Source organism: Peromyscus eremicus, chromosome 6 (genome assembly GCF_949786415.1).
Source record: "Peromyscus eremicus chromosome 6, PerEre_H2_v1, whole genome shotgun sequence".
In the NCBI taxonomy this organism is placed as follows: Eukaryota; Metazoa; Chordata; class Mammalia; order Rodentia; family Cricetidae; genus Peromyscus; species Peromyscus eremicus.
In genome coordinates this window covers 79,871,545-79,943,633 of record NC_081421.1, presented here as the reverse complement: position 1 = coordinate 79,943,633, position 72,089 = coordinate 79,871,545, and the positions used below count along the sequence as shown (strand labels likewise).

At 38.5% G+C, this 72,089-nt stretch overlaps 2 protein-coding genes across 2 annotated transcripts; both read left to right on the top strand.

Annotated features, from left to right (window-relative positions):
- The first annotated feature begins 21,230 nt into the window (after window positions 1–21,230).
- LOC131912629 (olfactory receptor 11A1-like) lies at window positions 21,231–22,181 on the top strand. The gene has a single exon (XM_059264943.1). It carries the CDS (start codon window positions 21,231–21,233, stop codon window positions 22,179–22,181), a length of 951 nt encoding a protein of 316 aa, XP_059120926.1.
- Window positions 22,182–41,360: 19,179 nt separating this feature from the next.
- Cd53 (CD53 molecule) lies at window positions 41,361–65,195 on the top strand. Its single transcript, XM_059264942.1, has 8 exons — window positions 41,361–41,501; window positions 53,761–53,839; window positions 55,575–55,763; window positions 58,640–58,714; window positions 59,222–59,317; window positions 63,549–63,629; window positions 63,839–63,922; window positions 64,764–65,195. Exons 2-8 carry the CDS (start codon window positions 53,777–53,779, stop codon window positions 64,833–64,835), a joined length of 660 nt encoding a protein of 219 aa, XP_059120925.1. The 5' UTR covers window positions 41,361–41,501; window positions 53,761–53,776; the 3' UTR covers window positions 64,836–65,195.
- Window positions 65,196–72,089: the final 6,894 nt, after the last annotated feature.

Genomic DNA, 72,089 nt, shown 5'->3' with positions numbered 1-72,089 from the left:
CAAGGGTCAGGGGAAAGAGAGCTTAGGGGAGTGGGAGGCCCTTGCTGGATCAGGAACTGAGTAGGAGAATAAGGAAAGAGATATCATGATAAATAAAATAAAATCTTGAAAGTCTGTCCTAGGTCTTTGGGCTATCCAGACTCAGGCTCCTGACCCTCCAGGCAGTGTAAGGTGTGGGCTTCCTCTTGTGGCATGAGTCTCAAGTTGGATCAGTCATTGGTTGGCCACTCCCACAAGTTCTGTACCACCTTTATCCCAGCACATTTTTCAGGCAGGGCAAACTATAGGTTGAAGGTTTGGTTGCTGGGTTGGTGTCCCAGTCTTTCCACTGGAATCCCAGCCTGGCCACAGAAGATGACCATTTCAAGCTCCATATATCCTGCTTACTAAGAGTCTTAGCTAGGGTCAAACTTGTGGATTCCTGGGAGTTTCCATTTCACCAGATTGATATCCCTGGGAGGACTACCCTTTTCTAGAGAAAAAGGAGGAGTGGATTTAGAGTGAGGGAATGTGGGGGGAGGGACTGGGAAGAGAGGAGGGAGGATAAACTGGGGTAAGAATGTAATATATAAGAAAATAAAAATCCTGAAATTATCAGTTAAATGGATGGATTTATAAAAAAAATCATCTTGAGTAAGGTAAGACAAAAGACAAAAAGTGGTATGTATTCACTTATATGTTAGTGGTTAAGTCTCTGATAAGTAGGCTACAATCCATATCACCACAGAAATTACATGTAGAATAAGGAACTAGGCATGAGGTGGGGTGGGATTGGATCACTGTAGGAAGGGAAAAATAGAATAGATAGTTACAGGTGGATAGGAAGACTGGAATGGGAGGATCAAATGGAGAGGGAGAAGGAAGAAAGGGCTTAGGAAGTGATTACAGAGAGGGACACTTAAACTAAGGGCCATTATAAAAACATAGTATAATAGAAGCTTTCTAAAATATACACACATATAAATATGATTTAAATGAAATTGCCAAAAAACAAAAGAGACAATGCCCCAACTGGACATCTCTCATCACTAGAAGCTTCTAGTACTGGGTATGGATTACATCTAATAGAGCTTTTGGCCAAAGGAGCCCCATGGGAACCCTCAAACAACCCAGACCATTGCTAAGGCTGCTTGTTGCTCTCCACAAATGGATGGCAAAGCCCCATTGCTTAAGACAACACCTCCACAACTCATTGACCATGGAGATGTTATGCTGGTTCATACCTTCACTCCTGCTGACTAGTGTTCATGGTGCCGGAAGGTGTTCTGCATGCAAACCAAAGGAGAAAGGTAAATGCCAACCCTGCTAAAAACCTTCTGATCAGTAATAGTGACCTATCAGCAAGATATGCCAGTGCAATAGTGGCACGAAGCTTGTAGGAGTAGCCAACCACTCTCTGATTGGAATTAATGCTCGCTACATGAGATGGAACCATCTCCAACAAGTCTCTCACGGCCTAGAACGTGAGATCAGATAGGGACCTATGGGAAAAGTAAGTGCTTCTATTTTGCTAATTTTCCTAAAGGAATATAGCCATAAAATGAGTCCTAGCAACATTCTTCTATACTTAGAGATCAGTGCCTTGCTCAACCATCACCAGAGAAGCTTCTTCCTGCAGTACATGGGAAGAAACAGAGGCCCATAGCTGGACAAGGTGCAGAGAACACCCAGTCCTAAGTGGGATGTCCCCATCAAATCTTTCCCCTCATGATCAGGGAACCCTGTGGAAGAGGAGTTGGAAAGATTGTAAGAGCCAGGGGGGGATGAAGGACACCAAGGAAACAAGGTCCTCTAAAGACAGCAGGACCAATGCACATGTGAACTCACAGGGACTGAGGCAGTATACACAGAGCCTGCATGGGTCTGCACCAGATGGGGTCCCAGAACTGAGAGAAGTGCACACAAGCCCCCAACCCTAACCCAAATGCCATCTCCAGGGGACAATCACTGGCAAATAAAAAACATTTTTCTCTAATGGAGTCTCACTGAGTATAAAGTCACTTTTAAGGACAGTCCCCATGCACAGAAGGACAACAGAAAATGAGCTCAGTGATTTTTTTTGTCTTTTTATGCTTCATTTGGCCATTTAAAAAAAAACAGGCAGGTACTTTGCTTATATATTATGGCTTCAATATTGCATTTTTAGGGAATTTCTGTGCATGTCAATGTGTGTGTCTTCATCTATATGTGTTTTTCTTTGGCTCTTTGTTCATTTGTTCGTTATGTCCTAATCAGGTTTGCTTGGTTTATTTTATATTATTATTATTATTATTATTATTATTATTAGATATGTTTGTTTTCTAATGAGATAGCAAGGAAGGATGTTGGTTTGGATGGGTAAGGAGGTGGGGAGGATCTTGGAGGAGTTGTTGGAGGGACAACCATAATCAGAATATATTCTATAAAAATCTATTTTCAATAATGCTACAAACTGCAAAAATATACAAAGTAGGATTTCGGCTGATTATGACAAAGCTAATACCTGGAAGAAGCCAAGGGCCTTCCAGAGGTCAAGCTGAGGCTCAAGGAACCTTGGTTATCAGCTGTTTCCTGCTATGAATTTATTGTGTGCTATTGTAGCTTTTGCATCATTTATTGGGCACCACTTCCCCTCTACTAAAGGAATATTTAGATAACTTGCGCTGACAGCTATGCACAGCCAGGACCCCAGTTCAAGTCTCCCTGTAATTATCGTCATTGGCAGCATCTGGCCAGGTCCATCCCCAGAGGGAGGAAAGTACCTTATCAGAAATAGCATCCAGACTACCCATTTGAGAAGGCCTGGCGGATGTGCCAATTAAGCTCCTTTCCCAAATGTTACCTCTAGTTCCAGATCTCCCTTTAACTATCACCAGAGGCAACTAGCTATACACAGGTTGCCTAGCGACTGAGCACTCTTTCCCCCACCCTGCAGAAAAACGGCAGATAGCTTGGACAGATAGGAGCCACAGGAATAAAGAAGGCAGTTTTATTTTCTCCCATTCACCTAGCAACTTATAGATTCTTAACATTTTCTACCAATCACGTTTAAGATTATAGCTGAGCACATAAGACCCCTCTTCTTAGATATTACCCAAATTTAGCCTTTAGTTAATTTGTTTCCCTATTAGTCACTTCCCTTTTGGGTTGCAAATGATAATTAACAATTACTGTCCCTCTATGTGATTCTTATCACCCCTCTGTTTGACCCTGGAAGCCTGACTTTGCACTGCCAAGAGATTACTGCTTGTAAGTGGATATATACTGGGACTCCCAGGGCACGAGAGGAGGAGGGAGATTATTTGGAAGAATAAATGACTGGACTAAGAGCTCTGTGTGCTGAGATTCTATTTCCCAAAAATAGTCCTTGCCATTCATAGTTCTCTCTCCTGAGCCCCTGGGATGTATAATATTAAGGCTGGTCCCTCTAATATCATACATGGCAATAAAAAATAAAATTTCACTACGGTAACTACAAATGAACGAACAAACAAACAATATACAAGAGAGGTTGGAGAGACGGCTCAGCAGTTAAAAGTACTTGCTGCTCTTGCAGAGGACCAGAGTTTGGTTCCCAGCATCTATACAGAATGAGTCACAACTGCCTGTAACTCCAACTCCAAGAGAAATTTCACCTTCTTCTGTGTCTGCAGGTACCATCATGTATGGATGGATGCATACATGCACTCAGGTGTGCTGTGGGATGTTCTGTATGTCAAATGTGTTGCTAATTAGTCAATAAATAAAACACTGATTGGCCATTGGCTAGGCAGGAAGTGTAGGCGGGACAAGGAGGAGAATAAAGCTGGGAAGTGGAAGGCTGAGTCAGAGAGACACTGCCAGCCGCCACCATGACAAACAGCATGTGAAGATGCTGGTAAGCCACGAGCCATGTGGCAAGGTATAGATTAATGGAAATGGATTAATTTAAGCTATAAGAACAGTTTGCAAGAAGCCTGCCACGGCCATACAGTTTGTAACCAATACAAGTCTCTGTGTTTACTTGGTTGGGTCTGAGTGGCTGTGGGACTGGCAGGTGATAGAGATTTGTCCTGACTGTGGGCCAGTCAGGAAAACTCTAGCTACAGGTGTAAGTTAAAAATTTTTAAAAATCTTTAAAATGTACAAAAACCGTGCAGAAAATTATAAACTTTTAGTGAGAGAAACACAAAGTCCTAAGTGAATGGAGAGAAATTACATTCATCATGTATAAAACTCATTCAAAATCTCAAATCTCTCTGTGTACATCCATACAAATGTTTATGTAACACTGTTGTCATATATTAAGGCTTTTATCAAAATAAAGTGACTAAGAATGCTAAAACTCTATTGAATTAACGTAATGATAGGATCCTTTACTTAAGATACTTTAAACACCCCACCAGAAAACTCTTAGATGTGACAAGTAGCTAAAGTAGCAGGATATAAAATTGACTTACAAATACCAGTTTTTTTGTACACACACACACACACACACACACACACACACACACACACACACAATAACAAACATGTTGAGAAAGAAATCAGAAAAACAATTCCATTTACAATAGCTTTAGAAACCAAAATCTTCAAGGTTAGTTTCTAAAAAGGAAGTCAATGAATAAAATCAAGAATTGAAAATGTGATTGCATAAAAATAAAAGATACATTTCCAGAGAAGAAACAACTAACTGAGCGAAGAGACCCTATAGAGAAGGGGGAAAGAATCTTTGCCAGCTTACTGAGGAAAATGAGACAAACATTTTCAGCACAAAAGAGCTTTCTGTTTTTAAAATTATTGTCACAAATGTGATACATAGCAATCAACAACATGCCTCAGTATCATTAAATGGGAAGCATTTACTGTTCATGCATCTCAACCCTGGTAGTGATTGGTCAGGTGCTTTCCAAATCTTGCACTTGTTCAAGGGTAATCTGATTTTATTCCAGTGGAAACCATTTCAGAATCTTGGTCCTCCAAATCAGTAAAGTAATAAATTTCCATTTTAAGATCTGTTCTAGCTGATCTAGGATGCTTTACTTGACTTGGTTCAGTTATCTTTCCTCTATCTGTTTCTTATCCTCCAACATAATAGTCCTGATATGTTCACATGTTGGTTTCTGAAACACAAGAACAATAAAATCCAATCTTAAGTACCTTTCAAATATCCTTTTTTTGGTATCATGTCTGCTAAGAACTCATGAGCCAAAGTAAATCGCATGCCCAGGCCCTGATTCAAGAAGTAATACATCACAGTCAGAACACAAAATGCCATTGTGTTGGGATAATTTTTTTGTTCACGTAGAAAGGAGGTTGTCACTCAAATTGTTTTTGCATTGATTATTCCTGGGAAGTTAAAAATATATGTAGCAGGAATCTTAAAAAGTTCTTATTAATAAAACAAACCCGGGCCAGGTATTGGGGTGAATACTGGAAGATCAGAGAGACAGAACAAGCCACAGCTAACCTCACCTGGCCAACTTCTCAGCTGATCTTGTTTCCTCAGACTGGAAGCCTCTGTGTCCTCATATCTGAATGGCTCTCAGCTGAACTGTGCTGCTCAAAACCTAAAAGCTTAACCATCCAAATGCTTCTAGTTTCTGGTCTTCACGCCTTACATATCTTTCTGTTTTCGCCAGCACTCCCTGGGATTAAAGGCTCACTGCTTGGGATTAAAGGCGTGTGTCACCATGCCTGGCTGTTTCCAATGTGGCTTTGAACTCACAGAGATCCAGAGGGATTTCTGTCTCTGGAATGCTAGGATTAAAGGCGTGAGTGTCACCATTTTCTAGCCTCTGTATCTAGTGGCTGTCTGTTCTCTGACCCCAGATAAATGTATTAGGGTGCACAATATTTTGGGGAGCACAATACCACCACAAATATATATCACTATTTTTGGGGGGAACCACTTATTTCTCTGGAGTTACTAACTTTAATATAGCAAATACAAAACACTTGCAAAGAAAGTGATGATCATCATAAGATATGATAAAGTTAAGGGGTACTGGATTATAATTATTAGTGTGGATTATCACAGAAAGAAAAATAGAAGAAATGGAGAGGGAGGGGAAGAGGGAGGAGGAAGACACTTGAGTTAGGAACAGGTGCTGAATTCAAAATTGCCATTCCGGCATTTACCAATACTGTTTTATTTGGCCAGAACTGTTTAAGAGACCTCCAAAACATACAGACTATTGCTGTTGCATTTGGTTACCCCCTAGAGCTAGAAAGTAAGTTCCTATTGCTAAAGAAACCATGCAATTCAGAAATAGGGCCCAGAAGCCCCTGAGTTTGAACTGACCAGAATAACCCCCAACCCTGAGGACTAGCTTTCATGGTATCAGGAAGTGCCATTCAAGGTTTCGAATGAGGAAGACAGTCAACATTCCAACCTAACTATGATACCTATGAACCTGATTAATGACCACTACTGCACAATAAACCTACAGGTGCAGTGGTGGCACACATACCTGGCAATAACCAACTACTCAAAGTGGACTTAAGATCCACTCAACAAGAAAGATATCAAGGCTGGTATTGGAAACCTAGCTAATATTTCATTACTAGTGAAGACATGGTTATTGGAGAAGAATCTACAACCTAGGAATATGTATGTACACACAAATATGTAGATGGCATGCAATAACAACTGACGAAAAAATAGGTCATTAATTTGAAGGAGAGCAGAGAGGATCATGTGGGAAGGTTTGTAGGGAGAAAAGGGAAGAAAGAAATGTTATAAGTAAAATATAATTTCAAAATTAGCAACAAAATGAAACATGAGTTTGGAGTATACATTCACCTGCAAAGTCTATATAAATTCACAAAACCATTACCATAAAAGTTTTTGTGTTGGTTTTAATGAAAATGGCCCCCATAGGTTTATATATTTGAATACTTAGTCCCTATTTGGTGGCATTATTTGGGAAAGATTAGGAGGTACGGACTTTGTTGGAGGAGGTATGTCAAGGGGATAGTCTTTGATGATTCAAAAGACTCATGCCATTCCCAGTCTCTTTCTCTGTTTCATACTCAGATACTGCTCCAGGACCATGCTTGCCTATCTAATATCATGCTCTCTGTCCTGATGGTCTGAAACTCTAAGTTCCAAATAATCTCTTTCTTTTATAAGTTGTCTTGGTCATGATATCTTATGCATCAATAGAAAAGTAACTAAGTCAAGTGTCCAAATTGATACCAACCAATGGGACCTGAGAAAAAATGAAAGTGTATTCCCTAAGGTTAGGCTACAAAGAACTTTCATGATGGAATTATTAAATGTGAATTATAATAAAAAATAAGCGTATAAAATATATTGCTATTACCTTGATCCAAGGTTTAGACAATATGAGCTTGCTTACTAACCTACCCACTGTTTCACTTGGCATCCTGCACTTTTGATCCTAGGTATGGGCCCCAGCCTAGTCTCCCTCTCACCCACTCCTCCTTAGGATGATGTTGCATCCTGTATCCACTTTTAGGACTCACTGCACTATGACCCAAGCTCCTATCACCCAGGGACAACCTGTAGAAACTAGTTATCCTTCTGCAGACTTTTGAAGAGCTGCAGCAAGAATGTTCTAGTCCTACAGAAGGTTTGCTCCTGGACTCAGAAGTTGCATTGATCCATAGTTGAGCAGGGACCACTTATGACACCACATTTGTACATGAACACAGAGTTACCCCAAGACTGAACCACAAGTGACATTCAGTTTGTCTACAACCTGATAAAATTGATGTAGCAGTGAACAAAGATCCAAACACCCACTCATCAAAGATGAAATCTGATATCCTCATCAAGAAGTACTATCAATGACCTAACTCAAGATATCTAGGTCCCATCACAAAAGCACAAACAATATGAATAACCCAAGTGACATCATACGGAAATTAGTATGCCCATTGTAATGCTCCCTGAGAAAAACAGCTTAGTTGATTAAAAAATACAACTCAAAGAAGATATGCATGCAATCCAGAATGAAGAGCGAGAAAACAAACAGGTGAAGTTAAAAATTCAAGATATGAAAACAGAACTTAATATAGGACTACTTTTTTGTATATTTTATTAGTTCTTTGAGAGTTTCAGGTTTCACACAATGCACTTTAAACATATTCTCTTCAGATCTTTCCAGATCCACTCTCTTCCCCATCCACTCAAGGCTGTGTCCTTCGAGACCAATTTGTGCTACTCCAAATATGGTCAACTTACCAAGGGCTACACTCTTAGAGAAAATTGGTTTTTCCTTTCTTATAGCTAACAGCATCCAATTGCTCCACAGCTATGGGTGGGATTGTATGGCTAACTCTCCTCCTTATGTTGGAGTTTGGTTTGACTTGGGTTTGCATAGGTTTTATACATGCAGTCACACGCACTGTGAGTTCTTTTTTTTTTCCACTGAGTTCCTATGTGCAGCTATTCTGCTGTGTCCAGAAATTGTTGCCTTGTAGTGTTGCATCAACTCTGACTCTTAGACTCTTTTTGCTCCCTCTTCCAAATGATCCCTGAGTCTTGGGAGGGTATACATTCCCTTCTACACTGAGCATTCTGCAGTCTCTTATTTTATATTCCTTAACCAGTTGTGTCTCTCTGTTAATCACCTTCCAAATACAATAGAAACTTCTCAGGTGAGGGTAAAAGATGCATTGATCTATGTACATAATGATAAATTATTAGGTGTCATTTAATGATACATTGATTTCACAGCATAATAGCCAGGTATGGGTTTTATCTTGTGAAGGAGGACTTGAAATCTAACTCAAAAGTGGTTGATTACTCTCCTGATTTTTGTACCAATATCACACCAATCAGCATGTCTTCACAGGTCATTCAGAGCTATCAGAGATCACAGCTGAGTATAAATTATGATTATGTTTCCTCCCCCAGTACCCTGAATAATACCTTTCATTATTATGAGCTCTCCAGGACATTACTGGCTTGATTTCATCATGTTTGATGACTCAAGTATATAGTATCTTCAGCAATAGGGGCTTACCATCAAGTTCTGGAAGGTAACAAAGATCAATGGCAGTAGCCTGTAACATTTGGGGGTCTATGGGATCTCATTTTCCAAAAACTCCAAAATAGCTAACCTAGTCTCAATACTGGACTTTTTATTTCTTAGCCTCTGGTATCTAGTTGGGGGCATTGTTGCCCTATTACAGAGCAACTCGTGTGTGTGTGTGTGTGTGTGTGTGTGTGTGTGTGTGTGTGTGTGTACTGAAGCAGAAGACATAGAGGAATGCTTATTGGCTCACTTCCCATGTCTTGCACACATGCTTCTGCAGTAGTAGGTTTTCGTGTCTTTTTGGAAGGTTTTTAGTGTTATTTATTCTTGTCCACATTCACTCCTCTACACTACTCTCTGTTCCCCAATGCCAGTTTAACCCATTCTGTTCCATTATTTCCTTTTGACCCTTTACAATATTCATTCTATTTTTCTTCCTTTGAACACCTCTTTTTATGGTTCCTTAGTAATTTCCTGACCTCTATGAGTATTCCAAATGAAACAAACATATCTGAAAGATTCAAAGGTTACATCCATAAATGAGAGAGAATATATGACATTTGTCTTTCTGGGCCTGAGTTACCTTACTTAGAATAATTGTTTTCAACCCCATCTATTTACTTATACTTTCATTGTTCTAATAGCTGAATAATAGTTTACTGTGTAAATATACCACATTTCCATTATGCATTCAGCAATTGGTAGACATTTGGGCTGTTTTCGTTTCCTAGCTATTGTGAGTAGGGCAGTGTATGTGAATGAAAAGATCTCTCTAGAGTAGGATATGGAATCCTTTGGGTTTATTCTCAAGACTGGTATAGTTGGGTCATAATGGTAGATATAGTTTTAGGTTTTCGAAAAAGTTTCACAATGATTTTCATAGTGGTTGCACGAGTTTGCATTCCCAACATCAGAGAATAAACAGTTCTTCCCCCACATCTACATCAGCATTTGTTATCATTTGTGTATCTCAGTCATTCTGAATAAGGTAAAAGGAAATCTCCAAAGTAGTTTTAAATTTAATTTTTCCTGATGCATAAGAATATTTAACATTTTAAAGGTGTTTCTAAGTTATTTGCATTTCATCTTTTGAGAAATCTGTGTTTAATTTTACGTCCCATTTTTTAACTGAGATGTTTAATTGCCCTAGATAGCTTTATTGCTGTGATAAATACCACAACCAAGACCAGTTTGTAAAGGAAAGGGTTTGTTTCTTCTTATATTTTACAGTACATCATGGGAAGTCAGATCAGGAACTCAATGCAGTAACCTTGAGTCAGGAACTGAAGCATGCATCCCTTAGAGGAATGTCTTTTACTGTCTTGCTCCCCAGGGCTTGCTCAATCTGCTCTCTCATACAACTCAAGATCACCTGTCTAGGGCTAGAACTTCCCACCATGGGCTGGGTCCTCCCATATCAATAATTAATCAAGAATGTCTCACAGACTTGTCTATATAATAGAGACATTTTCTCAGTTGAAGTTCCCTCTTCTCAAATGACCCTACCTGTGTCATGTTGACAAAAAACTAACTAGCACAATTGTTCCCTTGTCAACTTGGCACACAAATACATCACTGTTAAACAAATAACCTTTATTTTCTTGTTTATCCCCAAGATCTTATGTCAATATCAAAATATATAACAGTACAACTTTAAAAGTCCCAGTCTCCTAAAATTTTCTAAACTTTAAAAACTAAGTTCTCATTAAAAATCCAATGTCTCTTTCAAAGTTCAAACTCTTTTAACTGTGGGCTCTTAAAATTAAAAAATAAGTTACATAGTGCTTATTCTAAGAGGGAAGAACCAAGGCATGGTCACAGTCAAAGCAAAGTCAAACCAAAATTCTACAGAGTAAATCAAATCCTATTATCTCAATGTCTTGCATATGGAATTCACTCATGATCTTCTAGCCTCCAAAAGATTTAGGTAGGCCGACTTCTCTGGCTCTGCCATTCATAGCACACATAGCTTATCTTGTAGGCTCTGAGCCGCTCCAATTCCTAGTTACCACTGTGATTCTGCTGACCTGGCATTTCCAACTTGCTGGGGACTCCACTACAACTGAAGCTTCACCTTCACTGAATGGCTTCTTCTGGCTTTTCTTCAAGGACTCAAACCCTGCTACGTAGTGCCAGACCTCGGCTCCTATTTATAACCTTTTCAACTGTGCAACTCCCACGGTGCCAAAACCAGTGAAAGAGGAAACTTTTTTTTTTCGAGACAGGGTTTCTCTATGCAGCTTTGGACCTGTCCTGGAACTCACTTTGTAGACCAGGTTGGCCTTGAACTCACAGAGATTGGCCTGGCTCTGCCTCCCGAGTGCTGAGATTAAAGGCTTGAGCCACCACCGCCAGGCAAAATGGGAAACTCTTATGCATTACCAAGTTCAACTGCCAGCTTGAGATACAGCCTTGGATCCCTCTATATCACAGCTTCTGTGTGCTAACCCAGAGGAAATACTTCCCCAAGCTTTTTGCTTCAGTAATGCTGATCTCTTCTTAATCACAGGTGATCTTTAAGCTAATAATCTGCATTGCTCTAGAATTATCTGCCAAGCTCCCATGGAGCAGTTCATTATGCTGTAAGCATTCAACAATATTTCCAATCCAAAGTTCTGAAGTTCTTGTACAATCCTTCCTAAAACAACATGGTCAGGTTTATTGAAGCAATACCTTACAAACTTGGTACCAATTTCTGTTCTACTTTGCTTTATATTGCTATGATTAAAAACCCCATGATCAAAATCAACTTGAGGAGGAAAGGGTTTATTTGACATACACTTCCCAATCACAGTTCATCACTGAGGGAAGTCAGGGTTAGGACTTGATCAGGAACCGTGAGGCAGAGACTAAAGCAAAAGCCATGGGGAATGCTGAATATTGGTTCACTTCCCACAGCTTGCTCAGCCTGCTGCTCTCTTATACAACCATGGACCCAGGGTGCTACTGTCCACAGGAGGATAGATCCTCCCACATCAATCATTAATCAAGAAAATGTACCCCTACAGAGTTTCCTACAGAAAACAGTTTCTCATTACTATTCTTACTTTCCAAATGACCGTAACTTGTGACAAGTTGACAAAAAAACTAACCAAGACATTAGTTTTTTGGGGATCTTTAAATATTCTAGATACAAACTCTCCATTAGATCTATAGATGGTAATGATTTTTCCCATTCTATAGGTTGCCTCTTTACCCACCCAATTGTGTCCTTTCGTGTACAAAAACATTATATATTATACATTACAAACATTATACACTGTAAACATTCATTAGCTTCATGAAGTCTCATTTATTAATTATTGGTATACAGGTACTATTGTGGTCCTGTTCAGACAGTCTTTCATGTAAAATGAGTTCAAGTATATCCTCTACTTCCTCCTCTTTCAGATTAAGGATATTGGCTCTTATATTGAAGTCCTTGATACATTTGCAGTTGAGTTTTGTGCAGGGTGAGAGACAAGGATCAAGTTTCATTCTTGTACATGTAGCTATCCAGTTTAGGTTATACCATTTGTTGAAGATGCTGTCTGTTTTCCAATATGCATTGTTAGCTTGTCAAAAACTCAGGTGGCTATAGGATTATGAATTTATGTGCAGGTCCTCATTTCTATTCTATTGGTTAATGAATTCAATTTTATGTCAGTACAATGTTTTTTCATTACTATTTCTTCATAGTATTAATTGAAATTTGAGATGTTGATAGTTTCAGAAGTTTTATGGTTGTTGTTTAAGATTGTTTGGGCTATCCTTGGTCTTTGTATTGCCGTATGAAATTTAAGATTATATTTTCAATTTGTGTCAAGAGTTGTACTAGAGTTTTGTATTGGGAATTGCTTTGAGTTTATAGATTGCTTTTGAGTTTGGGAGATCCTACCATCTTCTGGAAAATTTTCAATTTCTCTTTTCAGTGTCTTAAGGTTTTCATTACACATGTTTTTCACTTTTTTAGAAGTTAGAATTTTTTCCCAAGGTATTTTTGAGGCAATTGTAAATGATATTATTTACTTGATGTCTTTCTTGATGTGTTTGCCATATGTATATAGGAAGGAGACAGATTTTTGTGTATTAATTTTTATTCAACTACTTTGATGAATGTATTTATCAGTTGTTTTTTGGTGGAATATTTGGGGTATTTTACATAAAGAACTGTATCACCTGCAAATAAAATAGTTTGACTTATTTCTTTCCTGTTAGTATCCTCTTTATCACTTTCACTTGTCTTATTGCTCCAACTAAGACTTCAAATAGTATTTTAAAAAGAATTAAGTAGAATGGACAGCATTATCTTGTTTCTGATTTTATTAGAAAATTATTGAGTTTTAATCCACGTATGTTCATCAGATATATTGATGTTTAATTTTCTTTTTTTTGTTGGATCTTTGTCTGGTTTGGGTATTCTGGTAATACTGGTTTTGTAAAATGAATTTGAGAATGCTCCTTCACTTTCTACTTTGTGAAATAGTTTGAGGAGTATTGATGTTAGTTCTCTGAAGGTCTGGTAGAACTCTGTGCTGAATCCTATGCTTTTGTAGTAGAGATATTTAACGTTACTGCTTCTATTTCACCTGGTGTTATGGGCCTGTTTAAACTATTTACCTCATCTTGATTTAACTTTAGTTGGTTGTGTATATCTAGAAATTCACCCATTTCTTTAAGATTTTTAAGTTTGGTAGAATATAGATTTTTAAAATATGTCTTTATGATTCTCTGAATTTCTTCAGTATCTGTTGTAATATTTTCCCTTTCATCTCTAATTTTATTAATTTGGGTTCTTTCTCTGTTTATTTGGTTATTTTGGCTGAAGGTTTGCCAATCTTGTTAATCTTTTCAAAGTACTCTGTGAAACTCTGTTTCATTGATTATTTGTGTGGGTTTTTTTGTTACTAATGTATTAATTTCTGTCTTGATTTTGAAAAATCCCTTCACATTCACTTTTCTGGGGGTATTGATTTTTTCTAGAGCCTTTGGGTGCATCTTTAAATTATTAGTTTGATATGTCTCATTTTTTTGATCTGAGTACATAGTGCTATTAACCTTCCTCTTATGACTGCATTCATGGTCTCCCATAGATTTGAGTATGTCATATGTTCAGTTCTAGGAATATTATAATTCCCTTTTTGACTTATTCCTTCATTCAGTTTTGGCTTAGTAGTGTATTATTTAGCTTTTATGAACTTGTGTGCTTTCTGTCTTTTCCTTGGTGCATGGTGGTCAGAAAGATTTCAGGATGTAATTTTTCTGTATTTGTTGAGATTTGCTTTATATACTAATATGTGGTCTCTTTTGGAGAAGACCCCAATGGGCTGGTAAGAAAAAATGTGCATTCTTTAGTGTTTTATTGAAATGTTTTGTAGACATCTGTTAAGTCCATTTGATTATGATGTCACTTAACTTCAGAGTTTCTCTATTTAGTTATTTTTTTTCCCAGATGATCTATCGATTGGTGGGTGTGTAATACTAAGATCACTATGTTGGTGTTGATCTGTGGTTTTAAGTTTAATAGTGTTTTTATTTTTTCATGAAATTGAATGCTCTTGTGTTTGATGCATCTATATTTAAGATTGTAACATTCTATTGGTGATTTTCTTCTTTAATGAAGATAAACTGTCCCTCCTTATATCTATGGAGTAGTTTCAGTTTGAAGTCAATTTTGTTGCATATTAAATGCTTGTTTCTTGTTTCCATTTGCTTGGAATTTTTTTTTCACTCTTTTACCCTAGGTGCTCTCTATCACTGCTCATGAGGTGTGTTTCTTCGAGGCAGCAAAAAAAAAAATACTGTTTGTGAGTCTTTGTCATTTTATTGGGTAGTTGAAATAATTAAAATTAAGTTATTGAACAATATTTAAACATTCCTGTAATTTTATTGCTTTTGTGGTATTGTAATAGAATTTTTGGATTAAGTGTTTTGGAATTATTTGTTTCACGTACTTTCTTGGGTGTGTTTAACCTTCTCTTAGGACCTAAGTATTCCTTCCAGTAGAGCTGGATTAGATGTCATAAATTCTTTAATTCTGTTTCTAATCATGGAAAACTTTATTTTCTCCTTAAATTATGACTGATAGTTTTGTGAGGTATAGTAGTCTGTGCTGATATCTGTGGCCTTTCATAATTTTCAGAACATAAATCTAATTCCTTCTGGCTTTTATGGTCCATTGAAAAGTCTGATGTTATTTTTATAGGTGTGCCTTTGTATATGAGTTTTATCTTTCTCTCATACTGTTTTAATATCCTTTCTGTTTTCTGTACATTTAGTGTTTTGGCTACTATATAACATACAGAGTTTCTTTTCAGGTATTGTCTATTTCGTGTTCTGTATGCTTCTTGGATTTTATAAGCATTTCTTTCCTAGGATTAGAAGGAGTTTTTTAATCATTTTATTGGAATTTTTTCTGTGCCTCTGAACTGGGACTCTTCTTTTTCTTTCTTTCTCTTTTTAAAAAGGTTTTGTGTATGGGTGTCTTGCCTACATGTGCACCTTGCATATGTCCGGTGCCTGAGACAACCAGAAGCCTGTGCTGCATCCTTTGGAGCTAAAGTTACAGCCAGTTGTAAACCACCATGTGGGTGCTGAGGACTGAACCAGGGTCCTATGCAAGAGCAGTATGTGCTCTTAACCACTGAGCCATCTCTCCAGCTCCTTCTTTTTCATGTATACCTGTTAATTTATAGTTTTTATCTTTTTATAGTGGCTCAGAGTTACTACATATTTTGTTCTTTTTTTCTGAATTTGACATTTTCTTTTTATTGGATGATCCAGTTCCTCTATTTTGATTTCGACACCTAATATTCTCTCTTACATTGTATCTATCTATTGTTGAAGCGTTCTTCTGAATTTTTGTTTGAATTATTGAATAAGTTTTCATTTCAAGTTTTATATAATTTTTCTTTTTACAGGTCTATCTACTTATTAAATTTTGAATTGTTTTCATATCTTGAATTGTTTTTATTTCATTCATCTGATTGTGTTTCCACAATCTTCGTTGTAGCATTTATTCATATCCTCCTTGAGTTTTTGATTATGTTTATTATTGATATTTTGAAATCATTGCCTTATATACCATCTAAATTGCTTTTCTTAGGGGATGTTTCAAGGAGAGTACTAATTTTGAGAGGACTTGTCATTTTGATGATTTATAGTTGTGTATTTGTACCTAAACATCTGAAGTTAGATTATTTGCTGTATTTCTAGTATTTCTTCTCTCTCTTATTTAATGGGTATTTGAAGCTCCATTTCCTATTACTCCACCTTGGAGTATTGGGCTTAGTCATAGCTGGGTGAGATTGATGATTATTTTTATCCTATGGTAGCATGTGTAGAACCTACCAGCACTAAGAACACTAGTAAATAGGGGTTAAATTAGTCAGCAACATCTCAGCTTCACCATGTTCAATGATATAAGTAAGTGGTGTCTTCAGTAATAGGGCCTTACTTTCAAGTTGAGGAGGGCAACCAATAAATGCTGTTAGTAGCATGTAATATTGTGTGTGTGTGTGTGTGTGCGTGTAGGGCCACTATGGCCAATGACTCAATAAGATGAAACCCATTTCTACATTAGGGGTTTTCCTTGGTAGCATGTCTAGTTGGGGCATTGTCTCCCCCATTATATGGTGACTCCATTTAAATTCCTTTCATAAATGTACAATCTGAGAAGACCCTAAGTTCTTCAGAGTCCCAGCTGCTGGCTTTGACAATACGTGCTTGCTAGTGCAGACACTTTCAGTTCCCTATCAACCTACCACAGTAAGTAGATGCAAAGACATTTTCTTCTGGAGGGTAGAAACAAACTGAATACTTCTTTCAGTGATAACTTAACCCATTCTGATAAAACATAATACAACCACACATTTAAAAAAATAAAGTTATTTACCAAAGTCTCGTAGTCTTTCTCTAAGTACAAGCTTAATATAGAGCAAAGGAACAAAGGAATTTCCTGTGCGATGAAGGCACCTTGATTTCAGATATGTTGCAAAATAAACAGAAATTTCCCTTGTGAGTCATTTGGGAAATTCCTGTGTTTGGCATCACTGGGGAGGAGACAACTTTATTCACAAAGGTACTTCAGTCTACCCAAAGGACTAGGTTGAGAAACAGGGTCAAAATTCAAGTGACCTTCCATAATCATAGGGAGATAGCTCTTAGTTTTTGTTGAGTGCACAGGGAGGTGTATTTTTGGATAAAAGCAGGATTCCACATATCTATCCTCACTAATCAAATCCAGGGTAAATAGACATGTTTTAATCTATGTGGCTTGGCTCTGCCACATAGTAGGAGTGGACCCCTCCAAGGCACTGGTAGGCAAAGGTGACCTGTTATGATAGTATATCTCCTTTCCAGTTTTTATTCTATCTATTACCCTAATCACCTTAGCGGCAAAATCAAATCCTTACCTGTCTGACAAATTGTTCACCTGACTTGACCAGCACCTCACAAGAGTCCATTGTCTTTGTTGTGAGGTCCATTTTTAATGAATTGATTGATCGCTCACTGATGACCCCACCCTCTGCCTTCAGTTCAGAGAATGGGTTCTATGTAGATGATCCCTAAGTTCACCTCTCATTCTCATTTTTTTTATTTTCAATCTTGCAAATGAAAGCAACAAAACCTATAATTCACAAAGTATTTGTATTTTAACTTTGGTTGTGATAAGCCCTTTCTTTTCTCCACAATTTTATGTTATGTATACTTCCTGGAGAAATGGAATGTTTCATGTTAGAACAACAACAACAAAATCAAGTTTGGAAAGAATGTTAAAAACCTTCAATCCAAGCCAGGCATGATAGTGCATACCCATAATCCCAGCACATAGGAGCTTCAGCAGGAGGACAGAATTCAAGGTCAGTCTGGGCTGTGTAGTGGGCACCTGTCTCATAAAAGGAAACAATCTTAATCATTGTTCATTAGTCGGTTTCTTTTAATTGTCTTTATAAACTGTTCTTATTAAATATCTCCAGTGAATGAAAGCCAGTGTCTTTCACAAGATGTCCATCATCTACTTAATGACAGTATTGACTGTTCTGGACAGAACTGAGAGGAAAGGAGGATGAAAAGATTATTACAGGAGTTAAGAGAAGAAGGGGGCGTATATGGAAGGAAAGAAGGGGGATGCTCTATCAGTTATGAATGCATTCTCTGGGCTCAGCCCTGCACCACCTTGATGTACATACTCATTGCATAATTTGTTGGTCTTGTGGTTCTGGAGTCAATAAGTGTATAGTTAATATAGGAGCCCTTTAGCAGAGCCTATACCTCTGGCTTTTTCAACAATGACTTTTTAAAGTTTCCTCAGATATGCTGAGGAGACAGTGGTTGCAAGCTAGTGTGGGGACATCAGGTCATCAACCTTTGTTGCTTTTGAAAGCCTCATCCACGAATTGGGAAGAAATGGAGATGCTCTTTCCTTAAACTTTTAAGCTTGCTCTCAATCAAATACCTTTGTGGTTGAGCAAAGGATTTGAACCTAGCTCATTTAGTTTTAGAGCCCATGTCCTTAGTTTGGCTTCACTGTCTTTGTGCTCAAGTCTTTCTATTATAAGCCAACTTTCTGATCATTTCAGGACTCTATGCTCTGTATCCAGGGTATGAAGCAACCCCGAGTAAGTAAGTGGGACAATCACTTGGTAGAGAGGAAAGAGACCATTTTTGTACCTCTTCTCTAAAATGGTTCTTATAATTTTTAAGATGATATTTTACTCTGATTTTTAAAAGATTTGATAAGGAAAGAATATAAAAGCAACCCAAAAGCAAGTCCAGGAGACAATATAGAAGATTTTAAGAGAATGCTACTGTTTATGTAATTATACCCAAAGTAGGCCCCTTTCTCTCTGAATTTAAAAATGGGTGGAAGTCTGCCTAGTGGAACTTTCCTTCTCTTTACCTTTGTCAAATGATACTGATAAGCTTTTGTAGCTGGGCTCCCAGACAGGCATGTTGTTAGCAGCTGGAGATCCACAGTGGGTCTAAACTTCATCACTGCCTGCTGATAAGCACAGATAGTTACACAAGGTCTCCGTGCTTCCATGTAAATTGTGACTCCACTTGTAAAGTACTTGCAGTGCTGGTGATGAGTTTGAGTGATGATTTTTTGTGTCCTAGATTCTCAGGACTGGAAGAGTACCTGGGGCAGACATATCCTTAACAGCAGCAGCAGTACTCAGAAGTCTGGCTGTGTCGTGTCATAATTACAGTCCTTTTTCTGAGATCTGATATCATAGGTGTGCTTTGCAGCAGGTGGAGAGAAATCTTTTCTTTTTTTTCATTTTTTTATTATTAAGAGATTTTTCTATTCATTTTACATATCAACCACAGATTCCCCTCTCCTCCCTCCTCCTGCCCCCAGCCTTCTCCCCAACCTACCCCCCATTCCCACCTCCTCCAAGGCAAGGTTTCCCATGGGGAGTCAGCAAAGCCTGGTACATTCAGTTGAGGCAGGTCCAGGGCCCTCCTCTGTGAACCAAGGCTGCACAAAGTGTCCCACTATAGGCACTAGGCTCCAAAAAGCTAGTTCATGCATCAGGGACGGGTCTGATCCCACTGCCTGGGCCCTCCCTAAACAGTTCAAGCTAAACAACTGTCTTGCCTATCCAGAGGGGAGAAATCTTTTCTTTACAGGTTCCCCAGGCTACCCTCAATGAGCTCAGAGTCTGAATCATTAGATGCTAGGCGTCCTGTGGGGGGTCAGAACTGCAGAGACTATCGGTTAGTTCTATAAAATCCATAGGAAGTTGGAATTCATAATCCATAGGATGGTCTCTAGGTTTCTACAGCATTGTGAAAAATGGGATCAGCATATTATAAAAGTCTATAGGTGTAACACAAGATGGGAAGGATCAATTGTTAGTACACACTTCCATCAATACACATGGTTCAGGGTAGTGCAATGTGTGCAGGAGAATGGAATTTGATGTCAATGGGCCTTCAAAGCCAGAACACTGCTCAGGAAACGTAAATACTTTCTGAAGCCCTGAATAACCAGTGATTTTTCATTTGTATGATTTTTATATTTTTTATGTTCTGTCCCAATCCTTTATTGCAATTTATGATAAAAAAAACTCAAGCCTTAGAGAAGCTAGACAACAAATTTATTGTCTGACTCATAAGCTTTCTGGCTACTTGTGTTAATAACTTCTTTGTTACACCACATGGTGCTTTATGTGCCTGTTCATAACTTTTCTTATCTCACCTTGTTTTACTCAACCATAAGGTGGTCACTCCATAATTTCTATAAGGAGCTTCATCCAGAATTGGGAACTTGAAATTAGTAAAGTGTGTTGAGCCTCATACTCTGCTGAAACATAGCAGGGTTTGGGGAGTACTTCTCGGTTTACTCTGTGCTCTGTTGTTGGTGAGTGACTTTCACCAAAGTTCAACTGAAGAGGAGAGTTAGGATTCCTCAACTCACTCAAAAGTCCCCAAATTATACAGATTACACTCATGGTTGGTTGCACTGTCAGGTTCTGGATAGAACATAAACAGAATGGTTTTTATTCTGCACTCTCTGCTCTGTGGTACCTGAATGGGTACCACTTATTGAGGGCTTAAATAAAATCTTTTAAGTTGTTTGTGTTGTATCTGTTTAAAATTATGAGAAAATGCATTCACACCTTGGGTTATGCCTTCATAGCCTCTGACTTCAGAATCAGAGAATCTCAAACCCCCTCCTCAAATGGCCTCTTTAAAATAAAACAAATTAGAAATAACCCCGCACCCCATAACATAGTGAAAAGATGAAAGGAGAGGAAAATAAAATTGATGTGACAAGAGACATTTCTTTAAATGTCTTAAATGACAAATACTGGTACTTTTTGGAGTGGGGGGGCTCTTTATCTTGTGTCCTTGGTTCTCCATGCTCTCTCTGAGATTTCACAAACCTCCTCTGAGTTTTCTCTGGTGTGCTTTCTTTTAGATATTCCTTCTTGTTTATAACTCACCAGATTACCAGGAAGAGTGTGTAATAAGCAGCTCTCCCTCCATATTTATATTCTTCTCTTTAATATGTTTCTGGTCCTGATGAAGTGAAGATACCAAGTAAGGGGAAAGGAAAGAATGAAACCATGGTTCTTATTTTAAATTACTTTCTTGTATGTGATTTAAAGAAGCCCAACTTTCTTCTTCAGTCCGCTCTCTCCCATTCAGGTACCACAGAGCAGAGAGTAGATAGAGTAGAGAGTAAAAACCATTCTGTTCATATTTTTGTGTAAACTAGAACTAGCTATATTTTGTGTGTTTTCATTATATGTTCTCCTTTACAGAAGCCAAAGTATGATGACCTTATCCTGGGAAAACCAAACGATGATAGTGGAGTTTGTTCTTCAAGGATTCTCTTCCATCTTACAGCTAAATATTTCCCTCTTCATAATGTTTTTCATCTTCTACATCCTAACTGTTTCTGGAAACATCCTCATTGTCCTCCTAGTTCTGTACAACCATACTTTGCATACTCCCATGTACTTTCTTCTAGTGAACCTGTCCTTTCTGGAGGTCTGCTACACCTCCAACATTGTCCCCAAGATGTTGCTGATTATCATAGCTGACCAGAAGACTATCTCAGTGGTTGGCTGCTTGGCACAATTCTACTTCTTTGGATCCCTTGCTGCAACAGAGTGCCTCTTGCTTGCAGTAATGTCCTATGACCGCTACCTTGCCATCTGCCAGCCTCTCAGATACCCCATCCTGATGACTGGCTCTCTCTGCCTAAGGTTGGCTACTGGATCTTGGTTCTGCTGCTTCCTCCTCACAGCCATCACCATGGTCCTGCTGTGTAGACAAACCTTTTGTGGCCCTAATGAAATTGACCACTTCTTTTGTGACTTTACCCCTCTGATCCATCTCTCCTGCATGGACACTTCATTGACTGAGACCATTGCCTTTGCCACATCTTCTGCAGTCACTCTGGTCCCATTTCTCCTCATCACAGTTTCTTACTCATGCATCCTCATTGCCATCCTAAGAATCCCATCTGGCACCGGCAGGAGGAAGGCTTTCTCCACCTGTTCATCCCATCTCACTGTTGTCACAGTATTTTATGGAACATTGATTGCCACATATCTTGTGCCCTCTGCCAACTCTTCCCAATACTTGCGTAAAGGGTTCTCTCTGCTCTATACTATCCTGACACCTATGTTCAATCCCATTATCTATAGCCTGAGAAACAGAGACATCCATGAAGCTTTAAAGAAATGCTTGAGTAAGAAGCCAGGCTTTCTCATATGACATGAAAAAGAAAAGAGCTATGACAGTGGCCTCTGAGGATGGCTATAGACACTGATGATTTCTGACAGCTTTAGATGAATTAGTATCCCATGTCATCATCTAAGAAAGTCAGTCATATTCTGTCCTACCATCTTCAGGAGTCATGGAGTCTTGTAAATATAAAAGCCAATAATCAATACAAAGTGATAAGAATTTTAACTAATTTATTCAAATATTCACTGAAAGTCCATTATGCTCAAGGTACTTTGCTGGACAAAACATATGATAAAAACAGATGAAAAAAAATCACTGAGGCTTTCTTTTCTCTCATCAAACTCACAGTTTAGTAAGAAGAAAATCATCAGCCAAATGCGCAATATAACACCATGAATATAAACACAAAATTATACTGATGATTCAAAATAATAAGATGACCAATACATATCTATCAGAGTGACCCAAACCTAGAACACTGACAGCACCAAATGGAGAAACATCTCATTGCTGGTAGACACACAACATTCTCAGACACTTTGAAATATAGTCTTGAAGTTTCTTACAAAACTGAACACGCTTTTTCAATATTATTGAGCGATTACACCCTTTGTTCAAATTCAATGAAAACTTATTCCTATAAAAGAAAAATGCACACAGATTTTTTATAGCTGCATTATTTATAGTTGCCAAAAATTGGAAGCAACCAAGATGTCACTCAGTATATGATTGGGTAACTCCAGAAAATAGAAGGCTATTTAGTTCTATAAAAAGGAGTTGAATCATTGAACAATGAAAAGATACAGAGAAAGCCTAAAGTAATACCACTAATGCTACTGAAAAACATTCTCTATGCTTCCAACTATACAATATTCTTGAAAGGACAAAACCATAGCAACAGTAAAAGAAGCAGTAGTTGCCAAGCATTGGGAGCCAGGAAGCATGGATAAGCAGACTATAAAACAATTACAAGAGAGTGAAACTACTATGTGATTCTGTTAGGGTGGCTATGTGTCATTACATGTTTGAAATGTACAATATCTCAGTGAGTCACAATTGGTCATTTGGTGATGATGATGTTTCACTGGTATAACAATTGGATCCCATTGGATATGAGATTTGTGTATTGAAAAGGCTGGGTGTGTAGGAACAGAGGATATGTGAAAACTTGCTATACTTTCTGTTTTGCTGTGAACAGAAAATCTCCATAAAAATAAATCTAATATGTTATTTGTATGTCAGAGGTGCAGAGCTTTTGTGTCTTTGAAATATATTTGGCCTATGAAAAATATCTTATAATCCAGATAAAGAAAATGTGATACACTTATACAATGTAGTATTATTCAGCTGTTAAAAACGACATCATGAAATTTGCAGGCAAATGGATGGAACTAGAAAAAAATCATCCTAAGTGAGGTAATCCAGACCTAGAAAGATAAATATGGTATGTATTTGCTTATAAATGGGTATTGGCCATTAAGTAAATGATAACCAAGCTACAATCTGTAGACTTAGAGAAGTTAGGTAAAGGGAAGAGGTCTGGTCAGGGGACACATAGATGTCCCTGAGAGGAAGAAATAGAATAGATTTTATTGACAGACTGGGGGTGGGTGGGGATGTGAGCAGGGGGATCAAGTGAAGAGAATGGGGTGGAGGGAGAGAGTGTGGGGAGAGATGACTGGAGTCGGGGATCATTTGGGGGTGGTATAGAAACCTAGTGCAGTGGAAACTTTCTGGAATGTATGAAGATGGTACACATGAGGACTCCTAGTAATGGGAGATATGGAGTCTCAACTGGACATCTCGTCGCCAGGTGAGTCTTCCACTGGCAGTACTTGGTTGCATTCAGTTGAGTTGTTGGCCAATGGGGTCACATGGAAATTCTGAAACAACCCAGCTTGTTGCAAAGACAAAAGATAATTATCTCCAAACTGACATCTGGGGCCCTATTGCCAAGGACAGCACCCACACAACTCATTGAACATGGAGAAGTTAAGCTGGTACCTACATAGAGCCATGACTCCTATATTCTAGTCTCTTTGGCGTGGGAAGGTACTCTGCAGGCTCCCAAATGAGAAATATAGACACCAACCCAGCCACAAAACTTCTGACCTACAATCTATCTTGTCTGCAAAATATGCTAGGACAATGGTGGCACATAATTTGTGTGAAGAGCTAGACAAATGTCTGATTTGACTTAAGGCCCACTCAACTAGAAGGAACCCATACCTGATACTGATTGGGTAACCAAGAATCAGAGACTAACTAGCCCAGAGACCTAGGGTAAAACCAAACACTACTAATCTAAAAAAATATATCAATAAAATAACTGCTAGTGTTACTCTGCTATACTCATAGACCAGTGCTTTATCCAGTCACCATCAGACAGACTTCTTCTGAGAGCAGATGGGAACCAATGGAGACCCACAGCCAGACATTAGTTGTAGAGAGAGTCTAAATGGAAAGTCTCTGTCAAATCCCTCCCCTCAGAGCTCAGGAATCCTGTGGAAAAGGAGGCAGAAAGATTGTAAGAGCCAGAGGATATGGAGGACACCAGGATACCAAGGCCCTCTGAATCAACTATGCAAGGTGCACATGAGCTCACAGAGTCCGAAGCAGCAAGCACAAGGTATACATGGTTCTACACCAGGTCCTCTTTGTGTATGTTATAGCTATTAGCTTAGTAATTTTACTGGACTCCAGACTGTGAAAACGAGTGGGTCTCTGACTCTGGTGCCTGCTGTTGGACTCTTTTCCTCCTGCTGCTTGCTGTATCTAATTTAGATATGATGATTTTTTTGCTTCATTTTATTATATTTTATTTTATCATGTTTGGTTGTTATCTCTTGGAAGATATCTGTTCTCTTCTATTGAGAGACAGAAAGTGAGTGCCTCCAGAGGGGAGGAGAGGGAAAGTTGGGGAAGAACTAGGAGGAATAGAGGGAGGGGAAACTATAATCAGGATACACTGTATGAGAAAAGAATATATTTCCAATAAGTGAAAAAAAAAGTGGAGGCAAATTTTGTGGAGTTAGGGTAAAGTAAAAACATGCATATGTATCTGAAAAGCCCTTTTGGCAGGTCTCAAGATTATCACTGAAAAGCCCAGAATTTTTACGACAACCCATCATTAAATCATACAGTATTAAAAACATTTACAGTATTATTTGTGGAAACTAATATCATTTGAAGCATACATAGTAAGTGCATTCTGTGATAATATTTTTTTGTAGTTGAACAATTATATCACATCTGAACATCCTATTGTTTATAATTAAGGTTTTTTGAAAGTATTTAGGTACCATAGTAAGAAAATGAAAATTTTGTGATTAATTATACACTTCTAATTGTATAATATTTACTGTTGATTAATTTCAAACAAAACCAATATGATAGAGATTGAAAAAAACTTATAATCCTTTGTACTTTAGGATTTAGAAATAGGAAAATGAAGATTTGTAGAAATGAAGTTCAATCTAAGAACTGCATCAGTATCTCTAGTCACCCAAACACAGGAAGATAAATATGGTATATATTTGCTTACAAGTGGATATTAGACATTAATAAATGATAACTAAATTGCAATCTGTAGACCCAGATAAGTCTCTCCTCTGTTACTGCAGCAGTAAACCCAATCAAAAGTTAAGACATTGTATTTATCTGATGCCACCCTGTGTCCAGGCCTTCAGTGAGAATCTTCCTTCCCAACGTGCATACTTCAGTAGTTACAACATAGGATGTGCTGGATATGTGTTTGTTCTTAGTTAAAAAATCAGCTTAGCTCAAAGTTTTCAGTTCTGAGTCAGCTTAAGAGTAGAAGAGCTGATAGCAGCATTGTACACTCAGATATTGTTTGTCTCCTTGTCATTTCTGGAAAATTACACATCCCCATTCGGGAATAGGAGTATCTGGTTTTGCCTTTTCCCTTCTTCACCAGTTGAGCTAAGAGATTATGTTTACCATTCATGGAGGTTAGTCAAGATCTGAGTTGGGTAATAGCACATTTGTACTATGTGAAAACAGATGTACACTTTGCTTCTTGTAGACAAAATTACCTTCTTGAATATCACCAAAATTTAGGAGAATAGTGTTGATATTATAATGTCTCAAGTAGAAGTAAAAGTTGTCACCTTTCAATTATCTGAAGGTGGCTCAACTGTGACAAGTTGTCATTATTCTATTTTGGGTTGTGATAGATGACTAGAAGGAGAGTGATTTTTTTTTTTTCATCAAAGGTAAGTTTTTAATTCAAGCTCTGCCACTTTTTAGCACTGTGGAGTTGGATAAGTTACTAAACTCATGAACCAGCCTTTCTTATTTGTGAAGAAAAAAACACTGTATCTATCCTGAATGAAGACATGTGCAGCATATTTGCTGGTTCACAAGTTGTGGCAGTTTGAATAAGAATGGCCCCACAGGTTCATGTATTTGAATGCTTGGCCGCTAGTTGGTGGAACTGTTTGGGAAGGATTAGGAGGTATAGCCCTGTTAGAGGAGGTGTTTCACTTGGGGGTGAGATTTGAGGTTCCAAAAGCTCATGCCATTCCCAGTTATCCCTCTCAGCTACTGTACCAGCACATGCCTGCCTGCCTGCTGCCATTCTCCCTGTTATGATTTTCATGGACTCCAATCCTCTGAAACCATGAACTCCCAAATGAAACACTTTCTTTTGTAAGTTATCTTGGTTATGGTATTTTATTACAGCATTAGAAAAGTAACTAAGACACAAATAGAGTCCAGTGGATGAAGAGCTTTAGTAATTCTTCCAGACAAACTCTTCCACACAAACCCTAGGGGAAAAAAAAAACTATTATTCAGTAGCAATTCATCTTTGATATTATAAACTGATAACTGTTCAAAGTTGTTAAGATCTAGGAAAAATGTATGGTTAATCTCTTCTGTGTTTTTCATAGATATGGAGATAACCTCTTGGAGGACCAGGTAGTCTTTCTCACATAATTATTGAGAAAGAGCAGGGATCCAGCACTTCCGAGTACGTATTTTTATCTCAAATGCCACACTACCAACTCAGTGGCTTTTCTTGGCCAACAGCACATAAGCAACTTCCCTTTGTGCTACAACTGCCTCTGGGACCATATTTGTTATAGTCAGTGGGGAGATAGTATAGTCAGACATTACTTACCTGTCTACAGTGCTCCTCCTACAAGGTCCCAGCCTGAAATCAGCTCACAAAGCCTCAAGGTTTTTGTGGTCAGTAAACCACTGTCATCTGGAAGAAATACTTCCTTAGTATTCCTTCTGTAGGAAACCACAGCTCTTGACTTCTCATATATGGAAGGAAGATAATTTGCTTAAAATTGGCTTCCTATTTCTATTAAAACTGTAAAATGAAACATGAAGTGTGGAACTCTTCCTCCATTTGTGGAGTCTATAGGATCAGAGACGCCACATTCCTGGCCCCACAACTGGAAATAAATCCTAAAATATTGCAAAGAACCAAGAAATATGACTGCCTAGACCACTAGTTCTCAACCTGTTGGTCGAGGCCCCTTTAAAAACCCCTATCTCCAAAAATTATTTACAATATGATCCATAACAGTAGCAAAATTACAGTTATGAAGTAGCAATGAAGATAATGGTTGGAGGTCACTACAACATGAAGAACTGTATTAAAGGCTCACAGCATTAGGAAGGTTGAGAACCACTGACCTAGACCAAATGGATTTCTAGCTTTAGAGCTGGGGAAACATGCCCAGGCCAGTAAAAATCAGGAAGTTCTGCTTTTTCTTTTTATTATTGTTCCATTTAAAACTTCATTTGAATAAATACTCGGCTCCCATAAAGGCATGCACATATGTTTATTTTTGCTAGAGCTTTCCTTTCTTTATAGCCTCCCTTACATCTTTGCTATAAAAATCTATAAAAGCCCAGGGAAGATATTTGACTTAATTTAAACCCAATAGGCTTGAGGATAAATGATTTGAACTGAATAAGAGGAGAACAAGAGAGTGTTTAGAGGCAGCTACTGTTCAGATTACAAGCTTCTGTAGATCATGTAAACCCATTCTGTAATTTAAAAACAATTGCTTTCAGTTAATACATAATAATTACATATATATATATATATATATATATATATATATATATATAGGCACAATGTTATAATGTCATAATTAACTTATATACAATAGACAATGATCAAATCAGAGCAATTACTTTGCCTATCTCCCATCTCCTTAAATATCCATCATGTATCCGTATTAGAAGCCTACAAAGTCCTGCACTCTGGTTATTTACAAATATATGTTGTTGCCAATTGAAGTTATCCCATCATTATATGGGATCCTATAACTTTCTCCTTGTTTAAAATTGTATTTTGGTATTTACTACACAATCTCATATTCCCTCTATGGTGTTTTAATGAGAATATTGGGCATTTGAAGACTTGGTCCCAGGTTGGTGGCAGAGTTTGGGGAGGTTTAGGTAGTGCGGCCTTGCTGCAGGAAGTATGTCACTGGGGGTAGGATTTGCTGTTAAAATCCTCCCACTACTTTCACTTTGTTCCTTCTGCTTTGTGGTTGTGTTTGAAAATACACGCTCTCAGCTTCCTGTTCCTGCTGCCGTGCCTGCCGCTTGCTGCTGCGCTTCCCAGCCGTGATGGACACTATCCTTCTGGAACCGTAAGTCAAAATAAGTCACAGTAACAGAAAAGGCATTAATATATCCTCCCACTCTTCCTAGACTGTAATTATCACTACTCTACAGCCCTCTATGATATCAGCATTTTTAGCCTCTCCGTATGAGTAATAATATGGAGCACTTATCCTTCTGTGCCTGATTTATTTCATTTAGTATATTGTCCTCCAATTCTATCCACATTGCTACAAATAACGGGATTTCACTACTTTTATGGCTGAATTCTATTTTATTTGAATTATACCATTTTTTACAACAAGTTCATCTGCTGATAGGCATTTTACTTGATTGGAGAAAGATAAACTCTTCAATAAGCGGTGCTGGGAAAATTGGGTATTCACATGCAAAAAAAACAAAACTCGACATTTCTCACCCTATTAAGAATCAGCTCAATTTGATTAAAAAAAGAACATAGTTGCAAAAAAACTGTGAAACCACTAGAAAGAAGAAAATACTGGAGAAACACTGAAGACATTACAGGCACTGATTATTTAAGATGAGACCCTAAGAGCACAGACAACAAAAACAAAAACAGAAAACAAGAGTTGTATCAAAATAAGACACTTCTATCTCAAATTAGACCTGCCACTGGTTAGCCACCCCAACAAGTTCTGCACCACCATTGCCCCAGCACACATTGCAGACTGGATAGACTGTAGGTCGAAGGTTTTGTGGCTAGGTTGGTGTTCCAGTCCCACCGCTGCAAGTTTCCTGGTTACAGAAGACAGCCAGTTCAGGCTCCGTATTCTCCATAACTAGGAGTCCTCACTACAGTCACCCTTATAGAATCTTGGGAGTTCTGCTGCACTAGATTTCCACATTGCTCCCCAAATGTCCTCCAATTCCAGCCATCTCTTCCCATTCTCTCTCTCTCTCTCTCTCTCTCTCTCTCTCTCTCTCTCTCTCTCTCTCTCTCTCTCCCCCCCCCATCCTTCTGCCCCCACCTGATCCCTCTTCCACCCACAACGTCTATTCTATTTCCTCTTCCCAGGGAGATCCATTCATCCCTCCAGAGCCCTCCTTTTCACTTAGCCTTTCTGGGTCTATGGATTGTAGCATCATTATTATTTACTTAACAGCTAACATCCAGTTAGAAGTAAGCACATATCATGTTTATCTTTCTGGGTCTGGTTACCACCATGCCACAAAAGGGAGCCCATGCCTGACACTACCTGGATAACCAGGAACCAGACGCTGGATAGCCCAGAGATTTAGGATAGAAAAAATTCAATAAAATGATTCCTAATGATCTCTTGCTATACTCATAGCCCAATCATCACCGGCTTTCCTGGGAAGCTGAAGGGAACAGATGCAGAGACCTACAGCCAAACATAAGGTGGGAAGAGAGCCCAAATTGGAGATCTCCATTGGGCCCCTCCTCCCCTCAGAGGTTAGGAAACCCACAAGAAGAGGGGGAGGAAGAGTTATAAGAGCTAAGGGGTTGAGGATACTAGAATACAGCCCACAGAATCAACTAAGCAGGGCTCATAGGGGCTCACAGAGACTGAAGTAACAATCATGGAGCCCACATGGGTCTGTGCTAGGTCCTCTGTATATATGTTATGGTTCTTAGCTTGGTGTTTTTGTATGACACTTAACAGTGGGAGTATCTCTGACTCTTTTGGCTGCTGTTGGGACCCTTTCCTCCTACTGGGTTGCTTCACTGAGCCCTGATATGAGAGTTTGTGCCTAGACTTATTGTAACTTGTTACGTGGTGTTTAGTTGGTATCCCTGGGAGGTCTGCTCTTTTCTGAAGGAAAACAGAGGAGGAGTGGATCTGGGAAAGAGGGAAGGTGGAGGAAGGAACTGGGAGGAATGGAGGGAGAGGAAACTTTGGTTGGGATGCATTGTATGAGACCAGAATAAAATGAATAAATAAATAAACAAACAAACAAACAAACAAATAAATAAATAAATAAATAAATAAACAAGAAGTTCTGCAGAGCAAATTATCTAAAATACATAATGGAAGTAAAGGAAAACACCAAAAACACAGCTAGGCATTGTGGCACATGCTTTTAATGCCTTAATTCTGGAGGCATAGGTAATAGGATTGCCAAAAGTTTGAGGTCAATCTGGGTTAAACAGAAAGCTCAGTATGATCCAGGGCACATAGCAAGAACCTGCCTCAAAAGGTAAGTTAAAAAAATCAATCCAAAGCAAAACAAAACAAAAAACTTAAGATATTTGAAAGGTGTCCAAATAAGCTAAAAAGCTATTTGTAAACAGAAAACATATAAATAGAAAAGTATATGAAACAATGTTCAACATCACAAATCAAGGAAATGAAAATTAAAACCATGGTTTGGCATCATTTTAATGTAGCCAGAATGATTAAGTTTAAAACAAACAAAAACAAAAAATAAATTCTTAAGAGGATGCAGATAAAGGGAAACTCATCAACTGTTGTTGAAAAATGTAAATGAGCACAGCCACCATGTAAAATATATAATGTGGAAGTTCTTTAAAGAGCTGAAAACGGAACTACCATATATGTGATCCAATCATCTCATTTCTGAGTATATATCTAAAGGCAACAAAGACACTTGCACACATGTGTTTAGTGTAGCACTCTTCCTAATAGCCAAGGCATATGCAATCAAGACTGTAAACTTGCAAGCTTCTAGAATGTCTATATCAAGTTTACTCTCAAAATGAGAGTAATAATTGGCAAAAGACTATGGCCTGTCATGAAGTGACCTACAAAGGGAGCCCATTGTCATCCATAGACAGATTCTTTTTCATGACGAGAGATGGGATGCTGCCTGATGCTCTATAAGTTCTTGACTCTAGTTCCAGTCCTGTGTAGTCCTTTGGTGATGGATAAACTGAGGTTCATATGTATAGTCAAGGTTGCACTGGGTGGGGCAGGGACTGTCTATTTGAGAGTCTTATCACTCTTCTTTTTCTGAGTTTAGGAAAGACTGCATGAAGTCTGGGCTATATTGTTTTCAGGGTTGGTGACTCTTTACTATTCTGACGTATTTGAGTTCAAAGAAGATGGAAGCTTAAGAGAGAGTCACATTATCCTGTTGAAATAAAAACAGTCTGTGGGACAAAGGGACCACTTTGTGTACATTCTGGGCTCTGCCTGTCTTCCTAAAGAACATGATTGCAGGATTATGATACTTGCTTGTTTTCTACACAGCTGAGATCTAGGGTCAGTCTCGCACCTGTTAGATCTTAGACTCTGAATGTGAAATAAACCAGGAATATTGGCTAGGTGTTGTCTAAGAACTATACTGAGAATAATAACTAATATCATATCATACTTTTTTGGTTTTTAGAGACAGGGCTTCTCTATATAACAGCCCTAGCTATTCTGAAACTCACTCTATATACCAGGCTGGTCTCAAGCTCACAGAGATCCTCCTGCCTCTGCCTCCTGAGTGCTGGGATTAAAGCTGTGCACCACCACTCTCCACCATACTAGAATTTCATAAAACATTTCTATACTTTTCATTTGGCTAAGAAGCAGAAATAATTCCCATGGTACACAGAAAGTCACCAAGACTCAAGGATACTAAGTGACTGTGCTGGGTAGTTTTATAACAACTTGACACAAGCTAAAGTCATCTTAGAGGAGGGTAACCCAATGAAGAAAATGCCTCTACAAGATTGGGCTGTACACTCACCTTGCACAAAACTCAAGTCCAAGTAGATCAAAGACCTCAGCATAAATCCAGCTACACTGAATGTAATAAAAGAGAAAGTAGGGAATAGCTCATTCATTGGCATAGGAGACTACTTCCTAGAACACTAGTAGCACAGACATTAAGATTGATAATTAATAAATGGGTCCTCATGAAAATGAAAAGCTTCTGTAAGGCAAAGGACACTGTCAATAGGACTAAACTGCAGCCTATGGAATGGGAAAAGATCTTCACTAACCCCACATCCAACAGAGTGCTGATCTCTAAAGTTTATAAAGAACTCAAGAAACTAGACATAAAAAAATCAAATAACCCAACTAAAAATTGGGGTACTGACCTAAACAGAGAAATCTCAATAGAATCTTGAATGGCAGAGAAACACTTAAAGAAATGTTCACCATCCTTAACTATCAGAGAAATGCAAATTAAAGTGACTCTGAGATTCCATTTCATCCCTGTCAGAATGGCTAAGATAAAAAACACAAATGACAGCTTATGCTGGAGAGGATGCAGAGCAAGGGGAACTCTCCTCCATTGCTGGTGGGAGTGCAAACTTGTACAACCACTTAGGAAATCGGTATGGTGTTTATCAGAAAGTTGGGAATAAATCTACCTCAACACACAGTGATACTGCTCTTGGGCATATGTACCCAAAGAATGCTCAATCATACCACAAGGACACTTACTCAACTATGTTCATAGCAGCTTTATTTGTAATAGCCAGAACCTGGAAACAACTTAGATGCCCCTCAACCAAAGAATGGATAAAGAAACTGGTAACTTATACAATGGAATGTTACTCAGCTGCAAAAAACAATAACATCAGGAAATTTGAAGGCAAACAGATGGAATTAGAAAAAAATTATCCTGAATGAGGTAACCCAGACCCAAAAAGACAAACATGGTATGTATTCACTCATAAGTAGATATTAACTATGAAGTGAAGGATAACCATAATATAATTCACAGACCCAGAGAGGCTAGGTAACAAGGAGGGCTGAAGCCAAGGATCCATGGATCTCCCAGGGAAAGGGAAATAGCACACATCTGGTTGGACTAGGAGCAGATGGGCATGGGAACTTGAGGGATTGGGCTGGAAGGTGGATGGAGGGGGAGAGTACTGATTAAGATGGCTGGAAAGGGGGCCTTTACAGAGTTGGGCAGAAACCTGATACAAGGAAAACTTCCCTGAGTCTACAAAGATTGCCCCAGCTAAGACTCCTGGCAGCAGTGGATGCATAGCTTAAACTGGCCATCCCCTGTGATCAGATTGGTGACTACCTGGTTGTTATCCGAAAGCCTTCATCCAATGACTGATGGGGACAGATTCAGAGACCCATAGCCAAACACTGGGCTGAGCTGGGGAGTCTTGCTGAGGAGAGAGAGGAGGGATCATAGGAGCCAGAGGGGTCAAAGATATCAGAAGAAAACTCACAGAGATGGCTAGCCTGGCTCATGGGAACTCACAGAGTCTGAACCAACAACCAGGGATCCTTCATGGAACCAACCTAGCCCTCTGCATATATGTGACAATTGTGTAGCTTGGTCTATTTGGGGGACTCCTGACATTGGGACCAGGACTGTCCCTGGTACTTTAGCTGGCTCTTGAGAATATATTCCTCGTGCTAGATTGCTTTGCCCAGCCTGAATACAGGGGAGATTCTTGGTCTTATGGCAGTTTGATATGCCATGCTTTGCTGATGCTCATGGGAGGCCCGCCCCTTTCTGAGTGAATATGGAGGAGGGGTGGATTGAGGGGTGGTGTTGGAGGGCAGGTGAGGGAAGGTGGTGGGAAGAGAGGAGGGAGGGGAGCCTGTGGTAGGAATGTAAAATACATAATAAATAAATAAATAAATAAATAAATAAATAAATAAATAAATAAATACCCTATACACTGTACACAAGTATATAGGGCATTTTCTTAATTAGTGATTGATGGCGGAGGGCCCAGCCCATTGTGAGTGGTGACACTCCTGAGCAGGTGGTCCTGGGTTCTATAAGAAAGCAGGCTGAGCAAGCCATGTGAGCAAGCCAGTAAGCAGCATCCCTCAATGGCCTCTGCATCATCTCCTGCCTCCAAGTTTCTGCCTGTGTGAATTCCTGCCCTCACTGGTTTTGATGATGAACTCTTATAAGGAACTGTGAGCAAAGCAAATTCTTTCCTCCCCAAGTTGTTCTTTTGGTCATGGTGTTTCATCATAGCAATAGTAACTCTAACTTAGACAAGTTGGTAACAAGATAGTGGGCTATTGCTGTGACAGACCTGACCATGTTTTGGGGAAGATTTGGATCTTTGGGCCAGGAAAGACATTGAGTGTTCAGAGCTCAGTGAGTTACTCTGTAGGAGCTTGAAAGATAAGAATGTTGAGAACAGTGCAGAAGATGGAGGCCTGACTTTCAAAGTTTCAAAGAGAAATGAAGACTCAACTAGGCAATTTGAGTTGGAAATCTGTGGTTCTGGTTATCTGACACTGAGGAACTGGCTGTGATTAGTAAGATACCAGAATCACTAATCCGAAACTTTTGCTTTGCTGGGATAATGGATATTGTTCAGCTGGGGCTGAAGAATCAGTTGTGATTAAGAAGAGACTAGTATCTCATGAACATTGTGGAGCCCCCATGGGACTGGAGTAGGCCCTCTGCATAACCAAGACAGTTGTGTGTAGCTTGGTCTCCTTAAGGGTCCCCCTGGCAGTAGGATCAAGATCCATCCTCAGTGCATGAGCTGGCTTTTTGGAGCCTATTACCTATGGTTGGACACCTTGTACAGCCTTGATGTAGGGGGAGGGACTTGGACCTGCCTCAACTGAATGTACCAGGCTTTGCTGACTTTCCATGGGAGGCCTTACCTTTGTGGAGGAGGGAATTGGGGGTGGGTTGGGGGGAGGAAGGCTGGGAGTGTGTGGGTGGAGGGAAGAAAGGGGGATCTATGGTTGGTATGTAAAATGAATAAAAATTTTTTCTTCATTTTTCTTTATTAAAAAATTTTCTACTCATTCTACATATCCCACCTCCTCCCACCTCCCAGCCCATTCTCCCATGCCACCCCAAATCAAGGTCTCCCATGGGGAGTCAGCAGAGCCTGGCACACTAAGCCTAGGCAGGTCCAAGCCTCTTCCCACTGCTCCAAGGCTTCGCAAGGCGTCATACCACAGGATTCCCAAAAGCCTACCCATGTACCAGGGACAGATCCTGATCACCTTGCCTGGGTGTCCCCCAGACAGTTCGAGCCAATCGACCATCTTCTGTATCCAGAGGGCCTAGTCCAGTCCCATGGGTGCTCCACAGCCACTAGTCTACAGTTCATGGGCTTCCTCCAGTGTGATTGGTCATCTCGGCACATCTTCCCATCATGATCTTGACGTCCCTCGCCTGCAGAATCCCTCCTCTTTCTCATCAATTGGATTCCCAGAGCTCAGCTTGGTGCCTGGCCATGGATCTCTGCATCTGCCTCCATCAGTCACTGGACAAAAGCTCTATGATGCCAGTTAGGGTATTCACTAGACCTGTCACCAGAGTAGACCAGACCAGGCACCCTCTGAACCACTGCCAGCAGTCCAAGATGAGGTCATCCTTGTGGATTCCCGAGAGCCTTCTGGGCACCCTGCCTCTTCCTAATCCCATGATGTCCTCATCTATCATGGTATCTCCCTCCCTGCCCTCCCACTCTGTCTCTGTTCCAGCTCAACCCTCCCATTTCCCTATGTTCTCATCCCCCACTCCTTGCCCTCCACCACTGCCCCAAACCCCCACACCCAGTCCACTCATGTAGATCTCATCCACTTCTCCTTCGCTGGGTCATCCATGTGTCCCTCCTAGGGTCTTTCCCTGTTAGCTAGCCTCTCTGGAGCTGTGGGTTACAGTCTGGCCATCTGTTCCCTCACATCTAGTATCCACTTATGAGTGAGTACATACTATGTTTGTCCTTCTGAGTCTGGGTTACCTCAGGATATTTTCTAGTTCCAACCATTTGCCTGCAAATTTCATGATATCATTGTTCTTTACTGCTGAGTAGTACTCCATTGTGTATATGTGCCACATTTTATTTATCCATTCTTTAGTTGAGGGGCATCTAGGTTGTTTCCAGGTTCTTGCTATTACAAATAATGCTGATATGAACATAGTTGAGCAATTGTCCTTGTGATAAGATTGAGCATTCCTTGGGTATATGCTCAAGAGTGGTATAGCTGGGTCTTGAGAAAGACTTATTCCCAATTTTCTGAGAAACCTCCATACTGATTTCCAGAGTGGCTGTACAAGTTTTCAGCCCCACCAACAGTGGAGGAATGTTCTCCTTGCTCCACATCCTCTCCAACATAAGCTGTCTTCAGTGTTTTTGATCTTAGACAATCTGATAGGTGTAATATGGTATCTCAGAGTTGTTTTGATTTGCATTTCCCTGATGACTAAGGATATTGAGCAATTCCTTAAATGTCTTTCAGCCATTTGAGATTCTTCTGTTGAGAATTCTGTTAAGCTCTGTAACCCATTTTTTAATTGGATTGTTCAGTATTTTAAAGTCTAGCTTTTTGAGTTCTTTATATATTTTGGAGATCAGCCCTCTGTCAGATGTGGGGTTGGTGAAGATCTTTTCCCATTCTGTAGGCTGTCATTTTGTCTTATTGACTGTGTCCTTTGCTCTACAAAAGCTCAGTTTCAGGTGGTCCCATCTACTAATTGTTGCTCTCAGTGTCTGTGCTACTGGTGTTATATTTAGCAAATGGTCTCCTGTGCCGATGCATTCAAGACTACTTCCTACTTTCTTTTCTATCAAGTTCGATGTAACTGGATTTATGTTGAGGTCTTTGATTCATTTAGACTTGAGTTTTGTGCATGGTGACAGATATGGATCTATTTGCAATCTTCTTCTGCATGTTGACATCCAGTTATGCCAGCACCATTTGTTGAAGATGCTTTTTTTTCCCATGGTACTTTTTTGGCTTCTTTGTCGAAAAATCGTATGTTCATAGGTATGTGGATTAATGTCAGGGTCTTCAATTTGATTCCATTGGTCCATGTGTCGGTTTTTATGCAATTACCAAGCTGTTTTTTATTACTATAGTTCTGTAGTAGAGCTTGAGGTCAGGGATCATGATGCTCCAGAAGTTGCTTTATTATACAGAATTCTTTTAGCTATCCTAGGTTTTTTATTTTTCCATATAAAGTTAAGTATTGTTCTTTCCACATCTGTGAAGAATTGTGTTGGGATTTCTTAAGAAAGAAAAATAATAAAATTGGACCTTGAAAAGAAAAAGAGGCCAGCATTATTGAGGCAAAGTCTTCTGGGAAGTGTTTCCTCAGGGTCAGCACACAGAAGCTGTGTTCCAGAAGTTGTACTTCCTGTTAGCAACTGAACTTGGTAGTTAAAGGTCACCCAGGTGGTACTGGTTCTGAAAGACTGAAGGAGTCATGGAGAGGAGCTGAGGCTTGGCACTGTGAGAGGCCAGGGAGGCCACTGATGAAGGTGCAGCCTAGGTAGCTGTTGAAGTCCCATGATTGAAGGGGCTTGCAGAGAACTTGAGGCTTGGCACCATGAAGAGAGCCCAGGAGAGGCTAGTGAAAGCGCAACCGATTTGCAGCAGAGGACCCTAGCAGTTTTGGAGATGCCAGTACCATGGGTAGGCCACTAAAAAAAGCAGCATTTGTTGTCCCTGTTTTATTAAAATTTTGTTTTATATTTTGTGGTTTAAAAAAACTTAAAATATAATTATGTCACTTCCCCTTCCCTCTTCTCCCTCCAGATCCTCCCATGATGCCCTCACCCTTTTTCAAACCATGGTGCCAACCCTCAAATTTATTTGCAACCCCTTCAGTCCTGAGGCTTCTATTATGTTTGAGGCTGAAACTTCATCAACGTACTTTGTTGTCCTCACTTCTGGGACTCCCCTTCTGCCACACAGTGCCAAGCCTCAGATGATCCCATGAGCGCCTTCATGCCTTTAAAAATAGTATCACTTGGGTGACTTCTACCTACATTATGAAGTTCAATTGCCTTGGCCTCTGTAGTCAGAAGATTTCCTATGTCCTACCTGGCCCGAGGTCAGGACAAATCTCTCACCTACAGTCCCACAGCCTTTCATAAAATAATCACACAGATGCTTAATATTATTTATAACTGCTAGGCCATTAGCTCAGGCTTATTACTGACTAGCTCTTACACTTAAATTAACCCATAATTCTTATTCATGTTTAGCCACATGGCTTGGTACCTTTTCTCAGTTCTACCTTGTCATCTTGCTTCCTCTGTGTCTGGCTGGTGACTCCTGACTCAGCTTTTCCTCTTCCCAGAATTCTCCTTGTCTGCTTGCCCCACCTATACTTCCTGCTTGGCTACTGGCCAGTCAGCGTTTTATTTATTAACCAATCAGAGCAACACATAATCACAGTATACAGAATGACATCTCTCAGCAGGCCTCCTCTGGACCACAGTTTTTGTGTGCTGACCCTGAGGAAGTAGTCCCATATTTACAATCTTCAATGATGCTGGTCTCAATTAATTCTAATATCTCAGCTCTAGCTAACAATGTCAGTTGTCCCAGGAAGGCAAATATCTTACTTCACTGGCACTAGTCTCTCATTAATTACTGCTGATTCTTCAGCTCCAGCTGACCAGACACTATAGATTCTTGTTTCAAAACATAAAATGGCCCCAGTAGGGTCTTTAAGGTACTCTCAGAACTTCCCTCTAAACTTCAAAGTCCAGTCCTCTATTTTCTGCATCACTATCAACAGTCTTATCTTCTAAATTCCCACAGAATAATCAACTGAGTACTGATCACTCAATGGCATTTCCATTCCAAATTTCAAACGCCACCACAATCTTCCCAAAAGTACAAGGTCAGGTCTGACATAAAACAGTCTCATGACTTGGTACCAAATTTCTATCTCAGTTAGGGTTTATTTATGTGATAAAAACCATTACCAAAAGGAACTCAGGGAGGAAATAAATTATTTTAGTTTACAACTCTCAGGTCACACTCCATTGCTGAGGGAAATCAGGGCAGGAACTCAAGCAAGGCAGGAGCATGGAGGCAGGAATTGATGCAGAGGCCATTGTAGAGTACTGCTTACTGGCTTGCTCATATAGCTAGTTTTCTTATAGCACCCAGGACCTCCAGTCTAGGAGTGGCACCACCCACAGTGATCTGGGCTTATATCAATTATCAATCAAGAAATTACACCACAGCCTTGTCCATAGGCCAATTTGGTGTGGTCATTTTTTTTTTTCAGTTGGGATTCCCTTTTCCCAACTAACTCTAACTTTTGTGAAGTTGACATAAAGCTTGCCAGCACAGTTGCCTCCTAGAAGTTTAAGACCATATTGTTGAAGTCATGACATATTTCAGACACAGGACAGGGTAGATTTCACCTGGATTTGACCTGAAAGCCTCTGCCTTTGGAGACCAGCTTTCATAGTATTAGAAGATGCTATGCAGTCTGCTAAGGGAGGGACACAACCAATAGTCCTACACAGCATATAAAAAAGAACAATGACCATCATGACAAGATATCCCTAAAGATACAATAGTGACACTTATACATTGGTGGTAACAGGCAGCTATCTAATTGGACTAAAGGCCTGTTCAGTAGGAGGGATATCATGCCTGGTCCTGGAAAGCTAGCCAATTGCCAGGAGCTAGTGAAGTCATGGATGTTAGAAGAGAATCTACTACCTGCATGTTATCAAAACAGTATCACTCCTATTGTATTCTAAACACTGATCCTTATATCCACAGGTTAGTGTAGGTCTTAACCTTCATCAAAGAAGCTTCTCTTTGCAGCAAACAGAGACCATTGTAGAAAGCCACAACAGGTCAAAATGCAGAATATCTGACCACGGGGGTGCCCATCACCAATCTTACATACCTAAGGATCACAGAGCATGGACTAGGGGATTGAAATGTTGTAAAAGCCAGAGGACCAGGATTTCAAAGTAGTTTTAAATTGCATTTCCTTGCTGGTGAAGGATGTTAAACCCTAAAAACTATTTTTTGGCCAACTGTATTTCTCCTTTGGAGAACTGTCTCTTAAGTTCATTGGCCTATTTATCAATAAGCAGTTTTGAAGGTTTTTTGGTACTTAATTTGTGCAGTCCTTTATATTTATAGATATCAAACTTCTGTCTGACATATAGCTGGCAAAGGTATTCTCCCATTCTATAGGCTATCTGTTCACTTTCTGATAGGCTCTTTGCCATGTAGAAACATTTTAATAGTCTATAATCACATTTTTTAATTCCTGGGAATATTTTTCTGTTCTATTGTGATTCTATTCCAAAAGTTTTGCTTATACCGATATTTTGAAGTGTTTTTCCTAGTCATTTCAGTATTTTAGGTTTTAAATTAAGGTCTTTGACCCACTTTGAGTTGACTTTTTATGCAGGGTAAAAGACACAGATCTAATTTAATTTTTCTGTTAGTAGTTATCTAGCTTTGCCAGTACCTCTTATTCAGCACGCTGTATTTTTCCCAGTGCACAGTTTTACAACTTTGTCCAAACCTGTACAAGTTTATTTCTGTATCCTCTATTAGGTTCTATTGGTCTACAAGTATGCTTTAGTTCTAGTACCATACTATCTTTGTCATTATGGTTTAGTAATATAGCCTGTGGTCAGGTGGTGAGGCCAGATACACAGGAAAAGATCCACAGTTAATTCCTAGGTGCCATCTCAGTTGAGAAGCACTATTCTCTAGACAGGAACCATCCCCCAAATCACTGTAGAGTTCACCACGACTCTGATTGGTGTGTCAGGGTCTTTGGTTCCCAGAAACCAGCTTAGAGTGGCCTGTGGGTGGAAGCTTCTAAAAAACCACTGGGGAACAGTTGAATATCTGAGCCAAGAGAGAACACACATTCTCACTTCCTCACTCTTCTTGCTTGAGTTTCCTGTTGTCACGGTGTGATCATTTTTTTTCTCTCTTTACTTCTCCTTTTACGCAAATAGACCCAGACTTCTGTGTTAGCAGCCTGTGTTGGCCACCTTAAAGATAATCAGCGAATTCCACTTGAAGTATTGAGGGACATTGCCTACAAAAGGTAAGACTTATGACTTTCAGCATCTCTGAACCAGCTAAGGCGGGGCACAGCAATTTAAGAGTATCCATACATCTCTCTAGTAACTATAAAATTTCTTATTTCACAAATATTTAGATCAGCAATTTCCTCAGGCAATCAGGCTAGACATACTTTGATTTACTTTGTTATCTGATATCTCTTCGGGCCTGAGCACCCATGAGCATACATCACTACAGCACTGAATTGCTTACTGTGTATGGTGGTTTCTGATGGTTAAAGTTTTCTGTGTGAGATGAGGTGAAATGGGGGAGATCTTCTATATTGTTTGTTCCTTAAAATCAAAACTTGAGTTTAGAGGGAGAAGTAATAGCCAGAGTGATCTAGAACAGTAGCCAGGAGATGTATTATTGTCTTCATCTGAAAACATTTTATAAGGGAAGTTAGTGCTCTAATCGTCATGCTTTGGTATAAGATGGGTTAAAAAAAAAAAAAAAAACCTCAACACAGTAAGTGCCCTGTAACTGTACTTTATGATTTTATTCCTAGATACTCCCTAAGGATGCTTAGTTTGGGGGCTTTCAAAGAGCAATGCAAACATTGCGATCTGAAGGGCTTCTTTCTCCACATTAACTGATCCTTAATATATGAAGCATGAACGTTGACAAATCTCATATAAAGTGCTCTGCTGAGAGGAAACACACAATTTGATATAGCACTAGTGTCCAACTCATAGACTAAAACTAATTTTAGGCTTCAAGTATTCAGCAGAGTGATACTCAAGCTTTTGTCCTAACTTTCTGAGTAAATACAAAATGTCTGTATCAGGTCTTTCTTGATCAAAGAACTGTGAGAAGCTCATTTGATTATGATCTAAAGGAGAGAAGAAAGTCCCTTGTGACCATAATTACTCACCAAAAAATTAAGGGACAGGATGGGGAGATAGCTGCAGTTTACCGATGTGTCCCTCAGAGGCTACTAAACTTTATAATTAGAAATAATGACCAGCTTTTAGAGAACTAAGTTAACAATCAGGGGCTAGACACCCTGTGAAGTCTGACACTGCTTTGGCAGGAACTGTGGATAAGGAGGAGAAATGAGGGAGGAGGGACGATTTGTCCAGTAATAGTTCTGTCCTTAAGGGACTCTTCTGGGCAATCATACATAGGAGGAGACTGAGCCAGAAATGAATCGTATCTGCTGGGTGAGCAAAGTTTTGCTTTCTCAATCTTAAAACGGAATCTTCACTGTTTTGAAACTGGTTGACGAGGAGCAGATGCTGAACTGAAATGTGGTTTCCTGTGTGGGCCAGTTAAGATTATTTCTCCTTTAAACACAATGTTCTCTTACCTTTATGGCCACAGGAAGTGATCCGAAGTCCAGGCTATCACAGTTACCTTACTACACTCAAAGGATATCAGCTTTGGTCATTAACGAGAGGCAAAGCTAGAAAGAAAAAACTCTGTTGTTTTCTTAGCTTCTTATGCCCTCTGCTTAGCCTCTGACTGGCCAGAAATCCTCAAACTACTGCTTTCCTACTCCATTCCCTATCCTGCAATGTCCCAGTGGCCAGATATTGAGCTCAGGTGCTGAATACATGAAGATAACTGATGTGGTTGTCAATGCCCAAAAGATTACCATGGAGGGAAGATAGATGGGTGCACAGAACACAATACAATGTGCTCTTTTCTATAAGGCAGAGAATGTACACAAAATACAAGCATTTAAGAGTCTGTCAAAGACTCCTTGAGAAAGGAGACTGTTATGAATTTATTATAGAGACTGGGATTATTAACATTCCAGCTACAAAACACTGAATATGCACTCAAAGAAGTATTGCTCCCCCACTCCCTGTCATAGGCATGATAGAAATGAAATTAAGCAAGAGATGTTGGTCACATGACCACAGGAAGCACCAAGCCCTTTCTCCTACTTGGCAATTGAAAGTAGATAGCAAGTTTACTGAACAGACAAGTCTTGGGTCTATTTCAGGGCAGAGCTATGCCTGAGACTTAGCCACAACAATTTTGATAGAATGTGGCTTTAAATTGGGGCACAGAGGCAGATTTCTTCCTCTTTAACCTGGATGTTTCCCTTGACCAGAAGGAAGGAAGGGTAGAGATTTTTGCCAAGTTATAGCCATTCTTTTTTCTTCAGTTTAATTCCAACAACTAGTGTGTTGATTTAGTTATAGTGGCTTGCGTTCATATTGGCTTGTTCACATATTGGCTTGTGTTCATAGTCAGCCTACAGCACTTCTTTATACCTTAAGAAGCATCCACTGTGTAGGTCACTCTGTGCACTAGGCATCTGCCCTTGGGATGTTATCAGGACTAGCTACTACTTAGGTGTAGATGTTGAAACAAAAGAATTTGTAGAAACCAGACACCTGTCTAGATCTAGTCTCCAACGTTGCTGATGCTGGGCACAAGGGCAGTTGGGTACTTGGATTGTAAAGACTGTCTGGACAAAGATTTTGAGAAAGAGACAAATATGTACTTCCAAAGCCAGTAGGTAAGAGCTCACAATATAAGTCATTAATCTCTATGTTGGGGTAGAGAAAAAAATCTTCTCTACTGATTATCTATTTTTACCAAGTAGAAAAGTAGTATGTTTTCCTACAAAGTTCTTCATGGTTTTAACATAATAAAGAGGATATGATATCTACTGGGTGGACCGTGTGAGAGCTTTGGATAACTACTCCTAGTTTAAGTAATATCCTTATTATAAAGATCTCTACCCCATGTTAGAGTCTAGTAACATCTTGCTGAACTCTCAAGTGGGTGGAAATAATCCTCCACTATCATTTGGATTCATTTCCCCCAACTTATTTCATTTTCTTTTTCTCTTCCTTATAGTCCCTTTCATGAACTTTTTCTTACAAAAGGCAAACAAAACTTTTAAAGAAGTATTTCCAACAAATGAGGGAAAATGTTATTAAAACCTTTCCAGCCCCTAGTATATTTCAGCACTCACTGAAGCTCTGGCACTAAACCATTTAAGAAATTCTATCATATTGACACCTTAGAACAACCATGAGGGCAGTTTTAACAGCCCTATTTAAAGATGAGGAAACTGGAAGTTCGACAGCTTAAGGGAGTTGTTCGAGGCTGTAATTATGATAAGTGCAGTGCTGGAACTTAAACTAACCCTGATCTAAAGTTTTGTTTATCTAAACATGATCTGTATGCTTTGAGCTCAGTGAGTCATCTTCACCAAGTTACGCTGCTCACATCTGGTTTTTCCATGCCTGGAAGCAACTGTAGGTCAGTGATAACTTGCAGTCTGACTCTGCTTGAGCCTACCTGCAGATCAGCAAGTCCACCAAAGCTCTGCGCTTTGCTAAGTGGACATCAGGCTGACATGCAGGCCCAAGTCTTAATGTATCTGTGGAGCATAACAAGAAATATGCTCTCCCATCAAGGTCTGCCTGTCTTGGGTTGATATGTGCTAGCCTGTCCATAAATAGACCTGTCCAGACTAAATGGACCTCAATGTAATGACACAAGTGTTATGAATAAGGAATTTTCAGTATAAGAAAATTGTGCAGTTTTGTAAGTATACTTTTCTCTTACAGACCCAAATGTGTACCTTTTAATAAACTGGTTGTAAGTTTATTAAAAGGTGTACATACAAGCCAATCCTTTTTTGTTTTTTAAATTATTTCTTTTACCTTTTGAGATTATAATTACATCATTTCCCTCTCCACAAGCCCTTCTGTATACAGCTCATAGTTCTTTTTCAAATTCATGGACTCTTTTGTCATTAGTTATTGTCACACCACACACACACATTGCTGTATACATAATTACAGCCTGTTCAGTCTATATAATGTTACTTACATGTATGTTTTTGGAACTGACCATTTGGTATTAGATAACCAACTGGTGTGCTCTTCTCTGGAGCAGATTTTTTCTCCCATCTTTTGCATGCTTTTGTTGCCTGTAGTCTGGGTTTTGAGGCCTTGTGGGCTTCCCTCCAGTCCACATTAGAATGTCTGTTGTTGTTGTCTTTGTTCAACTCATGTTTAGGCAGTCACACTGGTGAGACTTTATGTGTGTAGCTTCCAACATTCCTGGGAGACACAACAAACTGTCTGGTCTTCTCGCTCTTACAGTCTTTCTGCCCCCTGCTCTGTAATGATCCCCGAGCCTTAATTATGGGAGCTGTAGTCATTGGAACTGGGCTCCAGAACTCCTTATTTTGATGGGTTGTGGTTTTCTGTAATGGCTTTTGTCTGTTGAAAACAGAAATTTCATTGACGTGGACTGAGGACTACACTTACCTGTAAGTGTAAAGATAAACACTTAGAATGTAGTTAGCCACTTACGCTGGCTTAGTAAAGTGGTAGTTATAAGTTCTCCTCCAGGATCTGCAACTTCACTAGCCCTGGGTAGTTGGCTAGGTTTCTGCTGTTTCCTTCTTGTTGGGTAGGTGTTAAGTACAATTAGAGACCCGTTGGTAACCCCCAAGTTGTGCTATTACTGAACCCTTTGGGTTATCACACCATGCTGGTTGCTGTGGTTCATAGGCATCATGCCTGTGTAAGAGCTAGGTTTCTGTTGTTTCCTTCTTGTTGGGTAGGTGTTAAGTACAATTAGAGACCCGTTGGTAACCCTCAAGTTGTGCTGTTACTGAATCCTTTGGGTTATCACACCATGCTGGTTGCTGTGGTTCACAGGCAGCATGTCTGTGCAGGACTGTTGGTTGCTTCCCTCCTTTGGTTGCTTACATAGCACTTAAATTATTGTCATTTACTTCCAAATGTTCTGACCATGGATTTCTTGCATTCCTTACTGCCTTGTTCTTTTTTTTTTGTTTGTTTGAGAAACACTTGTTAATATCTCATAAATGGTCTACGTAAAAGCAAAGCTCCTCGCTGAAGTTACATATTGGCCTCTGAAACTGAATTGTAAACAGAGCTCAAGAACTGGTGGTGTTTTTATTTTTGAAGTTTCTAACCACAGCCACCTCTAAACTTGATCTCACTGAGGGCAAGAGTAGATGGTGTTGCAATTACAGATCAAAAGAAAGACAGAGTTCAGACTAGGAACCTACAAGACAGTTCACTAGCCCAAGCTCTTTGCTTGGAGTAATTAAATGGTGTTTAGCTCTGGCTCCTGTACTGGGTCCTGGGATGTAGCCTCAGATTATTGTGGTTTAGTCTCGAAAGTTTCCTGGAAATTGACGTCACAAGCTTTCTTCATAAAAAAGAACCCTATGAAAATGCTGTGAGTCATGGGGGGGTGGAAGTGGCAGATTTTAACTGTTAGGTAGGTGTCAGTTCCTCTGAATGTTAGATAGAAGTGTGGGAGGCTCAAAAATTGGCCAGTAATGGTGAAGAAAGGGTAGAAGAAGTTTGTCTGGGCTTATAAGAAAATAGGGCCATTGTAGCATTTTGCAAAAATAGTGGCCATATTCACCAACTGGGCAGATTTTACCCTTCAGTTTGACATGAATCTGAGCAAAGAGAAAACCAGAAAGGGAAGAAACAGATACTCTTTTGTTTTCTGTGAAGGACAGAGTCAGTGCTGACACACCCAGGTTTGTGGGCATCTTGGTCATTGATGCTCTGTGGAAAAAGAGTTTACATGAGTGAAAAAGCTGTAACAGGACTCAAGGATGCTGGAATTTATGTGACTCCAGGAGGCAGATGACCTGATTACCTCCTGTTAGTTGATGAAGAACTTATTTTCCTATGTTTAAAGCATCATTTATTAACAACAACAACAAAAATCCCAAGGCACCCGACTCTGTAGTATCTTGTTTATTCTACTATATTAGAATACAGAGCTAACAAATGAGGTCAAGCTATTTGTTTGTTTAACAATCTTCTTAGTTTGTAGTGTAATTATCTACTGTGCCAGGTGCCAGTGATTCAAAGATGAATGAAGTATGCCTACTTTCAAAAGTTTACATCCTAGTGAAGGAAGAGATGCTTGTAATAGAAATTTTGGTATAAGGGAAGAAATTCACAGATACTGCAGGCACTTCTTATAGGAGGGCTAGTTATAAAAAAGTAGACATCATCAGAGAAGGCTTCATAGAAAAATTATGTAAGCTGAATGAAAGAATGATCAGTAACTGATCAGAATAAATGTTGAGAAGGACAGAAAGGGACATATTTTAGCAAAGAATCACGTGAGCAAAAGAGAGGAAGGAGATTTTAGAACAAGTATTCAAGGCTAATTGCCAAATTTTTACATAAATAGGTACATTTAAGATTGGAGTCATGGACAGTAACAAGCTAAGATGGATCTTTTTACCTATGCATACCTGCATAAATACATGGCCTCAGTGCAGACAGTAACATCTCACATTCTCAAAAACCTTTCACGGTCTTTTGTAATCTTTTTCACACAGCTTTCCCTGTACTCATCTCTTGACCCGTGTCATGCTTATCTCCATGTGATCTCTGGTCTGATTTCTGTTTCTATATTTTTTTCATTTTTGAAGTGTTATATACCTGGAATCATGCAGTATGCACTTTTATATCTCTCTTTTGTTACTCACCATACTTATTCTTTTACATTTTGAGTAATTGTTTGAAAGTTGAGTAATTCATTATATTCACTGCCTCTCCCACCTCTTCACTGATTCACTCTCTTTTCCTACTACTTTTCATCCTTTTATTAAAAAAAATATTCGCCGGGCGGTGGTGGCGCACGCCTTTAATCCCAGCACTCGGGAGGCAGAGCCAGGCGGATCTCTGTGAGTTCGAGGCCAGCCTGGGCTACCAAGTGAGTCCCAGGAAAGGCGCAAAGCTACACAGAGAAACCCTGTCTCGAAAAACCAAAAAAAAAATATTCAATACCAATTTGTACTTCCCAAATGTTCTTGGATATGAGGTCTTCCACCGGATAGTGGTTGACTTAGCAGAGCCTATATACTCTTAACTGTTACTCACAGCAGCTAACAATTGCCAATGTTGCCACTGCTTGGGGGTGGAATGGTGTGCCCATCTCCCCTCTCTATGTTGAGATTTGGTTCTGGATTAGGCTTGTATAGGTTTTGTATATCCTGTCAAAATCAGTGTGAACTCATATTGCAGTGGCCCAGCTATGTCTAGAAGATAATGATTCCTTGTAGTCATCCACCACCTCAGGCTCTTCCTTCTCTATCCCCTCTCTTCTGAGAAGATCCATGAGCACTGGGAAGGAGGCGCTTCTGTCTTTAGGGCTGAATATTCTTTAATTTCTTATTATTTGTACCTTGGCAAGTTGTGGGTCACTGTCTTAATTACTATCTACTGCAAACAGAAACTTCTCAGATGCGGTTTGAGAGATGCACTGATTTATGTTCATAATGATAAGTCATTAGGAGTCAGTTTGATACTATGTGTTTTTATCAGAATAATAGTAAATTCCTCCCTAGGGTCTCTGAACTGTCTAGAAATAGATTCTTAGCCTGGTGATGGCACCATTTATGGGTTTTATCTTGTGAAACATGACTTACATCCAACAAGGAAGTGGCTGTTTACTCATTGGATACGTATGTCACTCTTGTGCTATTGCATGGACATGTTTTTTGGAGCTAATCATTCTTTAGCTCACAGGGTTCAGAGATGTGTATGAATAATGACTACTTTTCTCCTCCAGTAGCTTTCCTAGAAACTTCCAGCACTATGAAAATTAATGAGTAGAGGTGACACTTTGAAGTTCATACCTGCTTGATTTTCACTATGTTCTGTGACTCAAGTATGTGGTCTTACTGCCACATTCTGGGTGTAACTAAGAACAACAGCAATAGACAATAATATTTGAGGGTCTATATGACATCAGTGACTAACAATTCCAAAAGAAGTAACTCATACCTAGTACTTGGCTTTTTGTTAGTCTCTGGTGTCTAGTAGGGCATCATTGTCCTGTTATAACCTAATTAACTCCCTTTTAACTCTCTCTCTCTCTCTCTCTCTCTCTCTCTCTCTCTCTATATATATATATATATATATATATATATATATATATGACTTTTAAAAAAAGTCTTTAGTGTTACTTATTCCTTCCATACTCCCACATTATGTACCCTCCATTACAATTCTGTAACATATCTTAATGCTGGGATATATTCCACTATCTAGTGGTATCATAGTTCATTTGTGCAATAACATGTCAATGGGTGTTTGTTTCCAGTTTGGGACTATTACAAACTAAGCTGCTATAAACATTCTTGTAAAATTCTTTGTATGAGAATATATTTTCATTTTTCTTGAGAAAATGCCTAGAAGCAGAATGCATTACTAGGTTATAAATGTTTAACATTTCACATAACCAACAATATGTTTTTCAATATGAACATACCATGGTACATTCTTGCTAATAGTATATGAGAACTATGGTCCTGTATTTGCCATTGTTGGGTGGGTGTTTTGTTCTTTGGCTTCTGTTTCCTCTCTGCATTTCCAGAGTGTGTAATGGCTATGTATTGCCTAATTTCCTGGTCTGCTTAGTTGGTGTATTCACAGCGAAAATCTTCTGGTATTGGAGGCTGGGACACTGGGATGAGTTGAGGGAAGGAAGGTTGGAGGAGAATGTCATTGTGATCTGTTGGGGATGGGATAAGAGATGAAAGGGAGACCATAGCGGGATTCCAACTGTAGAGCTGGGATGAGACTGGGACGTTCGATCTCAGGAGCAGTAGAAGAGGTGTGGGCTTGCCGTCAGCCTACTTCCTGCCCTGGGAGGAGCAACCTTTGGTCAGCAGTGGGTAACTCCTTAGGCTGGGGTCTGAGACAAAGCAGCAAGTAGGAAGAGGCAGGTTAGAAGGGGAAGAAAGATCGAGCTATTGTAAATAGGGTAGGAATGAAATCCAACTCCTTGGCATATGCCCCCAAACCTGCTATCCTACTCCAGAGATACTTGTAATTATTTTTTGTATCAAGCTCTAACTATAAACCCTGGGTTGGCCTGGAACATGTGACAATCCTTCCACCTCTGTCCTCGTGTGTTGTTTGCAAGCAAATGTTGGGATTACAGCCTGTGCCACCTCTGTTCCTCATCCCACCTTTTCCTTCTGTATTTACTTTCCTTCCTCCTTCCCAGCTGAACTGTCAATTTATAACTATTTATTTAAAATATTATTTCTATGTATTCTCTGGGAATTTTTGTGGATGTAAATAATGTATTTTGACCATATCCACCTCCAATGTCCTTCTAACCACCCCCAAACCCTCCAAAACATTTCACTCCCAACTTCGTGTCCTTAATTTTTTTTTTTTTATAAACCTGAGTTCAATCAATGCTGCCCATGGGTGCATTGGTGTGGGACATCTATTAGATCATTGGCAGCTGGCCAGTCGCCAGTCTTTGTATAAAGAACTATACAAACAGTCAAATTTATACTGGAAAAGTTCATATTATATTTTATTTATCTTTATTTCTGTATATGTTTGTATTTCTATGTGCAGTTGGTATCCGATGCCTTGGAGCTGAACTACAGGCTGCTGTGACCTCCCCAATATGTGTGCTGGGGAGTGATCTGGGATTCTTTTCAAGAGTTTCCATACTTCCAAAAAAAAAAAAAACAAACAGAAAACAAAAAAACCTTTGATTCTCCCTGTCTACTTCCCAGCACTCAGCAGGTGCTGGTAGCTCCTGGGCCTTATGAGCTGTCCTGAGTTCATGCTGCCATTTTATGGAGGGCTCCAATGCATGTAACCACAGTTGCTGTGAGTTAATGATACTATACTTCCAATACAAGAATTTTCATTTGTTTTCCTTCCCAGACTCAATGTTATTGTTAATACAAACTTCCCTTTTTCATTTATTTTTAATCTCATAAATACTGTGGTTCACAGTTCAGTGTTTATTTAATATATTTAAATAATGTGAAGTTAACTTTTCATATTGTGACAAAAAAATCCTTAGGAAATCAACTTAAAAGAGGAAAAACTCACTTTTAATCTTAGTTTCAAAGGATGCAATGTGTGATCACTGGTCCCACTATTTTGGGTGTGTTCTGAGGCTCAAACACTGGGGTGAGAGCACAGAGCAGAGCAAAAGTATTCTTCTCATATGGTTGAGAAAGAAAGAGGGAGATGGAGAAAGAGAAGTAACAGAGGGAGAGAGGAGAGATATAGAAGGATACACCCTGCAATGGTATGCCCCCAGTGGCCTAAATCTTTCCAACAGGCTGCACCTCTAAAGAACCTTTCACCTTTAGATAGCACAAGAATCTACCACCTTTTGATAGCACTGTCAGCTGAGGACCAAATTTTCATTTAACACATGGGTTTTTAGCAGCCATTTAAGATCCAAATCACAACAGCTAACAAGAAAACATGGTCTACTTATCTATGCAGTAGACTTGGTCTTGCCTGTGCTCTAACAATTTGCCTGGGGAATTTCCCTGAATATTTCTTGTAGTGTGGATCTGCTGAGGAGAAATTCCCTTAGTTTTTATACATGTTATAGTTCCATCTTATGAATATCATGAACAAATCTCATATGTATATTATATTCTTTGTTTTTTCTTAGTTTTTCCAAATATGTTTTTATTGATTATAAAATCCGGAGGTCATTTTTTGGTGTATTTTATTATTTTAAACATGTAACTTCAGTCTCTCCTGGATTGACTGTTTTCTGATACGTCCATTCTTATCTTTATATTAGCTATTTTGTGCCTAACATGTTTTGTTTCCTTTGGCTATATTAAGGTTTTATTTTTATTATTGATTGGGTAATTTATTATGGTTTTACTGTAAGTATAAATTTCTTATTTTTGGATTTCATTGATCCTCTTTGTCATGTGAGCAAATTATTTTAATCTTGTTCAGAATTTCTTACAGGTATTAATTCTTCAAGTATTTTTTCTCCCTTCCTTTGGGGACTCCCATTACATGTCAATTATGATACTCAACATTATTTCATTTAGAGATGCTCTATTCATTTAAATATTTGTTTGTATGTCCTTTTTTGGTATTTTTTCTTACTACCTTAAAGTTCACCAATTTTTCCTTATTTACTAGCTGCCATGAATACATCCCAGTATATTTGTATCTCAGCCATTGCAGTTTTAGCTTAGCAGCCTAAGCCTAAGCCTCCCCAGCACTTGGATTATAGGCATTGGCCATCATATTCATGTCTTGAAATGAGAGATTACACTAGTTTATTTAGATAGGCATTGTCTAGACATAATTCTTTCTGTGTCTTTATCTCTGTCTCTCTGTCTCTGTTTCTCTGTTTCTCTCTCTCTCTCTCTCTCTCTCTCTCTCTCTCTCTCTCTCTCTCTCTCTTTCTCTCCCCCTCCCTCCCTCCCTCCCTCCCTCATCTGTTTCTCTTCCTTTTCATGCTCTCTGTGTGTATCTTCCTGTCTAAGTGAATGAATCAGAGTGATAGAGCTGGACACCTTATGTACCCCTCTGGTGCTTACCCACACATAGATGCATATACTATGTAATACATCATATAATTCACACAGCAGTATCTTTGCTAAAAAAGAAATGATAGCCTCATTTAAAAGACTGTGCTCATATTGTCATCTCTTTTAACTTCCTCATTATATATTTGTGTGTTTCATTTCTGCTATAAGATCAGCATCTACTGGAAGATGTCTAATATTTAGCCATGGCCATATCTAGAAGAGAAATATCATAGATAACTGTGCATAAAAGGACAAATGAGGCATATGTATATCACCTTCCACTTTTATCTGGAGAGGTTTATAGACCATTCAATAACAACTGATGAAAAAAGAAGCCACGGATTTGAAGGAGAGTGGGGAGGGGTATATAGGAGGGTTTGGAGGAATGAAAGAGAAGGGAGAGATGTTATAATTAAACATGGTCACAAAAATAAACAACAAAAACAAATTTGGTTAGTAATGAATCTTAAGACAGTTAAGAAACTGGCTGATCAAGTCACTGGCTTTCTGTCCTGCACATTGATCAGCCAGTCTTGATCTCAAAGGCTGTTTCTTGAGTAGCCAGACATCAGTCACTAACGTCACACAGGACCGAAAGCACTGACTTTGTCTGTGTCACTGTGGCTCATCTTCTTGTTAGAAGAGCTCTATTGTTGGGTCATGGTGTCATGCAACATCAAACATTGCTTACTGAACTGGAGTAGCATTCAGTGTTCAAGATGATGGTTTTTCAACCTGGGCTTCAATTTTCAAAGTATGAAAGCAGATATTTGGGGAAATTTTCCAGAGACATAAATAATTCAAACACAAGATACCGGTGATGATCCTTGAACCCTAAACACTTGCATTTTGGAGTCTGTTGTGCCACCTTATATTGCCAAGTCCTTCTAAGAGTTCCTTTCTTATTCCTTGTGCTTTTTAGGTCATACTACCCCAGCATGGGCATGAGCAGCCTGAAATTGCTGAAATATGTCCTATTTATCTTTAACTTACTCTTTTGGGTAAGTATCTTCTTTGAACGTATCTCAAATAACACCCCTTCATCCCAGCTAACCTGTCCTTTCTTCTCAACCAAAGAATAGAGTATAGAATGTGAACTGTGCACACCTTGGTACTGCTCAGAACATTTCATGTAGGTACAAAAAGGTAATAATTTCCTCACCTCCTGCCATTTTGTATCATACTATAAGCCTACAAAATTAAAAAGTATCAGTGCAGTTAATAATGGAGGTGCCAATTCTCTTCGGGGGCTCTCGGGTAGCATTGCAAATTGGTGACATTTATAAGTAAAAAGTGGACTACAATTTGGGTGTTAAATCTACACTCTCCTCATCCCTGACACCATGGAAGAATATTGACAGACAGAGAAATCATAAACGGAAGTTGTATTTTTTTTTTAAATTTTTAAAAAGAACCTCCGTGATGATTTCTGCGGTATCTAGGCTAATTTGTACTCTCACCAATAGTGTGAAAGGGCTTCTTTTTTCTGTCATCCTGGTCAGCATTTGTTGTTGACAGTTTTCTTTATGACAGCCATTCTGACGGGATGAAATGGAATCTCCATATAAGATTTGATAGCTAAAGATACTGAATGCCTATTAAATATATTTATTTATTGGCACTTAATTTTTTAAAACTCTCTGCTTATTTCCATTGTTCATTGCTGACTGGATTTTATTTTTTGTTCTCTTTTTCTTCAAGTTCTGGACTTCCATATAATCTAGTCATGTTACTCCTCATTTTGTCTCCAAAAGAATCATAATCACCTTTCTACAAAGATACTTGAATATCTGTGCTTTTCTCAGGATCATTTACAATAGCTAAATTTTTGATGCAGACTAGACATCCATCAACAGAGGATAAAGGATATGTGGTGTATCTACACAATAGAGCTTGACTTAACCATAGAGAAGGATGAAGTAGATGGAATTTGAGGTTACTTTGAGTGAAGTAAGTCAGTACCACATAGAAAAGGATTGTATCTTCTCCTTCATATGCGGAAGCTGAGAAAAAAAAAGAAATGCATTTAACTAAAAAGGGACTAGTGGGAAGGAAGAAAATGCAAAAGAAAAAACATATAATAAATATTAATAGAGCAGTGAATATTATCAAACTACACTGTATGCTTGATATGTAGAAATATAACAATAAAATATTTGTATAATATGGATTAATAAAAACATAAAGTTTCAGACATGTATGTCCATGTTTGGTAATTTAACATGAAAAAAGAGATGTCCAATGAGCTTTCACTATATTAAATTCAGCAGATGAATTTCATATATAAGATGAATCAGTACTCATACGTTTATGAGAATATTCCTATAAATTTGACTTCTCTTGTAGTCTGCCTATCAAGACAATCTTCCTCAAACAGAGCATCGTCTCTATGTGGTCGTAATCTCCTAAGAAAAGTCCATGAATGGACAACTGAGCAGACAAGAGATAGAACATCTGAAGTATAAAGCTAGACTTACATATAGTGAAGGTATTAGGTCCTTCATAAGGATGACATTTCCTTGGTATCTGGATATGTGTAATAAGAGATATAAGTGTGACTCCATATGCAGAAGCTGGTATTTCCTTTCTATGTGATAGTGTAGAAACTGAGTAAAGAGGTGAGTCTCGAGTGAGTCAACAAAAACATGATTCTGATCTTCAGGATGTGAAAATATAAATTAGGAGATACTTAAGAATTATGTTCACCTTAGAATGCTATGGAATTCTTCCTTTTAGGTCTGTGGCTGTTGCATTTTGGGCTTTGGTATCTACCTCCTGGTCCAAAACACCTATGGAGTGCTCTTCCGTAACCTTCCCTTCCTGACACTGGGCAATGTTCTCGTCATCGTGGGCTCCATTATCATGGTAGTTGCCTTCTTGGGCTGCATGGGCTCAATCAAGGAAAACAAGTGCCTGCTTATGTCGGTGAGTCCTTGCAGCAGCTGTGATAGTCTGAGCTGGGGTATATGATGTCTCAAGTCCAGGGTGATACATTTCATGTTAGATTACTTTTGGATGACATGTACAATTAAAGAGCAGAGAGGGATAGGAAGGCAGTGGTGGCACTTGCCTTTAGTCCCAGCACTCAAGAGGCAGAGGCACAGGGATCTCTGAGTTTGAGGCCCCCCTGGTTTACAGAGTAAGTTCCAGGACAGCCAGGGCTACACAAGGAAACCCTTTCTTAGAAGAAAAGAGCAAAGAGGGAATGAACACAAGACTTTTTCTTACTTGCTTACTGTTTTTCTTCATTCTTTTATAAGCCAGATGACAGTCTATGGAATAGTACACCCACAGTAAGCTGGACCCTCCCATACAGCCAACACAAACACAACCCCTCACAGACATCCCCACAGGCCAACCTGACATAGATAATAACCTCAATTAAAGTTCTTTTCCCAGTTGATTCTAGGTTGTGTCAAGTTTACAATAAAAACTAACCAACACAGTCCATTGCTTGTCAATTATATATATATATATATATATATATATATATATATATATATCTCACTTTGAGCCATAACTTTCTATCCTTTGTACCATATGTCTCATTTGAATACCAGAATATAAAACACAGTCCAATTCCAGAAATCCCCTAAAGCCTTACAAAATTTCTAAGACTTCAAAGTCCAAGGGCTTTTAACTGTGAGCACCTGCAAAATAAAAAGAAGTTACATCTGTAAAAATTGTTATTCTGAAACAGAATAAACAGGACATAAAAACAACCATGCCAAAACAACAACAACGAAAACAAAAACCAGAAGCAGGTTGTATTTAGGAATATATCAATAATTAATGAAAAAAGATAGGAATTTGAAAAAGAACAAGAAGAAGTATATGGGGAAGTTTGGAGGAAGGAAATAAAAGGAGAAAATGATGTAATTATAATTAAAAAAAACAAAAGAAATAATTTTTAGAAAATCAGCAGTATATAGACCAAATCTTGTAGCTCTAATATCTAGCTGATGAGTCTTGTATTCTGGGCTCCAAACAACTTTAGTAGGCCCACCCCCTCTAATTATGTTGCTTGTAGCACATACAGATTCTTTGTTGGGAGTAGGCCAGTTTCACGTAGGTCTCCTTTGCGAATGTCCTATGCGCATAGCATTTTCAATGTCCTAGGGTCTCCATTATAAGTGAGCCATCACATTCACTAGTGGCCTCTCTGTAGATGATCTGACCCTGCCACAGAGTTCCAATACTCAGTTGCTCTCCATGACCACTAGTACCACATGGATGGCTGTTATACTTTCAGATTCTGCTGCAAGTTTATTGAGGAATTGCTAGTTTATTCTAGGTTGTCAAGTTGATAATTAAAGCTAACCATCATAGCATCTCTTATCAGCCAAGATTTTATACACCAATATTAGTTTGCTTCTCACTGGGATCCCAAGGATATGTAGAAAACATGACTGTTATCTGTGGTATCCATTTTAAACTGCAATAATGGCCCTTGTCACTGTCATATCCCACAGCATAATACTTCCTCCATGTCTGCTCGAAATTAGTTATCAACTTTCTGCCTAAATCCTTATATAAGAACATGCTTCAAGATCTGACACACAGTAATTAACTGATGAAAAAATAATCAGTAGGTTCTTCTGAACATAGCAACCCTCCCCAATGATGTAGAATTCTTCCTTAATTCATGCACAAAGCAGCCTTCATAGTAGGAGTGACACAATTCAGGTAAGGACCTTGGCTGAAGTCCTTGTCTACTAGAAATGGAAGAGATTTTCAGCAGTTCTCTGTCAAATAACCAGCCTGAGGAGTACTGTCAGGCTTAGACTTTGCCTAATAAAATTGGAGTAGAGGAGATACAATTTTCCTAGTATATTAAGGACAGAGATTGGTATAACAATGCTTCCATTCTTAAGCCAGGCATTGGTGGTGCATGCCTTTAATCCCAGCAGTCAGGAGGCAGAGCTAGGCGGATCTCTATGAGTTCAAGGCCAGCCTGGGCTACAGACCGAGATCTAGGACAGGCACCAAAACTATACAGAGAAACCCTGTCTCAAAAAAAAAAGATCATAAAACAATGCTTCCATTCTTATGTGTTACCATCTCAGTTATCCCTTAAGTCATGTGATCAATCTTCTCTTGCAGATCAACATTTAAACTAATAACAGTAATAATAATAATAATAATAATAATAATAATAATAATAAGTGTTATCAAGCAGTTCTCAGACAGATAGAAAATGACAGGAAACATCAGAGACAGGACAAATGATTTAAGCAGTCAAAATTGGTGTTTAAGTTTTTTTTTAAGGTGAAGAACAAATGAAATTGTGAAAGTTTTTTTTTGTATAAATGTCATGCATGGATTAAAATTCTAAATTTGGAGATAAAATTGACTTATAACTATGATTAGGCTTCCTCTTCCTCTGTACAGATGTCCTTTCAAGGTTCACCATCATCCACCCTCTTTCTTGAACTAGACTTGATCTGATATATGGGACCAGGACCCAAACTCATGTTTGAATTGCCTGGCTTTTTGAGCAGCTGTTTCACTAGGCTGATGCTAAAAAACTGATTCAACAATGTTAGAACAAAGTTAGAGGGTGGTTAATATGCCTTCTAGGGTCCAGCTGTAGGAAAGGAACACATACTATTCAAGAGAGGGTTTAGGAAGCCCCAAGGAGGCAGGAACAGTTTCCATGCATGATTGTGTGTGTGTGTGTGTGTGTGTGTGTGTGTGTGTGTGTGTATGCACACATGTGTAGACCTGTTTGCTCTTGAGGCAGAGAGAGGTAAATCAAAAACTAGAGTCAATGTTCTGATAATGTCTCTGGTTTGTCACAGTTCTTTATTCTGCTGATGATTATTCTCCTTGCTGAGGTGACCTTAGCCATCCTGCTCTTTGTGTATGAACAAAAGGTAAGTTATGAAGAACATGGCTTGCTCTCTTGTTGCTGAGATGGGGAATACACTGCAGAGAAGTTAGTAAAGCAAAATTAGTAGTAAGTCATACAAATGAAATAGGAGGATGAGAGATTAACTGCAGTTGAGAAGAGAAAAAATGTCATGAAGATTGTATTTGAATGATACCTTGAAAGATAACTGGAGAGAAAAAGAAGCAAGCCTGTCTTCCTCCTGCCTACCTCTCTCTATGGAGCTGGCAGTCTTCTCAGTAATGTTTGACCTTGGCTTTGGTTGTACCTTCCTTTGTAACTATAGTTTTGGAAGTATAAAGGTCATTATGGATATCTTCCTTCAAAACCATATAAACTTTCAACTTCTCTTCCCACATAACCTCCCTCATCTCACTTCCCTAGTTCTGACTCCTTGGGTGGGGGGATATATTTGCTCCACTAGAAATCTCTTATTTCTTGAATCCATCTTGTTTTGACTATGTCTTCCCTGGTGGACTATGATTTACCCCAGCTGAACAAGTATGTGGCTGAGGGCCTGAATGACAGCATTCAACATTATCACTCAGACAACAACACCATGGCGGCATGGGACTTCATCCAGTCACATGTAAGTATATAAAGAATCCTGCTCAGATGTGTCAGACTGAATTCCCAGCATTAGTCCCTAGAAACTGGTGTCTCTTTCCTAAAGGTTTCAGGCTCAAAGATCTTTAGTTCTAAAGTCCAAAGGAGCATCTATTCTCTCAAAGGCAGTGGAGTATAGGGATTAATCCAACTGGTACAAATTTTTCTACATTCTATTTCATTCTTTACCAACTCACATAAGGTCATTGCCTTAGTCCTAACAGGATGAAAAGAAAACCCAAACCATATTGGATTAGTTTATATATTTTGCAAAATGTTATTAAAATAGCAGTAGAATAAAAGAAACTGTAGCATGAATCTAAAAGAGCCTTATTAATAAAATCAAACCCGGAGCTAGGTATTGGAGTGAACACTGGAAGATCAGAAAGACAGAATAGGCCACAGCTAACCTCACCTGGCCAACTTCTCAGCTGATCCTGTTTCCTCAGACTGGAAGCTTCTGAGTCCTCATCCAAATGGATCTCAGCTGAACTGTGCTGCTCAAAAGCCTAAAAGCTTAACCAGCTCTAGTTGCTGGTCCTCATGCTTTATATACCTTTCTGCTTTCTGCTATCACTTCCTGGGATTAAAGGCGTGAGTCACCATGCCTGGTTGTTTCCAGTGTGGCTTTAAACTCACAGAGATCCGGATGGATCTCTGCCTCCCAAGTGATGAGATTAAAGGTGTGTGTGCCACCATTTTCTGGCCTCTATATCTAGTGGCTGTTCTGTTCTCTGACCCCAGATAAGTTTATTAGGGTGCACAAAATTTTGGGGAACATAATATCACCACAAGAAACCTTTTAAATTCCTGAGTCACCAAAATTATTACATTTTTTACCTATTCCTCTAGTGTCACATTGCTCATGCTTTTCCCTCCACACGGACATATGTCAACTTTGCACTCTTTCCTTAGAGGGTTAGGAGACAAATATGGATTAGAGAGCCTTGGACAGTCATGATACGTCCGAAGAGTACCGTTATCACTCATGATGGATTAATATGGAATAGACAAAAATAACATAGGAAATTACAACATAAAAACAAGAATGGGAGGACTTGAAATCACAACCTCTTTAGATTTCACATTCCTCATTTGTTTCAATTCAGAAGTCCCTTTTAATGTCCAGACACATAACAAAGGAAAAACAAAACAAAAATAAATCTCTTGATACATGTCACCAGCTTCATATAGATTTTGTCACTGACACCTCATTCAATCCCGTAAACAATTGGCTGGAATATTCTAAAGCAAATAAAATGCTGACCCTTATATAATCTCACCCATTAAATATCACTAAAGAGTCAATTCAGTGGTTAAGAGCACTTATTGCTTTGCTGGGGGATCTGGGTTTTTGTTTTTTCAGGACATGGTTTCTCTGTGTAGTTTTGGTGCCTGTCCTGGATCTCGCTCTGTAGACCAGGCTGGCCTTGAACTCACAGAGATCTGCCTGGCTCTGCTTCCTGAGTGCTGGGATTAAAGGTGTGCACCACCACTGCCCGGTGGGATCTGGGTTTTGTTATAGCACCTATCTGGTGGCTCACAAATCCTGGAACTCCAATTCCAAAGGATCTGAAACTCTTTCCTGCTCCCACGTGTTCCTGCGTGCATGTAGTGAAACATACAGTTGCGCGGGAGAGCGTGCCGGCGCACGCACGCACGCACTCACACACACACACACACACATTCAAATTAATAAATAAGTCCTCAAATATCACTAACAGTCTATATTCCAATTATTCTAATTTTCTTAAAAAAATTTCAACTGATTTGAACAAATCGAGACCTAAGAAGATCCAAATGTTACATTTGGATGAAATGTTTCCAGGTTTCTTTTACTCTATAACAGCATCCTACTTCTTTATGTTTCTGAACAAAATTAGGTTATTTGTCCTATAGATTTCACCATTTTCTGTATCTGACTGGTTTATTCCCAGAGGTATTTTGATGGCAGGAAATCTGTTTCCTAGAGATACTGTGAATCTAGAAGTTTGATGAAGTCTCACTCTCTCCTTCTCTCTCTTCTTTTAAAATAATATTTTTTTATTGATTGAGAATTTCATACAATCATTCTGATCATATTCACCCCTAAACTCTTCCAGAACTGCCCCCACTTCCCTACTCACTTTGTTTCCTTATTTTACTTATAAACCCACTGAGCTCAGTTAGTGATACCTATATACTTTTGGGTGAGGTCATCCCATAGGAGTGTAGGCCACCTGCCAGTGGTTATACCCTTAAAAAGTGGACCTCCTTCTTTCAGCAGTAATCAATTGCCAGTAACTCTTCAGCTAGGATGGGACTTCCTGACAATTCTATCCTTTGTTCTTGTTCTATTTTTGTGAATGCTGCCATAATCACTGTGAGTTCCTATGTGAAACTGCCCTGCTGTGTCCAGGGAATGCTGTTTCCTTATAGTCAGCCACCACCTCTAGTTCTTACACTTTTCTGCCCACTCTTCACATAGACCCCTTGACCTTGGGAGGAGATGGTGTAATATAGATGCCACTTTAAGGCTGAGTAACCCATAGTCTCTTATTCTCTACACATTGGCCAGTTGTGGATCTCTGTGTTAATCACAATCTCCTAAAGAAAGAAGCTTCCCTGATGATGCTTAAGTGATGCCCTCATCTATGCATATAGTAAAAAGTCATTATAAATTGATTTGATATTATGTCCATTTAGCAAAATAATACTAGTAGGTTCTCCCCAAGGGCCTATAACCTACCTAATCACAAATTGTTTGTCCTCCAACTGGTTCCAGGTATTTGTCCCATTATGTAAGGTGCTTTAAATCCAAGCAGGAAGTTATTGCTTTTACCCACAACATCTGTTTCATGATAGCCCCAGCAGTAATATCTTGCTAGGCTGATCATTACTATAGTTCTTAGGTTCACAACTCTGTAAGATTTGTGACTACTTTTCTCCTCTTGTAGCTTACACAGAACCTTCCAACACTATGAAATCTAGCCAGTAGGTATCAAGTTTCCAAATCAATCCAGCTTTATCTCTTCATGTTCCATGACTATGTATGTGGTGGTTTCAGGGTCTTATGACCAAGTTCTGGAAGGTAACCAGAGGTATTGGAAATAGCTTGTAATATTTATGGGTCTATAGGATCTCAATAGCCAACAACTCCAACAAACGGTAATTTGTTAATCTGGGGTCTAGTAGGGGCATTATTGTTCAGTTATAGGGTAACCTCATTTAAATTTGTTAATATATATAAAACATACATATATATTGAAACATACTATGATAGAAGGTTCCATAAATATATACATATATTTTTCCATATGGATTTTTTCCAAAGCTCTTTAGTGTTAGTTGCCCCTCCTAGAATTCTATCCTTTATCCTGCCCTGCTATCCTCCAACTCATGTAACTATTCCCCTTCAATTTTTCTCCTTTATATGATAGAATTCTATCTATCTCCTCTATTGAGAGCATTCCCATTTCCATTTACTAGTTTCCTGACTTCTATTTATACTCCAATTTAAACAAATAATCTAAATATTAAAAATTAGCATCCACATATAAGAGAAAACATGATATTTGTTTTCTGAGTCTAGGTTATCTTACTCAGGATGATTGTTTCCATCTCCATCCATTTACTTGAAATTTTCTTAACTTAATTTTTCTTAAGGACTAGATAAAATTTCATTGTATAAATGTACGACATTTTAAAATATCCATTCATCAGTTGATGGACATTTAAGCTGTTTCCATTTTCTGGCTACTATGAGTAGAATAGCAATAAAAATGGATGAGCAACTGTCTTTAGTAGGATAGAGTCCTTTGGTTGTATGTCCAAGAGTGGTATAGCTGGATCATAAGTTTCTCCTATATGTAAAACCACCATTCCTGTTTTCTCATCAAAGCAGGTATCTAAATATCCTGATTTCAATAATCTCAAGAATCAATGTGGTTAGCCTTAGTACTGTGCTATAAGGCAGAAAGTACTTGATAGGTAAAAATATAAACCATACATACCCTTTGTATTTCGTAGAGGTCTTCTGTGAATAAAATGGTATAATAGTCTTGTGAACATTTAGTTCCAAAGAGTCTAGCAGTAGACCAATTCCGAATTTTCTTCTCTAGAGTCAGATTTGAATGACAGGCATACCTTTCCTATAAATTTTTGTGGGTGTTTTGTTTGTTTGTTTTGTTTTCCTGTTGATTTTATAATATCATATTTGGGGACTTGTCTTTTAGTTGCAGTGTTGTGGTGTAAACAGCTCAAGTGATTGGACCAGTGGTCCACCATCTTCCTGCCCACCAGGTGCAGATGTTCAGGTAATTTTGTTGGTATTGTTCCTGATATTTGATTCTGACTAAATGTTCTCCACATTATGCTTGCCTCTTTAAACATTCAAGGAAAGTAAAAATGTAACATCTGATATCAGTCTCTGTATTAAATAAATACAAGTTACCATCCCAGATAACCTCCCTGATAAGGTTGACATGTTGAATGATTTCATTTATGCCTGTAATTTTTCCCCTAGGGTTGCTATAATAAAGCAAAATCGTGGTTTCACTCCAATTTCTTGTATATTGGAATCATTACCATCTGTGTATGTGTGATACAGGTAAGATATTAACCCCAGAACCCGTGTAAGGATTAAAGGAGTTAAGACATGCAGTCTTAGAGCAATGCTGGGGAAGTAGAATGAGGCAGTAAATGTCATGACTTCCTCTAGCCAAGGAACAAATGATTATATTATCAATTCAACTTAAAACATGCAGAAAATTTGTTATAAGAAAACATATCAAATACATGTATCCCTGATATATGTGAATGAGTCAAAGTCAAATTAAGAGTGCTAAGCAGAATTTCACATTAGTTGTTCACTTAGCTGGTCTGGAAAAGATTATGATAAAATAGCTCACTTGAAAAATTGACCTTTTATGTTAAGAAAGAAGTTATAATTATAATTATTTTCCCTTTGTGCTTGTACTTGGTTTGGCAAGTGAAAGGGAAAATTTGTGCTGTTTATTGTGTGATATTCATAACACTATTTTCTACCCAAGTATTGGGCATATTATACATTATTTAAGACTTAGTAAAGAACAAAGAGTTAAATAACCATTTCTCTGCTTAGAAGCAAATGAACCCTAAGGCAGAGCTGACTTATTGTTCTTATACTGTTTAATAAAGACAACTTGACTATACAGCTAAGCTTCTGTGCCTTCCTAAGAAGATAAAAATGTCTCCAAGACCTTCTACTTTTCCATCATACTATCATTGTCCTCATTTTCTCTCCAATGCTATTCTTAATCTTAAAGAGAGAAATTCCTCAGAGGGGAATAAAGCTGGAGAGTGGTCACAGTGTGATGGAAATCTTGCTTTGCTGTGTTACCAATCTCAGGGTCTGTGGGAGAAATGTTTTCTCTTACGAAGACCTCACATTTTCTCAATTCTTTTCTCAGGTGCTGGGGATGGCCTTTGCACTGACACTGAACTGCCAGATTGACAAAACCAGTCAGGCCTTAGGACTGTGACTTGCAACTGCCCTGAGCTTAAAAGACTTATTTCTCTCTGGAAATCCAAAACACCTATAGTATGAGACCCAAACAATCACCTGCCTGCCTGGCATTTTGGTTTTCTCTTATCTCTTCCTTGATTGGGACCCTGTCTTATACATCCAAGGAAGAGAATATTTGTCATGAACTCTCCATCTCAAGGAGAAGACAATCATTCACCAACTGATGGCAGTAGCCATATCCCTTAAAGATGGTGAAACATACCTGGGTGAATTTTTTGGACATCAGAGGCCAAGAGAATCTGTAGCCCTGCTGTCTTGAGATCCAATGATAGCTTCAGGTGTGGATATAGCTCAGAGTATTGTGTGAACCCCTGAATTTAGCCCTGAGTTCTACAAAAGATAGGTCCAAGTTTAAATGTTAGACTCTTAACAATTGTCAAATCAGTCTCTAGCTTCTAAATCATGATACTTTCACTCTACATAAGAGGCAAGCTAAAAGGAATTTTGGAGTCAGATTCATTGGACAAGTGATATACCCTGTTTCCTTTTGAACATAGTAATAGGAATGTTACATGGATCTCTCTTCAAAGGGAAATACTACAATTTCTTTGTTAAAATATCTTACTGATTTCTGTTCCATCCATCCATCCATCCATCCATCCATCCATCCATCCATCCATCCATCGATCTATCCATCCATCCATCCATCCATCCATCCAGAAGACTATCTAATGATTCTTATCCTTCTTCAGTCAGTCTTAAAGCCTTTGAATTATATAGTCATAGACCAATCCAGAAGTACTAATATCTCCACTGTGTTAGCTGATAATCTATTCATGTTTATGTTGTTATTTCTATACCAAATAAGGTTTTGTTTAGGTACTATTTTAACAATTTAATAAACAAAATAGTTTATGATCACTATTCATCAAACATTTGACTCAGTCTGATATTTCTGCTAGCAAGCCAAATGTATTACTATTATTGTGTAACAAGTTTGTCAAAAATATATTGGTAAAGAACCTATACACATTTGTTTTGTTTATTGACTGATTTAAAGACAAGCTTTTGCTGTGCAGCCCAGGCTGTCTTGGAATGTGCTATGTAGCCCAAATTGGCACCAAACTCATGATCATTCTGCTTCTACCTTCTGAATATTAGAATTACAGATATGTGCCACTGTACTTACTCAGGAAAACATTTATTATCTGATGGATTTAGGTAATTAAGAATGTGGAAGCAGCTGCGACAAATGATATTAGGTTGTTGTTGTTTTGCACAATCATGACTAAGTGGTCAGCCATGTCTTCAGTCATCTATAGTCTCCGTGGGAAAGGAATACACTGCATGTTCTCACAATAAGCCTTATAGTATGGCCCCACATACTTTTACGTAAGTAGTTTCCTGCACAATGAAACAGCTAAGACATAGGATGAGATATAGTAACCAAAATAGAAGCCACAGACCTTTTATAACCTAACCTAAAAGTGCTGCCATCAGTTATTCTTGGAACTGGTTCAAAAGTTCGATTCCCACTCGAGATTACACAAGGGTATGACTACTAGGAAGTTGAGATCATTGCTTGATTGCTAACCATTTTCTCATGTTTGTTGTGTTAAGAAGACAGTATACTTGTCTATATAATAACTATATTCTATAAAGTAGAAAATTAGAAAATATATAATATAATGCCTAATGTATAGAACTCAGAGGAAAGAAAAGAAAGTAATTGGTTTCTGTTCTATAAATTTTCTATAGGATCTTCTACCTCCCCTTAAGGAAAACTGGTTACTTTAGTGGGCTTCTGTAGGGAAAACATCTATTGGTATTTTATGAGACATGTAAAGAAGAGAAGAGACACTTCTTTGTTCAGACTAACACTTAGTGGTGACATCACCTGGTAAATTTTCCTACCTAGTACCTGTGTAGCTAGAGTTTTCCTGCCCGGCCCACAGTCAGGACAAATCTCTATCACCTGCCAGTCCCACAGCCTCAGACCCGACCAAGTAAACACAGAGACTTATATTGGTTACAAACTGTATGGCCATGGCAGGCTTCTTGCTAACTGTTCTTACAGCTTAAATTAATCCATTTCCATTAATCTATACCTTGCCATAAGGCTCGTGGCTTACTGGCATCTTCACATGCTGTTTGTCATCATGGCGGCTGGCAGTGTCTCTCTGACTCAGGCTTCCACTTCCTAGCTTTATTCTCCTCCTTGTCCCGCCTACACTTCCTGCCTAGCCAATGGCCAATCAGTGTTTTATTTATTGACTAATTAGCAACACATTTGCCATACAGAACATCCCACAGCATACCTGAGCTTTTTTCTTAGCTCTATTTTGATCTTCACTCCTAGCTGTTGTGAAATTCTAAGAATTCGCCTATGAGGTGTTACAAATTCATCTTTCTCCCCATCTAAGTTCTTGCCACACTCTTTCAATAGTATGTTGTCTGCAGTCTTAGTAGCCAGCAATGGCCCCATCTGAACTATTTCCCACACAGAAGCTCAAATTATATGTGTAAAGCATAAATGCAATCATATATATTTTTTAATAAATGAAACTCTTCATTGACTGCTGTTTTGAAAATAAAATTCAGATACTTAATCTGCCACATCCTACGGAAAATGTCCATTCTTAACCTCTTAAACCTTATCTCCTGACATTTTCACTCTTGTATTTTGTGATTTTGTTACAGTGGTGTTTAGTAAGTTGTATTAGACTTTTTCTATATCTGTTAAATTTTCTAACAGTTCCCTTTGTTTGGCTAATCTTTCCTTCCTGTAAACATTTCCCTAATCTCTCAAGGCTTAGAATTACTAAGTCTTTCCAAGTATGAGCTACCATCCTAATCTCTCATTTGAGTGAGAGCTGAACTTTGTTTTTGCTGCCAGGAACTGAATCCAGGGTCTCCTGCATGCTCACTCAATGTTCTGACACTGTGCTACTGTCTCAGCCTTTGGAGCTGAATTTTTGGGTCACTTTTCTTTTTCTTTTCTTTTCTTTTCTTTTTTTCCTTCCTTCCTTCCTTCCTTCCTTCCTTCCTTCCTTCCTTCCTTCCTTCCTTCCTTCCTTCCTTCCTTCCTCCCACCCTCCCTCCGTTCCCCCTCCCCCTCCCTTCCCTCCTACCTTTCTTCCTTCCTTCCTTTTTTGTTTCTGTTTGTTTGTTTTTTGAGACAGAGTTACTCTGCATAGCCCTGGTTGTTCTGGAACTAGTTCTGCAGACCAAGCTGGCCCTGAACTCACATAGATCCACCTGCCTCTCCCTCCTGATTGCTGGGATTAAAAGTGTGTGCTTTGAATCACTTTAAAGGAGCAGGACACAGAAGAATACAGATGTATTTCCATTTAAATTTTGACACAATGTCTTTTTTATGTGATTATGTTATATACTCATAAAAAGTTCACAGCTATTATCACAACCGTAAGTCTTATATTGCTAGATCTTAATCACCTTTTCTTGAGATACATTCTTACTGTGTAGCCTAGACTGGCCTTGAATTTAGTTCGTAGTGCAGGCTGGCCTTAAACTCAGTATGTAGTTCAGGATGGCCTGAATTACAATTCAGCAGTGATTCTCCTGCTTCAGACACTCAAGTGCTGGAATTATACTTACTGATACATTATCACATTATAATTATTTATTTTTGTCTATATTAATCACTATCTTGATCAAATTAGAAAAGGAGGTGAAAATATAAATTAACTATAAATAAAAATAAGACCATGTTCAATGAACTATCAGAAATTGTCCAGAGGGAAAAAATTAGCCCTCATAAAAGAGGGAAAGTAGTTTTTGTTGCCCGATTAAGACTTGGACTGAAAAAGAAGAACAAGAACAAAGTGAAAGTAAAGAGGAAAAGGTTAAGGAGAGGAGGTTTAGGAGGTGACATGTTCGACTAAAATTTATTACAAGTTTTTATAGACTCTTTCAAGGAATATTAAGAGGGAACACACTTTTAATCAATTATGAGGCAAATAAAACTTTGATATTGACACTGAACAAAGAAAAAATTAGAAGCCAATTTCATTTATAACCATAGACACAAGAATCTTTAAAAAAAGAAAATGACAAAAAATGTAGTAGTAAGTAAAGCAACTAAAATGAATTTATCTAGGAATGTATATCAGTATTAAAATCAATAAATTAAATATATTAAACAATAAAAGTGACTAGGCGTCATGGTACAGTACATAATCCCATCACTCAGGAGGCAGAAATGGTGAGCTCCAGGCTAGAGCCTGGGTTATATAACAAGACTCTGTCTGAAAAAACAAAACAAAACACAGGGAAAAAGAATTAAAGAGAAAAATTATAGATATATATTTTACATTTGTCTCCCAGGCTTATACAGTGCCAAAGTTCTCTTTTCTCTGCCATTTGATAGTGAGCCTTCTGTGGCATGTTCAGACACTAGTGTGGAGCAACGATAGGCAAATGTTCAGAGTACAATGTGGGAGTGAAATATCAGACTCCTCCTCAACAGTACCCTGAGTTCTGGGATTTTTGTATTGTACAATGATAACTGTTCTATCTGGTCTTTGAAATCACCTTATAGCTACTGTTGGTAGAACTGTAATCTGATACAAGCTTTTCTATGATCAAGAAGCCACCAAATGACCTTCAAAATATGGTAATATGTGACATAATTTAAGTGTCAAAGCAAATCATGATTTATTGATGACTTTCTCTGTGAAATCAGGAGCAAGATCATCAGACTCAGTAGTAGAGTACTTGTCTGGAATGCATGAGGCCCTGGATACAATTTCAGTAGCACAAAAAGAAAATAGGCCATTACCATACATCTGAATGGGCAAAAAGGGGAGACAAAGATGAGATATAAAGAACAGAGCAGATGCAAATAACTATTTTGATTTACCAACAGCATAACTGCAAGGATGGGAAATCCAAAATCATTACAAGTGAAATATGAAAAGTAATAAAGTTTAGCAATGGTGTTTGGTATAAAACCAACACAGTAAACAACAACAACAACAATAACAAAAAAAACCCAACTGTGTTTCTATATGCCATATACAGAAAAGAAAGAGAATTTATTTTAATGGTATCAAAAGTAAAAAAGAACACAAAATTAAAGTCTGCCAAAGAAATATAAGACAATCAGAAGGGAGATAATCAAATTTTATCAAAATGTTAAATAAGAGAGATCTATCTTAAATATATACAATCATAGGACCTCTATTCTCATTACTAATTGGAAAACTCAGTATTTTCTATGTATCTGTTCTTCACGACTTAGGTCATAGATTAAATACAATTCTAGTTAAAAACTTCAACAAAATTTTTTGGTGGAATCTAAATAGATAATTCTAAAATTTATGTGAAAATGCATCGGGCCCAAACCACTGAGATGTCCTTCAAGAAAAGTCACAATTTGGAGTTTGTTTTAAAATATTAATCCCCATTACACACTTACAATTATAATATTTGAAGTAAATATGACTGAGAAGTTGTACTGTTTGGGTTATTAAAACACAGATGACATTGGTTAGCAAATTGAGAAAGAGGCCTGCACTGAAAGATGCAGAAGCATCTGCATATAACAACTCCATCCAAACAATGGTGTCAAAGACTTCACAAATTTCTATTCTGACTTTTAAGGCTGGTAGTCCTGAAAGGACCTTATTCCTGTAAAATGCCATCCCAAGAAAGCTCAACACTGACTTGAGAAGTTCCTAGCCAAGTCTTCATGATAGATGACTATTCCCCTGAACTATATTGTAGAGCATTAACTTCATAAATTTTGTAATTATAAATCCATTCTCTGTTCTTTGAGATGTCAGTCTTCTAGCAATTTACCTCAGAGAAACCTACTACATAACAGACATCTTTATCAACATCTATGCCCCTGCTAAGGATCAGAGAACATCACTGAAGAGGAGGTGGAAAGAATGTAATATCTGGAGTATTGTGAGGAGTGCTGTGAAATTTTATCTTTGATATATAACTCACTATTCACAGTAGCTCTGACTGCCTGCACAAGATCAAGCCAGTTAATATCCCAGCATGGACAGAACAAGCAATCACAAGGTTCCATTTCCAACTGAGAAGCTATTGGCAGTTGATATCTGCTGCAGGAGAGAGATTTTTTGGGTATGCACCCATATATAGGTGGTACTTATTCAACTTAGCAGGTTATTAACAGAAAAAATAAGATGCTAAAATATTTTAAAACAGTTCAGCATCTGTTTACCATAAAATATCTTCAGAAGATAGAAATAGAATATACATCAGTAGAATAAATATCACATACAATAGAATTATTGCCACAATTAAAATGAATGTTAAAAATTAAAGAATTTCCCTTAAAGTCAGGAATGAAGCAGGACTGTCCACTACCAACACTCTAACCAAACATTCTGCTTGGACTCTTAGTTATAACAATAAAGCAAAAGAATAAAAAAAGGAATATAAATGAGAAAGGAGGAAATTATAGCTCTCTATCCATAATTGATAGTATCTTGCACTTAAAAGACAAAAGTATTTCATTAGTAAGTTCTTGTATATGACAAATACTGTTAGCAAGGCAACAGGATACAAAATCAATATACAAAAGTCAATAGCTTTTCCATACACCAATAACACATTTGATAAGGAAAAACAGAAAAATAATTCCATTCACAATATCCACGCCCACAAAAAAACTCCAAGAAACAACTAAGAATGCAGTAGATATACATAATGGACTTTTAAAACATGAAAGAAAAAAATCTGAAGAAGACATTTGGAGGCAGAAAGATATTCCATGTTCATGAATTGGCAGAATTAATATTGCAAAAGTAGCCATATCACCAACAGCCATGTGCAGATTCAATGCAAATTTTAGCAAAATTTCAGTGATTTTTTCATAGGATTAGAAAAAACCATAAAATTCACATGAAAGCACGAAAGTCCCCAGAGCACCCAAGCAAAAATTTAGATAAGAAGTATAATGCCAGAGGCATCACAATAGCCAACCTAAAATTATCTCTAGAGTCATAATGAAAAAAAAAACAGAATAGGAGTTTCACAAAACAGACATATAGACTGATAAAATAGAATTGAGTACCCATAAGCAAACATATTCAACTGTATCTATCTGAATTTCAACACATTTGACCAAAGCATACATTGGAAGAAAGACAGTCTCTTTGACAAGTGGTACTGGAAAAACTGGATATCAATATATAGAGAACTAAAACAAGATCTCTATCTCTCTATGGTGCAGAAAGAAACTGGAAATGGATCAAAGATTCTAATGTAAGAC

What these genes read in the sequence shown, in the direction of transcription:
- Cd53 (XM_059264942.1), top strand. Translation starts at nt 53,777, where the DNA reads ATGGGCATGAGCAGCCTGAAATTGCTGAAATATGTCCTATTTATCTTT. An exon ending in TCTTTGTGTATGAACAAAAG is followed by an intron (nt 58,715 to 59,221) that starts GTAAGTTATGAA and finishes GATTTACCCCAG; the next exon opens with CTGAACAAGTATGTGGCTGA. An exon ending in TCTGTGTATGTGTGATACAG is followed by an intron (nt 63,923 to 64,763) that starts GTAAGATATTAA and finishes TTCTTTTCTCAG; the next exon opens with GTGCTGGGGATGGCCTTTGC.
- LOC131912629 (XM_059264943.1), top strand. Translation starts at nt 21,231, where the DNA reads ATGATGACCTTATCCTGGGAAAACCAAACGATGATAGTGGAGTTTGTT.